Consider the following 72,089-nt stretch of genomic DNA (forward strand, 5'->3'; position numbering starts at 1 on the left):
TTGGGACAAATATACAAAATATCAAAACCTCCAAACTCAAAAATTCCTATAGCGTCCTGATTTGCTCAAGTGAAGCCTGTTAGGACAAATATACAAAATATCAAAAACTCCAAACTCAGAAATTCCTATAGCGTTGTTCGCGGCAGTGACTAGGGAGTGGCAGAAGCAATTCCACAACGGGCATGTGTGTGTGACATTACCAGTGTCTTGACCTCCTGGTGCTTGCCCAGCAACCAGCAGTATTCTGTAGCCTCAGCCTATGTCACAATGTTCTATGGTTCATCAAAACCGCCTGGGGCTAAGCAAATCTGGAAAAGCGATGTCCTCCCATGAGTCCAAAATTTCTTTTAGCTGGTGATGCATGGACGTTGTTGGACTGCTCCTAGGAGACATTGTCATGGGTTGCAGAGCTCTGATGAGTGCATCATCTGTGACCAGGTGCCGAAAACTATGGATCACCTTCTGCTGGGTAGTGTTTACAGTAGAGAAATTTGGGCAACAATCATAAGGAAGCAAACATTGTATCTTCCCCTTCCCTGGTAAGCAGAAAAACGAACATGAAACAAAAACTTTGCAGACACATACTAAAGATAGACAAATTCAGATCAGCTGTAGACAAACTAAGTATACTGACCATCATTTATATGATGTGTATTGTGGTGCTTGTGCAACCATGATAGCAACAGATAGGGTATAGTGGAAATTTTGCTCAGGTACCAGTCCACACATGCTCCTCGGCTCCTGAGATAGCCATCAAAGTGCACATACCCTTCCAGGATGGCCTTGTCAAGTGTGGGGGATGGTGTCCTCCAGCACCAAATATGCTGTCGTGTGCATGTTAGCTGAACACTGCATTTTACGACAACTTAATTGAGAATTGGCACCACGCTTAAGCTAAACTATCGAATGACAAAGAATCCGATCTAAAATGTACCCCTAGCGCTCACCAATAAATAATCCACCAAGAAGCAATTTACTATCTAGAATGACAAGGTTCAAAAATAAAAACATGCCCTGAAACTGCAGTACTAAAGTAAAGAAAAATTAAACAAATTGCAGAAATATAAATATTATTAGAATTGGAGAGGTAAATAGTATTGCTGCCGCACAGCCCTTGCTCCTCACGACCAACGGCTGACCCCTAGAGCTTGGATAAATCTGGCTTTCCCATAAAGAAGCAGATGAGCTGCTCTCTCTTGAGAGAAAGGAGACCCCTAAGAATTGCTTGAGCAGCTGTCACAGACGACCACAATGCAAATTAAACAATTGGTATTTACTAACTATGCAAGTAGCAGAAGAATCTGCTTTTCGGTTCCTAAAATCGACACAGAGAAAAATGGCATGCCAAACAGAGCTGTACACGAAATCGACATAAATCTATGTGTTCATGAAATATTGGGCCAGTTCGCTGGTCTGGTTTTCAGACTAGCCGGCTGGTTCCTCCTCACAGGTATACTATTCATCAACCAGCCGCTACAGTATTTCTCTCTCACACAATCAGCCGCTACAGTGTTTTTGCTTCTTTTTTCCAGACAAGCGAACGGGGCCATTGAATACGACTAAACTTATGTCTGCCTGTACAAACAGACCAGTCCTGGACGTGCTGCCTCCAAAAACATTACATAAGGTCTATAAGCATGGTAAACATAGCTAGCCTAATATGAACGTGCTGCATCCATCACTATTATATACATCTAAATTCGGTGGGGGAGGGGGACATTATCTTCGTACTCCATTTGAGGACCTATCAAATCGACGAACAAACAGAGCCTAGCTAGCCATATCCCGCAATGGATCCTCCGTCCGTGGAGCTAGGCGCAGGCGCAAAATTCGGTGGGGGGAAAACAAAAGAAACAGCGGCAACGGTGAGCGCTGCCGCGGCCGCCCTCGTCGCCAAGCCCAGCAGCGCACGCACCGTCGAGAGGGTGAGGGCGAGGCGCAGCTAGACCACGAGCGCGACGATGGCGAAGCGAGACGACGAGCGCGACCATGGCGGAGCGCAACGCGGCAATCCTCCTCGCCGGTCCCCAGCAGCCGCGCACGCAGAGAGTGGGACTGAAGATTCCACGAACGTTTTGTGTTATTGACTTGTCACTGTAGAAGGTGCTTGGAAAGAACAAATTAAAGATGCTGCAGATGTGTTCTCATCATGGCACAAGCACCAACAGTAACATAAAAAAAGACATCGGAAGCCATAAGGTCGGTGCGTTCACAGGACATGAAGATTCCAAGTTTAGTAGAGCTATTAATCTGTAGTTATGTTCTGTTGCCATAAAGCAGAATATCAACCCATTGTCTGTAACTAAAAGCTAGCCGGCTGCTGCTGTATGCACACTATTTTGTAAGACATAGAACAACCACACACTACCGCCGATGCTCTGAAACAACCAGCCGAACAGAATAATCATGAGTAGCTTACTGAATGCAGTCTATTGATTAAATAGATAGATTGTGTTAAAATACCTTCATCTGTATGAACAATAGAAAAGTACAAATCTAATGCATCCATACTTTGCCAGCAGCTTCTCTGGGGACGTACCTCTGGCCTGCTAGTTGGCGTGATGTCTGGGGATGAGAGACGCTGAGCAGAGGCGTGGCTCCGTTCGCTTGGCTGAATTTGGCTGAAAAACACTGGTCCGACTAAATTGTTGTGAGAGAAAAATACTGTTCCACCTAATAAAAAAGCCGAACAAGCCGTCTTTTAAGGTCAGCCGAACGGCACAAGAATGGGTCGGTGCAAGGCTACTTTAGCAGAGGACGAGAATCAGCGCCAGACCTTGAGAAATCGGCGGCCTATTACCATGGTTCATTATCTGAATAAAAAACAGCAAAACATCATCCATTAGATGGTGGAGGTATTGCAATTAGCTGGCTATTAAATGAATCCTCCATTGTACTATCAAAACAGAAATGAAATTGAAAAGATAGACATATTCAGAGATGCGAAAAAAATTGTAGGTTGGAGACTGAATGCTACACAGTTCTCAGATTGCAAGGCAAACTTTTTCACAGTCCTTTTATCTTCTATGCTTGCTTTAGACTTCAGCATAAGTACCAAAGGGCGGACGGATCAGGTAATAACTGGACGCCTTTGCTGAATGAAAGGTAGCCTATGAGATGTAGATTCATAAGCTGCCAAGAGGATATTATATGAAAATACATGAAAACATGTGGCTTGAATCACTAAAACTAATGTAATATCTGGAGAACTTTGCTGAATGAAAAGCTACGAGATGTAGATTCATAAGCTGCCAAGAGGACATATGAAAATACATGAAAACATGTGACTTCTTTTATTTCCAATGCACTGAATTACAAAAACTTCTTCCGTGTTTGTAAACACAAAGCTATCTTGGGCAATTAACCAAAAGGTGTACAAAGTTAAAAGATAAAATAATCTGTTTTAACTCATGTTGACATCGCCCTGGCCATCCATGCCGGAAGAGCCAATTCGTAGACAGTCTACCGAATAGAATATAAACTGAACTAAATATTAGTGATAACCCATCCCAATCCTTCCACACATTAGACAGAGGGAGAGAGAAGATCGGGGAGGTACCTACAGCAGGAGCATGGATGGCTTCCAACTTTGCTTCCAAACATTAAACAGTAACTGTTTGCTTAACCTGCAACATAGTGCACATGACAAATATTAAAAATAAAGATATCACCAAGGTGGGGAGGATGAAGAGCAGAAGTTCTTGGTTCAGTGCAAGAACATACACTACTACACAAACTTTACTGGAGGCGGGCGATTTGGGTTTCCCGCGGCGGGCAAAGCCGTCCGCCGCGGCCTAGAGGCCACGATAAATCGTGGCTTAACCGCGGCGGGCGGCTTTGCCCGCCGCGGTTAACCGATTTACCGCAGCGGGCGGCGTAACGTGCCCGCTGCGGTAAATATACTTTTACCACGGCGGGCACGTTACACCGCCCGCCGCGGTAAATTATTTTACCGCGGCGGACACATTTTGTGGCCCGCCGCGGTTATGTGTATTAGCCGTGGCGGGCTTTATTATTTGCCCGCCTCGGTAAATTATTTCCTGAATTAAAAAAAATACAGCAGGCATATAAATTCAAATAAAATACAGCATGCATATAAATTCAAATTCAAATCCAAATCACATCCATATTTCACAGATTAAACTTAAAAAGTATGCAGGCATTACACATGAGATAATATACATATATATACATTCATTTCGTCGTTCTTTTCATCGTTAATTCATTACATTTACATATTAAAGTCGTTATACATGCGCTAAGGTGTAATCCTGCGGACGCATCATCGTGGGCCATTTCCTCAGCCTTTTGTACTCCGGTAAAATCGCTAGCGGGCTGTTCTCATGGAAGAACGTGCCCCCTTCAAGCATGCATTTGTCTAAGACAAACTTACATATGTTCGCCTTTGTCTGCTTGAAGCTGTGTTGGATGCTCTGCATGTCTCTCGACCAGTTCAATCCATTCTTTAGCACCCTCCAACTGCTGCTATACTGCTTGCACACCTTTAGGAACTCACAGGCGTAGAAGCGACAGGTTTGTGATCCTACCGGTTGTTTGGCACACTGTATGATCGATACGCAAGCATTACAACATAGGCATTAGAACGCATATGAACGGAAAGCACAATTAAACCTTTCAAATACTTACCGGAAAGTTACGTCTGATTTTGATGCGGTTCTTATGCTTAGCCTTAAATTTCTCTGTTCTTCGATCATAGCATTCAGGATCCTTCACGTACTCCTTATAAGCGCTATACGAAATTTACTAGTATTAGGCAGGGCATTAGAACACATATGAGAAGACAGTTCAGTTACTTACACTCTGAGGCAATCTTCAAAGACCTTGTACCCTTTTAAGTTTGGCACTGTCAACGAATCAAATACGCAAGCCCTGCCATCCCGAGGATAGATGATAAATGCAACCCAGTGATCCTCGAGGCCTTGGCTGCGCCATTGAAACAAAATACAGGTTACGATGAGAAATAATAATACTAGCTAGCTACCCACTTATATCTACAGGCATGTCTTCGACTTACCCAAAGTGGTAGGCAGCTAGGATACACCCATTTCCCCTAATCTTCTTCATTGCTCCTAGTATGTATCTTGAAATATTCAACTTCTCATTGTCCATCAGTTTCTTCCTGTGCGCCTCTCTCTGTCGCTTGGTCAAGTCTTTCATGGTTGGATGATTGTCATCTAGGTGGTAACCAATGATGATTCTTTGAGCAATATGCATTGGAGATAGATAGATAACATCAAGTTTTAGTTCCTTGGATATATAGGCCATCAACCTGCAAGGACAAGCCATCGTGGCATATATAAGTAGTCTTGATCGATTCAAAGGCAGGTGATATGTGAAACTCGCAATTCAGCACTTACATAGAGAACAAGGTGACTTGGGCGATGTCAAGGTCTTGTTCCCGCAGTAGTCTGTACATGTCGTGGAAGTCCACGGGGAGTTCTACATCGTTGCCGAGCAAGTGGAAGTACTCCGCCACAACCTTGACTAGAAAACCATGTAGGCCAGCTTTTGCCGCTTCCATGTACCAGAGATGAAACCTCCTTGTCTCCCACCTTTCCTCGTCGACGAGTTGGGCCTTGGTTATCATGAACTTCCCATGCTCGTAATTGCCGGGGCAGTCATCCGATTCAGGAAATAGATGGAAAGGTGATCTCGGCCTGGGATAGAAATGTTAGTACCATATTATGGCAAAGAAAAGTTATTAGTAAATTATGCTCGCCGCTACCATACCTTTCGAACTCAAGTGAGTATGTGAGCTGCCCTTGGTCGCCTTTAGTCTTCGCCGGCGGTGGAGGACAGTGGCTTGTGCTCGCAATGGCAGCAGGCGGTGTCTTTGCCCCCGGTTCCTCCGTGCCTCCCGGTCCTTTGCTCGTGCCCTTAGATGGACTGCCGGGAGGTGGAGGTGGATTTGTTGTTGGAGGAGGAGAACGAGGGTGAGGGCTTGTGCCTCCCGGTGCTTTGCTCGTGCCCTTAGACGGACTGCCAGGAGGTGGAGGTGGACTTGTTGTTGGAGGAGGAGAACGAGGGTGAGGGCTTGTGCCTCCCGGTGCTTTGCTCGTGCCCTTAGACGGACTGCCGGGAGGTGGAGGTGGACTTGTTGGAGGAGGAGAACGAGGGTGAGGGCTTGTGCCTCCCGGTGCTTTGCTCGTGCCCTTAGACGGACTGCCAGGAGGTGGAGGTGGACTTGTTGTTGGAGGAGGAGAACGAGGGTGAGGGCTTGTGCCTCGGGGTGAGTTCCTTCCCTTGTCATCCCCGCCATTGCCTTCATCATCGCCGTCGTCGTGATCCGGATCATCGGGGGGACAAGATTCGGCAACGGATGGTTGTGATGCTGGTGTCACCGTCAGCGTAGAAGTCGGCGTCGAGAGAATGATCTCTATGTCGTCCTTATTCCACAGGACTTCGGAACCTAAGGCAGCTGCAAGGATCGTTACCCCTTCTGCATTTGGATATTCCATTTCAAATTCTTCATATTCGGTCGCATACCATGTAAGTATCACGGCAGCATAGTTGGCAGGGATCTGGTCTTGGTTGAAATCTTTGATATCTTCTTTGGGGTGCATGTAACCCTCACCCACGGTCAACTTTTTCGCCCTGCCGAACGGGATCGTGAGGTGGACGCGCATGGGTTCCCGGATGGCGTCGACGGGGTGCCTTGGGCGATCCTCGATCATCGGCAGTGGCTGCCCTTGTGTCTGCCCTTGTGGAACTTGAGGCACGGCCACGCCAGCCTGGTGAAGCATCTGTGACCTCATCGACACCATATCTGGGTCATTGCTCGTGAAGGCTTCTTTTATGGACCGGCTGATCATTTCGGCCACGCCTTGATCATAGCCCTTCTGAAAGATGCCCTCCTTGTACCTCTGCCTTGACCAGTATGTGGCAGCGTCGGATTGCCATGACTCCACTGAGTTCCAGCTCATCTTCGACGACATGCCACGGACGCGGCCACAGTGCTCGGGGGTTCCCAGTGCCAGGGTCAGCAAGTCCTGGCCCCTGCGAACCTCGAAGCTGTCCTTGGATTTAGCGGCCTTGATGACAGCCCTCTCCACCTCCTCGAACTTGGGCTCATTGAACTTGCTCGCGCCCTCCTTGAGCTTCTTCGGCTTGCGGGCATAGATGAAGTCCTTAGCCCTCAAGTCTACACCGTCGTACGGATCGGGAAGCCCGGCGGTAGCTCTAGCCCTTTCTTCCTCCAGCCACTGGGGCCTCTTACCAGCAAACCCAGTCATGCCCAAGTGGTGGGGGTGCAGGTTCTTCTTCGTGAGTGCGCTGAACTTGGCGCTCTTTGCCTTTGCTTCTTCTGTTGTTCTTTGTTTGCAGAACTCTTCCCAGTGATGTTCCTTCACCATAGTGTATTTGACATAGGGTGACTTGCCTAGCTTCAGGTAGTACCTGGTCAGCATGGACTTGAAGTTTCTAAAGGCTCTTCCTGCCACGTGCATGACCCACTCCCTGCACTTGTCAAGATCGGTGTCCTCAGGATAATGGAAGCTCCTCGTCACCTCACCCCAGATATGGGTCTTGTAGTCGACCGGGACATTGTTCCAGTCCTCCCAAGTGATCTCCACCTTGTCCTTGACTATACATGCCACCTGGTTGCTGAACTTGGCAAGGACCGTTGGTGGCGACAACGGGTTTCCCTCTAGTCCCACCTCATGGATCACATGGACTTCGCCGTGGATTTCCCTCCGGTGCCTCCCATGTTCCCCCCTTCTCAGCTTTGTCCTCTGACCCCTAGACTTGCCTGAAGTGGTTGGAGATGGAGCGGGGGGTTCTTTGTCCCTGACTTGTTCCTCCTCGAAATTCAATTCTCGAGGCACCACCGGCATCTGTTCAGGGTTTGGAGACCGCGCACTTTCAACTTCGTTGTCCCTCGGTTGGTAGGTCGGATCATCTTTGTCCTCTGTACGACGTTTCTTTGTTGGCCTTGGGGTCACGGACACGTGGCTCTCGAGGCTAGTTGATGATGATGCACTAGGGGTAGGGTCGCGCCATTCGCTTATCGGTTCCTCCGCCATTGGAAAGCTACAATGAATACATATTTCAGTTGTATAGACACAGTTATAGAGTAGTAAAGTAGAGTAGTACTAGAGTAGTAAAGTAGAGTAGTACTAGAGTAGTAAAGTAGTAGTAGTTGGCTCAGATTTGCCCCATTGTCATCACATCGCTTTTAAACTGGTTGCTTGTATCTGGTATACAAGCCATCCTAGTTTAGCGGGGGCACTCAATCATCATCACCGCTGCCTCAGCATAAAAGGGTTCACATCATTGCATATGCCACTGCCTCAGCTTAGAAGTGTGAAAAGAATCATCATTGCAAATACCAAACAAAAGCCATCAAGATAGTTTCAAAATTTGGCCCCAAAGCGCTAAGTCCTTCGGCCATCAAGATAGAGTCACTGCCTCAGCTCTTGTTTTAAAAGTTCATCATTGCATATATATGCCACATAGATGGAGTCAAAATCAAATAGTAGAGTGTAGTAGCAGATAGAGTATAGTAGTAGCAGTAGGGTGTAGTAGTAGAGTATAGTAGCAGCTAGTAGTAGCAGCCAGCAGTATAGAAAATAGTAGTAGTAGCAGATAGTAGAGTAGTAGAGCCCACAATAGGAGACACCAAACAAAGCATATGTGCCACAAAAAATCAAAATAGAACATGGGAGTACAGCATCAGTAGAGTGTAGTACAGCAGTAGCAGCAGCAAGTATCCTCCTAGATTCAGAGATAACAGTAGTACAAATCATAGGCAGTGGAAAAAGCCAACCCCTTCTCTTCCCTTCCTGCTGTCTGAAACTGAGCACCCACTCAAGAGTAGTACAAATTAAAAGGAGCAGATCCAGCAAAGGACATATAGGCAGTGGCATCATATATATCTAGTGCTCAGTTAACAAGAATCGCATCATAGGCAGCATTTAGTATTTTTTCTTCCAAATTCATCTCAACATGTGCCATCATAGGCAGTGGCATCAAGTGCTCAATAAACAGAATTGCATCATAGGCAGCAATAGTTGGCATTGCTTAGGAAAACTAAAATCGGAGAAGAACATCCATAGTTGGCATTGCTCCATAGGAGGGATTAGGGGAGCAATTGGCACATTAACGGGCGGTCTCCTTGGGGCTCGGCTTCGGAGCTGGCGGCGCTAGGGTTAGGCCGCCATAGAGGATGGCGCGGGGCCGCGGATGACTGCGGAGACAGAGAGGCAGACGGAGACGGGGACGGGAGATGGGGGAGGATAGCACACCGGCGCGGGGACGCGGACGGAGGTACACGGTGCCCACGTGGAGAGCACACCGGCCCCGGAGGAGGAGGACGGCGACGGATGCAGCGAATGGCGATGGCGGCGGCGGAGGATGGGCCTAGGGTTCCGGCCCGCGTTCCCGTCGATGTCCAAAGGCACCATGGCGCGGGTGCGTGTGCACGGAAGGAGGATGAGGGCACCACAGCGCGGAGGGTAGGGGTGACGATGGAGGTGCACGACGGCAGCAATGGCGCGGCGGCGCGGTGGTTTTTGGGCAGCCCTTCGTTGGCAGCGGCGTGGTGGTTTTTGAACCGATTTGGGGGAGGTGGCGGAGTATATATAAGGCATCATTTACCACGGCGAGCTCCTTCGAACGCCCATCACGGTTAATATTTACCGCGGCGGGCTCCTTATAACGCCCGTCACGGTTAATATTTACCGCGGCGGGCTCCTTAGAACGCCCGTCACGGTTAATATTTACCGCGGCGGGCTCCTTAGAACGCCCGTCACGGTTAATATTTTTCAATCTGAAATCTTATTTTACCCTTTTTCAATCTGGAATCTTATTTTTCCCTTAGGTAGAGCAGTATATATACTAGATAGTTAGCTATAGAGGAGTATGTATAGTAGATAGTAGATAGTAGTATAGTTTGGAGTAGTAGTAGTAGAGTAGTACATAGTTGGAGTAGTAGAGTAGTAGTTGGAGGAGTAGAGTAGTAGTAGAGTCATAGTTGGAGGAGTAGTTAGCTATAGAGGAGTATATATATATACAAGCTTGTTTCATTTGTTTGAACATAGATCACATAATATGAAAAAGAAAAAAACAACACAACAAAATATATGATGCATACATATGGTTCCATGATATTAATAATAAGTTACAACTTGTCTTGAATGGAGTCCACTACAATAAGTTACATATATGTTTCTGGGATACATATATCATTTTGGTGCAGGTGCTTTCACCGTCCTCTTCTCACCGTCAGGGCGGGCCCACGGCATCATCCTGGACTTGTTGAATCGGTCCTCGACGGCCTTGATCTTCTTTGGATGATCGGTAAAAATCTCGAGCTCTACGTAGTTGTTGTATTGTTCGGGACTCTGCACCCCAACAGCTCCCACAATCCGCTGCTTTCCGGACACAACCACATGCCTTTTTGGGTCCTCAGCATATATATAGTAGGTCACTTGCGCGACATTGGTTGCTAGTACCCACGGGTCATCTTTGTAGCCGATACTTTTGAGGTCCATGGTGGTTAGCCCATAACTGTCCACTACAACCGCATTCGGTTTGACCCACTGGCAATGGAAGACGGTTATGCGTAGGTTTTGGCCGTAGTCAAGTTCCCATATTTCTTCGACTTGCCCATAGTATTGCCTCCTCTGGCCCGTGGACTCTTCTTCGCCCTCGTATCGAACACCACAGTTCTGTGCCAAGCTCTTCTTGTCCTTGTCTTTCGTGTGGAACCTGTAGCCCTGGACATCATACCCTTGCCACGTGGTGATTTGGCTGGATGGGCCTAACACAAGCCTCTTAACGGTCTCCGTATCTTCATCAGGGCATCCTTGAAGGGGTATGTGTTGTTCTTTGAGCCACTCTATGAAATTATTCTTGTGATGGTTCTAGACCCATGCCTCCGTGCGCTGCCCGTCATTAGCGGCGCGAATCTCTTCCAGGTGCTTTTCAATGTATTTCTCCATGCTCACTAACTGATGAAGGATGTTGTAATGAGCTTCTTGCACCGTTCGGTTTGCCACATCGGTGCGTACTTTTTGGCCTGTGCACCCCATCCCTGAGGTTTTGCCTTCATGGTGATGGACATGCAGCCCAATCACCCTCCCATCTCTTATGTACCTCATACACCAGTTCACGGCCTCCTCCGTTGTGTATGCCTCGATCATAGAGCCCTTCGGGTAAGCGCGGTTATGGACGTATCTGTTGAGGGTGGACATGAACTGCTCGTACGTCCACATCTGGTGTAGATACATGGGGCCCAGTTGATGGATCTGATCGACCATATGCATCATTAGGTGTGGCATAATATCAAAGTAAGATGGTGGAAAGCACATCTCGAGCTGGCAAAGGGTCTCCGCGATGAACTCCTTCAGGGCAGGCAGCTCAGCCTTATCAATGACCTTCTGGGTGATGCGGTTAAAGAAGTATGACATCCGTGTGATGACCATCTTCATGTACTCTGGATGGATAGCCCTAATCGCAATTGGTAGGAACACCATCAGCATGACGTGGCAGTCGTGTGAGTTGTAGCCGGTCATTATGAGGTCTTTCATGGAGACCAGGCTCTTGATGTTGGAAGAGAAACCAGTCGGCACCTTGATACCCCTAAGCAACTTAAGAAAAGCCGTCCTCTCGTCTTGCGTTAGGTTGCAGGCCGCACTCGGGATATCGACTTTACCGTTCTGAGGTGGTCCCGGGTGAAGGTCCGGCCTAATGCCCAGATTGACAAGATCCGTCCGTGACTTGATACCATCCTTTGTCTTGCCCTTGATGTCCAGCAGGACACCGATCGTGCTTTCGAAGACATTTTTCTCCAGGTGCATGCAGTCGATGGCATGGGGTGTATTCAGTGTTTTCCAATACGACAGGTACTTGAAGAAAATTGACTTCTTCTTGAAAGGAATGGCGGCGGGGACTTCCTCCATCTGGTCCCGCTTTCGCTTCCTTGTCTGCTTGGGCCCATCTTCAGGCGGCTTCTTCTTCTTTCCAAACTCCACCTGATCCATGTCCTTGACCATCTCATACACCTTTGTCCCCCAACTAGTCTGCGTCGTTTGATCATGCTGCGGCTCGTCCTGATTGTCAAAGTATTTGTTCATAATACTTCTTCTATACCTATGATTTTTGGCGAGGAACCGTCTGTGCCTCGTGTACACCATCTTATTGGATCCCTTAAGGTAAGTGTAGCAGGTCTCGTCGATGCAAATTACGCAGCCGGTCTTCCCTTTGATCTGCCCCGACAGTGAGAAGAGACCAGGGTATTCGGTGATGGTGACAAAGATGATTGCTTTTAGTGTGAACTTCTCCTTGCGGGATGCATCCACCATCTGGACCCCAACATCAAATAGTATCTTCATTTCCTCCATGAACGGCTCCAGGAACACATCTATATCATTGCCAGGCTGCTTCGGTCCGGAGATAAGCATGGTCAGCATAAGGTACCTACGCTTCTGACATAGATGGGGAGGTAGGTTGTACATGGTGAGCACGATGGGCCAAGTGCTGTGCGAGCTACTAAGCTCACCGAACGGGTTCATCCCGTCGGTACTCAGCGCGAACCTAACATGCCTGGGCTCCTTGCCAAACTCCGGGTAGGCCTCGTCGAAATCCTTCCACTGCTTGCCATCGGATGGGTGCCGTAGCTTGCCATCGTCTTTCAGGCGGTCAGCTGATGCATGCCAGGACATGAGCTTGGCATCGTCCGGGTTCCCAAATATTGCACGCAGATGATCGGTCATGGGCAGGTACCACACCGACAGTGCTGGACTTTTTCTGTGCGTGTAACCCTCTTCTTCATCGTCCTGCTGAGCTGAGATCTGTTTGGCCGCACTACTCTTCTTTGCCCCCTTCTTGTTCTTCTTTCGACCACCCCGCAAGCCTCCCTCGTCTTCTGCATCCACGCGACATCCAGCATTTTTCTTGTACCGACTAAAGCCACAGTGCAGACAACTCGTCAAATTCTCATACTCATTGCCCCGATACAGGATGCAGTGGTTAGGGCATGCATCAAACTTTGTAAGCTTCATCGCCACTGGCCGGATCAGCTTCTTGGCCCGATAAGTATTGGCGGGCACCTTGTTAGCCGTTGGGTACGTGGTAGCAAGGTAGCTTAACAACTCATTGAAGCTAGTGTCAGACCAACCATGACGAGCCTTCAACATCAACATATGGAGGTTAAAACGGAGTGCCGTGCACTCCTTCGGACAATCGCCGCCGTCCTTATAGAGAGGATCAACTGCCGCCTGCTTCAACTCTCTGAAATTCTCCAACTTTGGGCAACCCAACACAACGTCGTCTTCATCGAAGTGTTTGACTAGATCTTCAACAAGCTGCACATCCTCGGGTTGGCTCACAGTATCCTGACCATCACCATCGTCGCCACCTTCGTCGGCCATGTCTTGCATTAGATCATCCACCGTGATGTAATCACGATAACTGTTGTCACTATCGGCTGGCGTAGCTGCTGCTGAAGGATCTTTATTCACCGGTGGTGCTGTCGTCGTCGGCGTCGAAGAGCTCACTCCAGATGCACCGCCACTCGCACCAACTCTTTCGCCGTGAAATGTCCAGACTGTGTAGCCCTCGACGAAACCATACATGATCAAATGAGTTTGCACCTCGCTGTCTCGGTGGGCTTTCAGGTTCTTGCAACGAGAACATGGACATATGGTTGTCATCCGCTTCAGTCTCTCACGGTGAGCTTTACCAGCCACAATAAACTTCCTTAATTCAAAGAGGTACCGCGGATCATTCACTCTATCGATCCGGTACATCCATTCCGATCTATCCATCATATCTGCGAACATTATCCGTCACAATCAACATTAAATAAAGAAGAATTAGGAGAAATTGATGATTTTTACGTCCAAAATCATGAAAAAGAGAGGAAATGACGATGTGAAAGATGAAGCATGCATCTATGATGAATCTAAAGTTAAAGAAATACATGACATCATTTTTTCCATTAAAATTGATCTAGATCTAGAGAGAACTCTAGGTGATGGAAATAGAGAGAGAGGATGGAAGGAGAGAGGGAGAGCCTTTATGAACCTCTTATGATGTCCTCCTCCCTCAAATCCAAGCCCTTCAACTCAAATCAAAAGTTTCCTTAAATTTTAGGGCAAAGCCTCCCCCCATGAGTTTTGAGAGAGGAAGACCCGTGGAGAAGATGAAGGGTTTGTGCTGTGTATTTGTACAGGCTTTACCGCGGCGGGCAAGATAAAACGCCCGCCTCGGTAAATCAACTCTTTACCGCGGCGGGCAGTTTAAAGAGCTCGCCATGGTAAATCGTATTAACCGCGGTGGGCGATTCATACCGCCCGCCGCGGTAAATAACTATTTCCTGCGGCGGGCAGGTAAGGTGGCCCGCCGCGGTAAACCAATTTCCCACAGCGGGCGCCTTGGTGGCTGGCCTCGCTGGCCGGCCACCGGTTAACCATGGCGGGCATAAGAGGTGCCCGCCACAGAGCGCATTTTGGCCACGCTGCGCAAATTGATTTCTGTAGTAGTGATAGATCTGTAGGCACAGATCCAATAAAGGACATGGCTGTGCACATGTACGGATGATAACCTTTGAAAGGGATCCAAGTTAGTAGGCATAATACATGTAATTAGATCAAATCCGAATACAAATAGCCAATTAGCTTAAGGTAGGGTTTGGGTGGTCGGTTTCGCACAGTAGGAAGGGAAGAGAAGGGATTGGCACACCTGGTGGTGCTCCTCGCAAAACATGAGAGAGATGGAAGTGCGGCAGGAGAGGAGGATTTGGCAGCACAGTAGGACCGACGGAGACACGAGCCGAATCAGGGGGAAGGATGTTCTCGCGCCCTACCGTCTTTCGCTGCCGCGGGGCTCGTCACCGGTGAAGACCCTGACGAATACACGAGCCTGATCGGGGGAGGGACGCGCGCGCGGCCTGCCGGCTTCCGCTGCCGGCCGGCCGGCCTCCACGACCAAGACAGCTGCGGGGATCATCGTCGATGGGACTCGGCGATGGCGCAGGGGCGGTAGGGATCGAGGTGGCGACGGAGATCATGGCCGCTGTCGTTGGAGGCGTTGCGAGGGCCAGGGGCGACGGCGGTGGGGAAGACGGAGGGGAGCGTGGATGGCGGCGGTGGAGACGCTCCGGAGTTTTTTTTTTCTTTTTTTTATCTTGGACGAGTCGCATGGCTACCGGGTGGCATTCAGCGAAGATGGATCACGTGGGGCCGTCGAAGAGTGGCATTTGGAGGGAAGTCCCACCTGCCGGCGCCTGACGATCCGAACGATCGCACGACTCGGTAGAGCGGCGACCCCAAAAAAATGTCGCACCAAAAAATTGTCTTACTTTTGTTCTTTTTAGTTGTAGGAGATACATAAATATTCAGGTGGGCTTCTCGCCCCCCTATTGGTTCGTCGGGGAAAAAATCGATGTGCTTAGCTCAATGTTTTCCTAAACGGTAAACGGTATTTACACACGATCGTCCTTCGTTTAGCGTTTAGGCTGTTTACACGGTGTTTAAACGAAGTTAAATGGTTTAAACGATTTTGTACTTTTAAAAAAATACATATAATTATATATGTGCATGTAAAAAATCAAGTATTCTAGCATTTATACATATTTATATGAGTAAAAATCAATTATTTTGGTATGTATATATATTTATGCATGTGAAAAGAACCAAATATAGATATTTATGCATGTAATATATCAAATGTACACATTTATAAATATAATAAACTTAAGTATATAAATTTATCCATATAAAACTGAACTAGATTTACCTCGTGTTAGCCTAAACAGCTGTTTAGTCCATTTAACGTTGTTTATCTCCGTTCCGTTTAGGCCGTTTAGACCGTTTTTTTCGTTTTTTTACCGTTTAAACGGTCAACCGTTTACTTTCCGTTTACCCCTAAACAAAACAGTTTACCACTATTTACCGTTTACTGGCCGTTTGCCGTTTATGCGAACACTGGCTTAGCTACAGTTGATTGGCTTACACTGCTACTGCTGACAGAAAAAAGGGTACCGACATGTGCAATGGTAGACTCCATCATGAAGCTTCTCGCATCAAGACGATGAAAAAAAAAGATATTTAGATCATCGTATTTGCAGTCCGCACAAAGAAAAAGGAGTTTTGGGCCTGATCTGCTATGCTCGCCCAGCAAGGCTGGCCGGCTAAACTGGATTTGGAAGATCAGGCGTCCAACCCTTCATGATTTGCTAATGGGCTTCGGCCTTTGTTGCGGCCCAACTAAAGCACTACGGGTCTGTCCACAGTCTCCATTGTCAGCACAATACCAAAATTAGAGCCGCCTTGCGAGCGCATGTAGCGCGTTGGCAAGGCCGCTAGGGTGGAGCGCCTGCCACCTGCGTTCGTGTCCCGCTCAACGTAGGTTCGCACCGAGATATTTCCTCAGTTTTCTTTGCAGCCTTAAACGAGGATGCTCTACGGTGGTCAAAGTGTTGTGCTTGTCGCGCTTGGAGTGTGACGATCTTTAAGTATCTCTTAGCCGCACGTGTGCCTTTGGGTATATATGTAGATCTACCCTGCGCACAGTGTGTACGTGTTTGCGTGTGTATAGTGTGTGGTGTGAGTTTGTACTTAAGTTCATATACCATAGCTTGTACTTGATGTATCGAGTCATTCAAAAAAAATTAGAGCCGCCTCACCCATTCTAGAGAAAAGCAAGACCATGAACTGTTTTATAATGGGTGGCCTATGACAAAGACAAAGAGCATGACCTCTGCACGTGATTTTCCTTAAAACTAAAACCTCTGCACGGGATTGCCGACATGAATTTCTTGATAAAACATAGAATATAGAAACTATAAGAGCAGCTCTAGTAGGGCTTAACTAAGTCCTAAACCAAAATATGATGGTTCACGCTAGCCACGGCATCTACTGAATCCCTTAAAAAAGTAGCGGGTCCTCAAATCCCATCCTTAGGCCCTCATTTCTGTGGCCAGTCAACCACAACCCTCATCAAGCAGTTGATTGTTTTTCTCTCTTACACGCTGGTTTCCCCCTTTCCTCTAAGTCACAGTGCCCCTCACCCCCTCCCTGCCGCGACACGAGATTGGCCATCCATACCTGCCACGACATGAGATTTGGGCACACCTCTCCTGGCCGCGATGCTCCTTCTCATCATGGCCAGCTGCCTCGGTCATCCTTTTCCCAGCGGCAACACCCCATTCTCATCGCCTTCTCCATCCATCAACCATCGCAAGGCATCCCACTGCTGAATTCGAGGAGATGGCATGGGAAAACGCCCCTCCCCGCCACCTCCCTCTGTCTCAAGGGCATCCATCACCGGCCCCACCCTTCCTCCATTGCCCACCCTCCACTGTGGGGTATGCTAGGTCGGTGAAGAGATGGGGATACGCCTCGATTCGAGGAGATGGAGGTGTGGAGACGCAGAGTGGAGAAAAAGGGAAATGTGGGTCTTATTTGTCGATATATGTTTGGTTGAATTTGAGAGCCCTAATTTGAGGGTTAATGCTAGAGGAGAACCAAAAAATAAGTATCTCAAAAGTAGCAGAGCCCTCGAATCAAAAGTTAGTCAATTTCAATCTTGAATTTGCTATATTTTCCTCAATTTATTCTTATTTCTATTTTTTTCTCGAGAAAAAAGAAAAATGCAGTGTACGATCCCATCGGCATATGATTTTCATGTCCTGTTTTCATCCCCTGAAGAGACACCACTTCGGAACCGAGGAATGACTCAATGGGGCCCAAACCATCGCAAAAAAGGTGCTGCCAGAAACGTGGAAGGTGACCCAGAACTAGGTGCCTGGGAGAATTGGATGCTTTCACCCGAAAGTCACTCTGTGGCCTATTAATTTATATTTCTTTTCCTCGTCTCAAAAAAATATATTTCTTTTCCTGTTTTCCAATTTCTGCCAAATGTTTGTTGATTACCTAAAATAAGTACTATTTTCTACCTAGTCAGTTCATTTTGAAAAACAAATAATCTATATACTTCTCCTATCAACCATATTATGTCACTGCTATTATGTATATATTTGTGTGCGCCTTTATGGTTCTATTTAGTATCAACCTATCTATAATACTTTGATATTATTTGAATATTTAAGTGTATAGTTGTATCTATACCGTTGAGTTGAACACTTAAAATGGTTACATGTGTCTTTGATTCTGATTTAGTTTACCGTTCACAAATGTTATCGACGTGTATCCGACCACATTGCCGTATTGTTCATGATATGCCAAATTTCTCATTTCCGTTTTCCCCGACCATTTTCTTGTTTACGTGTAGAAATATGAAATTCAAAATAGTTAAGCGATTTCCTCATCTGTTTCCATTCGGTTTCATCCCTACTCTCTTAGGTAGTGTTTGGTTCTGGAGCGGGATAAGGATGAAGTGGGACATTGTGGATAGTCATCCCCAGAGACAAATATTCCTCTAGATTCGGGGACTCCTCCATCCCCAGAAAACTCAGGTATGCAGCCATCCTCCCGACAACATTTTCTTCTGTTTGCACGCATGACATCGAAGGAGAATGGAGAGAGCACACTGAGGTTGGATCCGGCATGGGGGTGTGGCCCGATGGTGAGGGCGAGCTCGGCCCCGGCCATGGCCCCGGTGGGCACGCTCCGACGCGGGCGAACACGGCCTCGGTATAGGCGTGAGTAGCCCCAACGGCGGCGCTTTTGGCCCAGGCAGCGGGCGAGTTCAGCCCCAGCAGCGGCGCTTGTGGCCCTGGCCGTGGGCGAGCTCAGCCCGGCGGCAGCACTTGTGGTCCCAGCCGCAGGCTAGCTCAGCCCTGGCGGCAACGCTTGTGCCTGGCGCGAGAAGCCTCGACGGCGGCACTACCGGCAAACGGTTTGCCGAGTGTAACACTCGGCAAACGCCACTCGGCGTAGGTTTTAACCGCAAAGAGCTGTTTGCCGAGTGTCAATCGTCGGGCACTCGGCAAAGACTTTGCCGAGTGCCGAAAAAACACTCGGCAAACATTTTTTGAAAAAAAAACAAGCACCCTGCTCCATCGGGCACCACCACCGCCCATGCCGCCGCCACCGCCATGCCACGACCGCCGGCACACCACGCCCACCACCACGCCGCCGGGGAAGGAGGGAAGGAGGGCGCGCCGGATCTGCGCCGCCACGCCGCTGGGGAAGGAGGGAAGGAGGGCGTGCCGGATCCTTGCCACCACGCCGCCGGGGAAGGAGGGAAGGAGGGCGTGCCGGATCCACGTCGCCACGCCGCCGGGGAAGGAGGGCGTGCCGGATCCGCGCTGCCACGCCGCTAGGAAGGAGGGGGCGCGCCGTCGGGGAAGGAGGGCGTGCCGGATTCGGCCGCCACGCTGCCGGGGAAAGAGGGAAGGAGGGCGCGCCGGATCTAGTTAGGGGGCGCTGGATCAGGAGGGAAAGAGGGCAGCTGGGAGAGAGGGGAGGGAGGCAGCGCCGACGGGAGGAGAGGGAGCGCTTGGGGCCGGGAGGTGAGGGGAGGAAGAAGGGGTGGGGACGGGAGGGGTGGGGCGCTGGGGATGGGAGGGGTTAAGTACGATATTTTTTGTTTGCCGAGTGTCCCAAATCGGGGCACTCGGCAAAGTTTTTTTTTCATTTTTTTCTTCTCCTTCTTTTTTTACCGAGTGTTCTAGATCTGAGCACTCGACAAAGTTTTTTTTTTCATTTTTTTCTTCTCCTTCTTTTCCAGAAAAAAGATTTTATTTCTTTGCTGAGTGTTTTTTTTAACACTCGGCAAACCCCCTCTTTGCCGAGTGTTTTTTTTACACTCTGCAAACCCCCTCTTTGCCGAGTGTTTTTTTTTGTCGAGTGTTTTTAGCGCAGCACTCGGCAAAGAACTTGTTCGCCGAGTGCTCGAGGGAATACACTCGCAAACATAAAAACACTCGGCAAATTTGAGGATTCCGGTAGTGCGGGACAGGCGGCCATGACGGCGGCGCAGGCAACAGCAACAAGGGAAGCCATGGCGGCGCGGGCGGGTAGGAAGATGAATGGTGCTAAAGGAGGAAGAAGCAGTCCAAGGATGATAGGTGGGCCCCACTTAACAGCTATCGGAGTACCGGCGTGATAATATCCCTTTCATCTCCATCCCTCCCACTAACGAGGAGAAGGATGTCCCCGTCCTCCCAACCAAACGCGGAGATGAAACCATCCTATCTCGAGTGGATCCATTTCATCCCTCTCATCCCAAAAACAAACACATCCTTAGTAAGGATTTTTTTGGCCGTTTTCATTCTTAATCCATTTGGATTCAGCTGAATGGATCTTCGCATTTCCCTTTGGACACCTTCCGAAGGTATATCTTTCTGTGTCCGTCCAGCCAGAGGCCCTTTGGATGATATTACTGTAGATGCTCTTAAAATAAAGTTCATATAAAATAATTATTCTAGCACCCACTGAGGGTGAGACAATCTGAAGGTGAAAGAATGTGGGAAAGAATAAGAAGCAGGACAGGGTTTCTAATGCAAATGTAACGAAAGTATAAAATCGATAGGGTGATTTACAAATAGGCTTGTATTCTTGATTTAAAATTGTCTTCAATATTTTAGGAGCGGGATTTTGAAAATGGCTGGAGAAGCTCAACAAATATACTCTCAATATTTTGTAGCTATTTATTTAGAAAACTCATTGATTACCAATTGATTTTATAGGAACTATTGAGATTCTCTTGCCGCCAATTGATTTGGCGTCATATCCTGCAGGTCAGGTTCCAATATATTATCACCATCTGATTTGACGGCAGGCTAAATTTCGCCGAATGATGTGGCGGTATTTAAATATCACCGTATCAGCAGGCTGTATAGATTGCAAAATTTCCGCTCGTACATTTATTTCTGCTAATAAACATATATGAATTAAAAAATAGTCGACGCCGCCACAAAACCTCTCCGCACCTCTGAAAATCCAGATCTTTGCACCTCTGCACCTCTCGACTTGTTGCGTTTCCCCAAAACCTCCGCACCTCTCGAGATCTCGGCCTCGATCAAGACCTATCGACCAGACGACCACGACCTGGATAGTGCGGAAACGCAAGAAGGGACGACCGCGCCACCCTTCTCCTCCTCGACCTCCGAAGTCGGAGGAATTCCGTTTAGGTAAGCCCCACTGCACGCCGCGATCCTAATCTATGTGATATTGCATTGGGGCATAATCATGTGATATTTGATAGGGGATGTTGTCTTGGGTTTTGGAGGTTTCTTATTTGTGCTCGGCTGGAACTGGAAGGGTTCTCTAATCTTCTGTGTCTGACCTAATAATGCTTGATACCAGAATGTGCAGTTTCTGGACATTACGTTTCTCTTGGTAACCCTGATCCTGTTTTCTTGACTTCTGTGCTCGCAGTTGGCGAGCTGGGGAATGGTGGCATAATCTCATTGCTGTTCGAGTCACCCTCTGGCTTTGCAATTTTCAAATTTGATGGGGTCCAACTGTTCCGATCTAATGCTATGGAGGTACAGTACTTGCATAAACTCATACTGATGTATGTACTTGCTTGCTCTGTTGCCCCATTTGCCTTGTCATTGGGCTCATTCTTCTGGATTTGCTGCGTCGTCTCCTGCAGAACATCTGGGCGAACTTTCGTCAATTTCGAAATAGCAGAGGAGGTCAATACTTACACCTTTCTTTCTGTCTGATCTATGCCGTTTGTTCCTTGTCGACAATATATTTAACAGAGGAGTGATCTGCATCACAATGATGGCCTTTTTTTTGTTGTGTACTACGTTTAATTGGGGGAGAAAATTATAATTATAGGATGCGAAACAATACGCTTCGTTATTATAGTACTCCAAACATCGACTTCGCTAAAACGACCCTTGAAATGTTGGCACTTTGTTATACATGACATTTGGTCTTTTTAATCACTTTTCTCAACTAAAATATATGTATTTTGCCATGATGTGACCGTATTGCCCTTCTGACTTTTGTATCCTGGAGGTACAGCCGGAGCGTCTCCTGCACCACCATCGTCACCGTCTTCAGCTGCCGGAGCGTGTCCACGTCCACCGGCTTTTGTCCCTGATGGCTGCAAACCTCCAGGACCTCGGCGCACGCGCGTGACTGCCACTCCGTGTGCGCGGCGAGGAGCATCAGCCACCAGGCGGCAGTGGTCGACGTCGTCTCGTGCCCCGCGATGTAGATGTTCTTGCAGTTGTCCATGATGAAGTCCTCAGCCGTGCAGGGACTGAAAGCGCCGGCGGCGGCCTTGGCGCCCTCGACGATGGAACGCAGGAGGCCGTCGCCGTTGCTCGCAGGTGATGTCGCCGGCGGGTCGTGTTCTTCTTCGTGCCTCCTCGCTATGTCCACGAATGCAATGGAAATGAACACCTTGACTGGTTATTAATCTTGTTCTATTGCAGGAAATACTTGCCTACCAAGAGAAACTGGGAGATACAAAAGCTGGATCAAGAAGTCTGGTTACTAATCCTAGACATACGGTCACATCATGGCAAAATACATGTATTTTAGTTGAGAAAAGTGATTAAAAAGATCAAATGCCATGTATAACAAAGTGCCAACGTTTCAAGGGTTGTTTTAGCAAAGTTGATGTTTGGAGTCCTATAATAGCGAAGCGTATTGTTTCGCGTCCTATAATTGCAATTTTCTCTCATTGGGGGGAGGAATGAGGGCACAAAGTGGTTGATTAGTTGTTTGCTACTTTAACAGCATTCAAATTCAATATCTAACCATAGTCATGTAGTCTGATTCTGTTGCAGTCATGCCTAGAAACCACTTTCTTGCTCGAAATGTGAGCAAAGAGATTTACAAATCTTTGACAGGTTGAAATGTAGAGGGGAGGGTATTGCCATCTATGAATTAGTTTTTAGCTACTAGCTGCTGGATATGTATGGTTTAGTCCTCAAACGGTACTACTTACACAAGAGGACCAATATGGTCGTTATTGAAAGAGATTATCCTGGCACATGAACTTTTTCTTTAATTAATTGGAAAAATATGTAGTGGTAAGTATATCTTCCGTGGAAACATGAGAACCAATTCCAAAAATTCGTATCAAAATGTCAAATTTCAGGTGCATTTGCAGTTTGCACTAGTGACTAGTCTTCTAGTACACATGGACCTAAAGTTTGTCATTTTCTGGATTTTTTTTAGATTGAGTCTGAATCTCAACTTCTACAGGTGGATATACACATGGAGGCACTATTAGTGTTCCAAGTTTTAAAAAATTTTGAGTGGCCAAAGTACACATTTTTGAATTGGGTCCCATGTGTTCACTGAAGATGTGGTTTCGCCACATATTTTCTCGCTTTAATTACACTACAAGTAAACTAGGACTTGATCATCGCTGTGTCTTAGACATACCTACTTGACTGACCCTACTCATGATTTGGAGATATGATGTTTGAACAACTGTTTTTCCCCACAATAACATGCTCATATCTGGATCAGATCATTTGGCTGAAGGAATTCAAGACTTTCAAGAACAAAGCCAACGTGTTTAGTCATACTGGTGTCAACAAAGAACTTGCAGCGATGATCCAGAGATGCCTTAAGCCGGGTCAACTACTAGCCGTTGAAAAGCAAGAGCACAGAGAAATCATTGAAGCAAAGTTGGTCAGTGTATAAGATCCCTTATTTTCTGATGTCTGAACAGTTTTGAGCAATAACTTTTGCTTTTTGGGCTGTTCATGAAATAATTCATGACAGAGGATGGAACCGTTACGCACCCCCCGCTCCCCCGCTCCCCCGCCCCCGCACCCGTACGCCGCCTCCCAGCCCAGATCCGCCGCCGCCGGCCGCGGCCCCCATTCGCCGAGTGCACCTGCGGAATCCCCGCCCTGCGCTCGTCCTCCTCACCCCACTCGCAAGACGTACGATGGCCCCTTGCCACAGATCGAGCTTCCCCCCCCCCCCCGCGCTCGCCCCCGCCCCCGTACGCCGCCCCCCTACCCAGTTCCACCGCCGCCGGCCGCGGCCACCGAACGCCTGCGGACTCCCCACCCTGCCCTCACCCCAAGCGCAAGGCGTATGGTGGCCCCCGGCCACAGATCGAGTCCGCCCCCCGGCGCTCCCCACCCCAGGTGACCTTCAAATCGGCCACTGTGGAGCCGGATCTCCGGTTCCGCGCGCCCGCTGCTGCGTCGGTCGCCGCTCGCGGCGCCCCTGTTCCCGCGGTCGTCGTGGGGCCGGAGCCCCGCCTCGTCGTGACCAGTGCGGCCACCGCCAGTGGGTTCGACACGACGGGAAGCACGTCGGGCAAGCGAGTCAGTTTCACCTCGCCTCTCTGCAACCACCCGGTCAGAAGCTACTGCTCCATTGCTGCTACACCTACCAAATCCTGCCTCAGATCCGCTGCTGTGCGGAGTCCAGTGCTCCAGTCCGCTACGCCTGGCTCTGATGGGCTCGAGGCCGTCACCGGGCGGCGGCAGCTGGCCGGTGGGGCGCATTCACGCGCGCGCTTCGCGTCACAAGACGAGGACGGATGGTCTTTGGTGCTCCCGAGACGTTGGTGGCGTCTCCCGGAGTTCAAGACCTTGGAGCATTCAACTCCTTCAACCACCCAGGTCACATCGGCGCGCCACCTCCACAGAGGTGATCTGCAGCGGCATATGAGAGGTAAATGTTTCCGCTGTCTTTCCTTTGGCCACGCTGCGGCGGATTGCAGAGACCCGGTGCGGTGTTTCTCCTGTGGCCGCTGGGGACATAAAAGCTTTGTGTGCAAGAGCAGGCACTCATCCTCCAGAAAGCAAGCTTCCACGCCCAAGACTGCCCCGCCACCGCTCGACGACACAAACTTCCCGCCCCTGCGCGCAACGGCGATGGCAAGGCCTGGGGACCCCGCTGTCCGTCCTCTGGACACCAGCGCAGTGGCTTTCTCCGTCGACAGCATGGACCAGGAGCTCGATCGTCTCTCCATGCACGGCATGGTGGCATGGCTGGGGGGGAGCAGGCCGGTGGTGGAGCCGGAGGTCATCAAGAGGGCCATCTGCCATCAGTTTCCAGTTCGCCCGGAGGATGTCACCGTCGTCAGGCACGCCCCTGAGGACTTCTTCGTCGACTTCAAGCACCGCCACCACCGCGACGAGGCGGTGGCGCAGGGGGCTTTCCCCTACCGCAACCTCGACATCCACATAAGGCCGTGGCAGATAGTAACGCACGGCGACATCTGCGACCTCAAGTTCCGAGTCCGCCTCTGCCTGGAGGGCATCCCCCTTCACGCCTGGATTGAGAGCATCGCCAAAAGGGCTGTCGCCAGGGCCTGCGACCTTGACTACGTCGAGAAGGCGTCGCTGGACCGCACGGACACCAGGGCGCTCTGTGTCTGGGCCTGGACGCACAATCCGTCAGACATACCGAAGGTAACTTGGCTCACATTGTCCTGCAGGAAAGCTGAGTCCCACAGCGCGCAACCCGGGCGCGGCCGCCGGGGACTCACATTCAGGGTGCTGGTGCACCTTGATCTGGTGGAGGATCCACCGGGGAGAGATGGACGGGCTGCTGCTCCCCGCATGTTCACGTGGGACTACGGGGTCGTTGATGGTGAAAGGACACCGCGCGACCGCCACGACCCACCGCCTGCTGTCTTCCGCGGTGGACACCGCGACGACGACGACGAACGCCGTGGACGCCGAGAGCACCAGGGCGACAACTGGTACTCGCGCCTTGCCCGTAGCCTGTCGCGAGCGCCCAAGGATCGCGAGCGGGAGCGGTCGGAGTCGAGACATGGTGGACGTCAACACCGGAGCCCCGAACACGGGGGTCGTCGTCGACATCTGCACGACGTCGCTCCTGGCCATGGCGCCCGCGAGCCTGCCCCGAGCGACCCTGCGGGCCATGATGTCACCCTTTCTGCCCCAGGCGTCGCTGCTGGACGTCGGACGGACACTGGGTCTCGGCACCTACTTGCCAAGCCCGCTGACTCCGGCCGCCAGGGAGAGATTCAGCGCGGAACCAGAGGACGCAGCAGAGAACGGGCGCAACACCGGAGGCCGCACAGGCACGCGCGTTCGAAGCCGAGGACCACAACGACGCGCTCCAAGTCCCCGTCACCGTGCCAGCGCTGCAAGTCGCCGGACTTCAGCGCTGCTGGCAACAATCATCATCCATCACCGAGCCCTCCAAAGGTGCGTGCTAATCATAGCAATGTCAATAACCAACCCTGCACCCTTTCACCCGCTGCTTCCCCGCCCTGGAAGCCGAACGCCACACCTGATGCTGCAGCGCCGTCCACGTCCGCAACACCGAGCGACTCATCTTCGGACACGCTGATGACCGCTGCGTCTCCCCCTTGCCTGACTGAACTACAGGGTCCTCCCGTCACCGACCAAGAAAACACGACATCACAACGGGCACGCCTCGCTGCGGAGTGTCGCTTCCGCTGCGGGCGAGTCTACTCCAGGCGGCCACATCGGAAGTAGACACAGCCGGAGAGGAGCCCCCAGGTGGTTCGTTTCCGCCCGGGGCTCATCTACTCCAGACGCGGCGCCCGCAGAACGCCCACCAACTGCTCGCGCAGTCGACGCATGACAGATGGACTTCACCACCACCAGCAACCGGCCAACAACAGCGACAACCCAGAGGTACTCGCCGATGATGGCCAGAGCACATCGCACACTGCAGCGGTGGTGTCACAGTTCCTATTGGGGATCTCACAACCTCTGCCTCAGCCCATTTTGCAGGGTCCAGTGCGCCAGCCAAGCCCGCCGCTGCGACGCAAGAGGCAACCAGCCCCGACACGCAGGAGCACGCGCATCGCGGCCAGGTTCTAGCCGAGGGGGGACACCCAAACAAAGGCCAGACAAGTGCTCTTGAAAAGGCTTGGCATCCTCGACGTCCAAGGACTCAACCACGATGAGGCGATGCTGCGCTACTTGAACCTATTCAAGGGTCCTCTCGACGACGACACTGTCAAGACGATGTCGGCACTGTGTGGCCTCGACGCAGCGGCAACGCTGCCCACCACCAGCGCCTAGACATCTACTGAGTTGCTGGGGCAGGTTTATTAGACGATGGTAGAAACAGTGCATCGCAGTGGCAGCGGGAGCTCTGAGAGCTCCGCAACTTTTGTGTTTGTCCACCTATGGTGTTTGGGTGGGGCGACAGCCAGAGGCCTTCAGTCGTCTCCCCATCAAACTACTTGGACACCGCATCTCGCAGTTAGCTGTAGCTTAACCTCTGTGAGCAGCAAACCTTTGCTTCATTTTGCTCTGCCGGCGGCCAACTTTCAGATGTATCGGCGTTATCACCTTGCAACTCGCTTGAATTTATACATCCGTGTCATTAGCTTACGGCAAGTTGCCAGTTCAGATGTCCCGGGTGGCACCTTACTAACTGCATTTTTAAGATGGGACCACTTGGTTTCCTTATGGCACAATTAAATTGCAACATAATTAACTGGAACGTCAGGGGATTGAATGACGGAGCACGACAGCACTCCGTGTGCGAGTTAGTGAGAACCACTGCTGCAACCGTTGTCTGTCTACAGGAAACAAAGCTGCATGTGATGGATCATGAGGTGGTACGAAGAACTGTCGGAGCGAAATTTGTTAACACCTATACGGTGCTACCGGCGGAACAGACTAGAGGAGGCATCCTCCTAGCAGTGAATGAAGACTTCTTCGACCTCACCGACATTATACTTACCTCGAACACCATAACCGCGCAGATCAACATGAGGGCCGATGGAACAAAGTGGCAAATTACAGTGGTATACGGCCCGCAGGGAGAGGCAGCTAAACTTCAATTCCTCCAAGAATTGAAGAACATTCCACCGCCGGTCCACAATAGATGGCTCATCCTGGGAGACTTCAATCTCATCTACCAGGCGGAAGACAAAAACAACTCCAACCTAAACCGGCGCCTCATGGGGGCGTTTAGAGCGACGATCGATCATTTGAGGCTCAAAGAAATCAAGCTAAATGGGCGCCGCTTCACCTGGAGCAATCAACAGGACAACCCGACGCTCACTAGAATTGACAGGTTGCTTTGTACCAACGAGTGGGACCTGCTCTTCCCCGCATGTTTCCTACACTCCCTCCCATCACTAATGTCGGACCATACACCCCTGCTGCTACAGGGAGAGCTTGACCACCGGCACAACACGTCCTTCCGCTTTGAAAATTACTGGACTAAGATGGAAGGATTTCATGACATCGTCCAAAATTCTTGGAATAGGCCGGTCGCCTCGGCTCTTCCTATCAAGCGCATGCATATCAAAATGGCGCGCGTGGCAAAAGCGATCAAGCGTTGGAAGAAAGACAAGATTGGGGATACAAGGATACAGCTCGCCATTGTGAAAGAAGTATTATTGCAGCTAGAAGCAGCCCAAGAACATAGGATGCTCACGGCCATGGAACTCCACCTATGCCGCCGACTCAAATCCCGTAGCACGGGGCTCGCTGCTATTGAAAAATCAAGAATCAGACAGAGATCGAGGCTAACTTACATCCAAAGTGGAGATGCTAACACAAAACTCTTCCACAGTAGAGCCAATGCTCGACGGAGAAAGAACTACATACACTGTCTACACACGGATGGGGGAATCGCGGTGGCCCACCAAGATAAAGAAAAGGTCATACACAATTATTTTAGAAACCACATTGGCTCCGCGGCGCAGAGAGATTCCACAATTAACTGGCAAGCCCTAGGTTACAACCAGCATGATCTTTCTGACCTGGAGGTGCCTTTCTCCCAGGATGAGATAAAAAACATTGTATACGCCATGCCTTCCGATAAAGCGCCGGGACCGGATGGCTTCACGGGCGCCTTCTTCAAAGCATGTTGGGAAATCATTAAAGAGGATGTTATGGCAGCCATGAACTGCTTATTCACATTGAATGCCCAGGGTTTCGAATGGCTAAATTCGGCTACTATTATCCTTCTCCCCAAAAAAACGGATGCAACAAAAATTAGCGACTTCAGACCCATCAGCCTACTCCATGGCATTGCAAAGATCTTCTCCAAAGTGTTAGCTGACAGACTTGCCCCCCGACTCAACTCCCTCGTTTCAAACTGTCAGAGCGCATTTATAAAAAGGAGAAGCATCCACGATAATTTTCTGTACGTCCAGAGCGCGGTAAAAAAACTACACAAGCAGAAGATTCCGACTTTGTTCATGAAACTAGACATCCACAAAGCCTTTGACACGGTACACTGGGGGTACTTGCTTGAGGCGATGCAGGCTCTGGGTTTCGGACAGCGTTGGCGGGAATGGATCTCTATCATCCTACGTACGTCCTCCTCGACACCCATGCTGAATGGGCGACAGGGGGCCACCTTTAGCCATGCCAGAGGCGTCCGCCAGGGAGATCCGCTTTCGCCGATGCTATTCATCCTAGCTATGGACCCGCTTCAACGTCTGCTTGACCTAGCAACTCAACAGGGGATTCTCACCCCCTTACCAATCACGGCGGCTAAATGGAGAACCTCATTGTATGCAGATGATGCCGCCATTTTCCTCAGCCCCGCAAAAGACGATGTAGAAGCTGTCAAAACCATCCTGCAGGCGTTTGGCACATTCTCGGGACTCCATATTAATCTTCAAAAGAGCTCAGTGCATCCGATTGGTTGTGGAAACGTCGACCTAGACCAAGTACTGTCGCCTTTCACCGGTACTAAAGGGGGCTTCCCATGCAAATATTTGGGGCTGCAACTCCATATTAGATCACTGCAAAGGATTCATGTCCAACCTCTCATAGACCGGATTGCCCACAGGCTACCCAAATGGAAAGGAAGATGGTTAAACAGAGCGGGACGTCTCACTCTTGTAACCTCTGTACTCTCCTCTATGCCAACCTACCACCTGACAGTGTTTCCCCTCGCCGCTTGGGCTAAGAAGAAGATAGATAAAATCAGGAGATCGTTTTTGTGGAAAGGGGAGGAGAATGCAAACGGCGGACACTGCCTAGTAAACTGGCAGTCAGTTACCAGACCAAAAGACCTTGGGGGTTTAGGCGTCCTTGACCTGGAGAGATTTGGACGAGCTCTCCGGTTGCGATGGCTTTGGCAAGATTGGGTGGACGAGTCCAAGACTTGGAGCGGATCGGAGCTCCCGTGTTCTGATGATGACCGCATCCTCTTCAACTCCTCAATCAATATATCTTTGGGAGATGGTGCAAAGACAAGGTTTTGGCATCACAGTTGGCTCGATGGGCAAGCTCCTAAATACCTAGCCCCGAACTTGTTTCGGCTAGTCTCAAGGACTAACCAAACGGTGCAAAAAGAGATGCGGAACAACAATTGGATACGGAAACTAGGGAGGAAAATCACCTCGGCTACCCACATAGAGGAGCTTGTATCCCTCTGGATACGAATGCAGGATGTGCACCTACAGCAGGGTGTCCAGGATACCATCACCTGGCGTTGGACAAATGACGGGAATTTCTCCACCCGCTCGGCATACAAAATCCAATTCAGAGGTTCGCTCCCCCCATTCCGTACGGATTTGATTTGGAGAGCGCATGTGGAGAACAGATGCAAGATCTTCGCCTGGATCTTAGTGAAAGATAGAATTCTAACGGCTCGTAACCTACAAAAGAGAGGGTGGCCGCACCAGCAGCAATGTGTCATGTGCAACGGGCCCTTAGAAACAAGCCTCCACTTATGCCTTTGTTGCCCTTTTGCCAAGGCGGTTTGGGATCAAATCTTATCATGGGAAAACTTCACTCAACTGCAACAGCAACTCCAGGTAAACCCCACCCACATCAAGTCATGGTGGGAAGAAGTGGCAGCGAAAGTGCCAAGATCTGAGCGGAGGCGGCTCAACGGGGTAATTATCTACACATTCTGGAATATATGGAAGGAGAGAAATAGGAGAATCTTTGACAACTTGATACAAACGGGAACGCAGGTAGCAGCAAGGATAAAGGAAGACATACACCAAAGGAAGAGAGCTCTTGAGTACGTTTAGCTCACAGGTGTATGGGGGGAAGGTGGGGATGTAACCTTAATCTCGCTAGTCTTTGATTGTACATAAACTTTCTTTCCCTATCTTAATTGAAAGGCAGAGCTCCTGCCATTACGTTCAAAAATAACTTTTGCTTTTTATTTTGCAGGGCATAACTTGTGTATGTAATGATGCTATGTTGGAAGTCATGTGGGGCATAAAGAATATATTGAAGAGTTTACTGCCTCTTGAAGATACTGAGCTGAGCAAGGAGGAACGCCTTTACATGAGTCATGGCATGAAAAATGTACTGATTCGTCATGGCTTCAATGATGTTACACCAGAAATGGTGAGATCACCTGCTTTACTGTACTCTGACCTGAAATATTTTCTGCATTATTGCTCTGTCATCTATCTTATTGCCACTGAACAATGTTATTGATTCTATTGTTGTCAAACGTTTTTTTGTTTTGCATCTTTCTGTTACTGATGATGCAATGTTCCCTTGTATCCAGGTTAATGAACAGATCATTAAGTATGCATGTGTCTTGTATGATTGTGATTTATGTGAGACCAAGCATTCTTCATTCTTGGCTAGTTGCGGTAGGTGTCTCATGGAGAGATCTGGCATAGACTATGAGGGATGGAGTACAATGAAACTTGCAACAGCTTTGAAGATTTTATGTTTTCCTGATGATGATGAATCATATGACGATCTGGTAAATCATAATATTTTGTAAACTTGTTTGCAGGTTCACGCTATACATTATGTAATTGGTCTTGTTTGTTGGTTTCAGAACTTCTCAAGAGATGAACTTGGTAAGTTAAGGAATGACGGATCTGAATATGATGGAATACTTCTGAAGCGAACCTGCATGTCTGTCTATAGCGAACCTTGATGCATGAAAAGCAGGGTTATGAAGCTGCGGTGAAGCAAGAAATGGCTGAAAGTTCTAAGAGTGCCGTGTAGCAAGAGACTCCAATTTTAAAGGTGCCACGAACCAAGACCAATGTTCTGGGTAGCAGGCAATTGATGCCCTACACAAGATGCCAAAAAAATTTAAGCATTGGCTAACATGTTACTTCAAAAAACGTACTGATTGATTTTAGGCCATATTCTCTATTGTTCTTATTTCAAACTGGAATGGTTCAATTTGCAATTTCTATCTCTTAAATATTTATTAGCTATATTAATTGGTGATATTGTCTTGAATACAATTAGCTTTAGTTAAGTTGAAGAAAGCTGGAGTTGTGTCTGTCCATTCGCTGTTGCTGTGCCCTTCTGATCTTAGCTTATTTTTGCTGTGACATTCTGATCTTAGGTTATTTATCTATTCTGTACACGATGTTTCTGAATGAATGGCTCGTGGTACACAATTACAGGTCTCCAGATGGCCTGTGGCCTAGTAGCTGGGCATGAAGCCCATTTTTTAAGCATGGCACGAGCACGGCATGGCCCGGTGGTCGGCGGCCCCAGGCTGGCACATCCCGATTCCTAGGGTCGTACTTGGACCGCTCCTGAGCTTGTTGAGCGGCACAGCCTGACCCGGTAAATAGTCATGGCCTGGTGTTTGGCCCGCTAATTAAATAGCCAACATGTTCATCCACCCTATGAGGCCAATATGTTCATCCACCCCACACCACAGGCCAACATCATAACCCTAGGCCTACTGTCCCATCAACTAACTTGGTCACCCCTATTCCCAACCGCGACTCCGCGAGTCCATGACACGGGCTCTCCTCTTCTCGCCTCTCAGACCGGGTGCGCCGTCGGTGGCTAGCCTCTGGGAACTCTTCTGGTCTTCCCCCTCCGACCCCTCGCTGGCCTTATTAGGAGATCCTGCCTCGAGTGCTATGGGGCGTGCCCTGCGGCCACCACCTCCACGCCAACTTGCGCCGCCACCTCCACTCCAACGAAAACACTTTATATCAATGTTGTATACCTCGACGAGATCTACAACTTTATAGTTGACAGCTTTTTCATTTGAAATCATATGAATCTAGCAAATTCTGTTTGATGATCTCACATTTTGAAATTCAATTTTTTAATTTTTTTCAAACAATCTCGAACAGAGAAAAGTCCGAAACCAAACTTATAGACCTCAAGAAGATATAAACATTGGAACTGAGAACTTGTTCGTTTGAGTTAATATATGGTCCAAAAAATTAGTTTAAAGTCCTCAAATATTGAAATTTGATTTTTCTCCAACAACCTCGGAGAAATGACAAAATACATAGTTGTAGATATCCAAGAGTTATACAACTTTCTAGCTGATAACCTTTTCAATTAAAATCATTTATCCACGGAGAATTATGTTTGAATTTCTCACATTTGAAATTCAAAATTTTCCAATGACCTCGAATGGAGAAACGACCAAAAACAAAGTTGTAGTACTCAACGATATCTACAACTTTGCAGCTAAAATTTATTCATTTGAATTCGTTTATTATCCCAAATACTCACTTCAAAATCGGGTGAAGTGCATACAAGGGGAATGGTTGCGCCCTTTAGTCACAAGTGATTTTGAGGTGGAGTGACTAGGGCTGCTACATGCAAGACCTGAGGTTGCAGGTTTGAACCCCCCATGTGGCTTCCTGGTGGGGGCCTCCCCGGATTTAAAAAAAAGTTTTTGCTATTTGTTTTGGCTTGATTTGTGGTTTTTGGATATTTTTAGAAAACGATTTGTAGTTACAACCGCCTCTAGAAATGGATTTCTAAGGATGACTGTTGTTACTAGCGCCTCTACAAATCCCTTATTTTAGGGACCTAAGCTTAGAGGCAGCTGGACCTAGCCACTTCTATAGAGCATCTACAGTCGCCTCAAAAAAGGCTGGTTGTAGTAGTGATAGTTGCAATTTTGTTCCATTTAAGATTGTTTAGAAGCTAAAATATTCAATATAGGATTCATTCATGTTAATATAAAAATGCTAGCATCGTCACGTACATTTTCACGAGTAGCTATGTGGTGTGGTGGTAGGGAAAGTTCACTGGTAGAGAACCGAGCTTTACTCCTGGTGGGGAACCCCCTCTAGTCCCGGTTCCCCACCCGGGAGTAAGCATCCGGGACTAAAGGGGGTCCTTTAGTCCCGGGTCAGGAACCGGGACTAAAGGAGGACCTTTAGTCCCGGTGGGTAACACCAACCGGGACTAAAGGTGCCTCCTGACATGCCACGATGGCCGGCACCTTTAGTCCCGGTTGGTAATACGAACCGGGACTAAAGGTTTTTTTCTTTTTTCTTTTCTTTTCATTTTTTTGTTTTCTTTTCAAAATAGGTTTTCGAAGTCGTATTGTATGCTGCTAATTATACATTTATACGCGCGTATAGTATGTTTGGGTTCAAGCACAATGAACATATTAAATCACACAATTCAAGCATAGAAATATATATATATATATATATATATATATATATATATATATATATATATATATATATATATATATTTACATGCATGCATGCATATGTGTATTTTACATTATATTATTTCATGTGCATATATTACAAAAGATTGCATTACAGTTGTTGTGACATAAAAAGTTTCCTCTCATCCTCTAGCTTGGCTTCAATGGCAGTGTTGGGTCGAAGTAGAACTCGCCCTTGGAATCGATGACCTGCTCATTAAAAAATCCGGCTATAGACTCTTGAATTGCTTTGATTTGGTCTTGCCGTATGACCTTTTCCTCCAACCATCGAGTCTACAGGTTTGAATTAAAGGAAAATAAATTAATATATGTACATATATATATATATAAAGACATAGTAACACAATCAATAATAATAATTAAATGAATATATAGTGTATTTTTAACGTACTTTGAGTCTCTCTGTAGGAGTTCTTTGGGAGAGCACATTGATAAACTTGCAAACATAGTAACCACAGTAGTTGTTCCCCTGTTCCTGCCTCAGACACCACTTTACGAGAAAAAGATTTGTCATCCAATCTGGTGATCCGGTGAAAGCTATATGTTTAATTAATAAAGATGATGCGATTCAGGGGACTTACTTTCAAAGGGATTACATTCAGTGGCGCTTTGCATTTTTCCATGTGTTGCTTCTCAATAAAGGTTTTCCAAACACTGCCCAATAAAAAATTTGCCACGTCATCAGATATAGTTAATCATCATGTTTGTGTGTATATAGTTGCTAGAGATCCCAAAATTACCTCTGGATAATATCTATCATATCTTGGTAGTCTTGTTGTGGTTTTCTCATCGAGTCATAGATTATCAAGTGACTTTTCACCAGATCGATGTCCATCAATATCCAGTGATTGCTGCATGTGTTTATAGGATATAACGCATAACACTCATTAATTAACTAGAATCAACATATGAGCCATTAAGGATGATCGACATGATTAACACTCACTTGAAGTTATAGGGAAAGAGTATATCCTTCTTGTGGCGTTGGTTCACTAAGAAGTTCATGAGGTTACTCTCTGACTCATTCTTCCAATTAGTCTTTGGAGTAATTGGGTCTTTGAATACTATATGGGGATCAACAAAACCAATTTCATTGCAGCCTTCCTTTCTGAGCTCTGTCATTGTAAATCTGTATATATATAGTACTTGTTAGGATAATTTATATGCATATACACACATATGATGAGTTTAATAATAGATCGAAAGAATTATTACTTACAGGCAATAGCAGCTAATGATAACTTTGTCCAGAGAGGTCAGCTGGCATAGTTGATGAAATTCTGCAAAGTCAACATACATAACATCATCGCCACGGAACCAATGTTCGTCTCTAATTCTGACACCAACACAGAAGTCTCCACTGGTAGACGCCTGCATGTACCACTTGTTTAGCAGGTACATTTGCGTCCCCAGATCAGATAAGGCTTGAGGGTTGTATAGACTTTGGCCTAGTACAAATTTTTTCTTCCAAATATCAACCTCCGCCGCACTCTCAATGTTTCCATCACCAAACATCTGGTAAAGGTTGAGACCAGTCTCATCAAGAAATTCACCAAGGTGATCCAAATCGACATCCGGAGGTATGTTTGCCTGATGCATTAATCCTAAATTCGAACCATATTCATTACCAACAACTAGCGGGGGGATTGATTGGTGCGCTTGTTGTCCGAGTTGGGCAACTCCTTTCCCTGTCCGCTTCTTTTTCTGTGCCGCCTCAATTGACTTGGTGAGAGTGCGGTCATAGTCCGATAACGTTGATTTGGACGGCTTACGAGATTCCCGCTGTTGTTGCTGGTAAGAAGTCACCTTTTTTCTTAGAATATCTAGAGCTACGAAGAAGTACGGTTTCTCCGGGTTTCTCCTTGCTTCTTGATTCATTTTAAGTTTGTCATAGAATCTAGACATGTCTTTTTTATATGCATCAGTTCCTTCTTCCTTCTCTTCAGATATTATTTTGGGAATAGCCCTTGGTTTCACGGTGGCTTTCTTTGCAGGCGGGGACTGGTTCTTCGTTTGAGGGGCTGGCCTCTTACTAGGCTTCTTGGTAGGCGGGGGCGGGGGAGGCGTTGGAGACCTCCTTGGAGGTGTTGGCAGCGATGTTGGAGACCTCCTTGGAGGTGGTGGCTGCGGCGTTGGAGACCTCCTTGGAGATGGTGTGGATGCAGCCTCGTCTTCCAACACAATGTCATCGTACAGAGCACTATGATGATCTGGCGATTGAATAATTGGATTTAGGTTGGGGGAGGATCTGCTACAAAAAAAAGGAATGACATATTATTATGAGCAGATTGTTAATTATTTAAGCCAATACAAATTAATGATGTAGTGTTTTCATCCGCACGTACCTATGGTGAGGTAGTTCAGGAGGAGGTGGAGCCGACATCCCTGGAATGATGATGTAGCGCTTGCGCCATAGAATGAATGTCTTCTCCGCTTCTCCTAGAGTCTTCTCGCCATCACCTCCAGGAATGTCAAGAGGCAAATCACTAAAACCTTTTTCAGCTTTATCTACCGAGATGGTAGCATATCCTTCTTGGATTATATTCCCATGAATCCTTGGTGTCTTGGTTCGGTCGATAGGATTAACAAGACCGATAGCCACCTTGATTGTGGAATTCTCCTTCGGAATGTGTAGCTCACACGTTGTACAAGGTTCAGTGACGTCATCCACAGGGAAGCGCAGTCCTGTGTCCCCTTGATTTGGTATCTCCGTGGAAGCGCAGCTGCTTTTCAACTGAACAGATTGGCTAATGTTGATTCCTGGCTCTGATGCCTGCTTACTTGCACTCACTGCTATTTGCACTTGCCTTCTGATTTCCTCCTGCATTCTCGCTTCAAGGTTTTTTTCTCGCTCCTATGCTTCACGCACCGCTTCCTCCAACCTCTGGAGCCGCTGTGCCTCTTCTTCCTTCTTTCTCTAGCGACTTCTGTAGGAAGGTCTGTCATGAGGGAATCCATGCTCCCACGAGACACTTCCTTTGCCTCTAGTTCGGCCACCATGTTCAATAGTCCCGATGGCGTATGTCAGCTCATCCTTCTCTCTGTTGGGCCTGAACGCACCACTAGCAGTAGCTCTCTGAGCATAAAACAATCTTTCTGCTGCTTCTTGCAGTCTTGCGCCATAAACGCACTTCCCTGTCTCCTGGTCTAGTGTTCCCCCATGAGCGAAAAACCAATTCTTTGCACGTTCTCCCCACTCGAGTGATTCTGGTCTGATACCCTTGGCAAGAAGGTCTGCTTCCATTTTGTTCCACTTCTTAATGGCAGTCGGGTAGCCACCTGATCCCAAGGTATGGTGGTATGTCTTCTGTTGGGCATTACGTTGGTTCTTTATCACCCAACTCACACCCTCTTCCGAAGTCTTGTACTGTACAAACTCATCCCAATAGGGCCTCTGCTTTGAGATCGGGCCTGGGACAGTAAAATCTGGTGCTATGTTCTTCTTCACATATGTCGTGTATAGGTGTTTCTTCCAAGTCTGAAACTGGGTGGCCATCTTCTTCATTGCCCAATCCCTAACTCGCTCCTTCAATTCATCGCCATCTATTATATCATCATAACCATCTGTTTGGAGCGTGAAATGTACCAAGACATCTTTCCAAATTAATGCCTTGTCACGATCGGAGACAAAACTGATATGAGGAGCATTGGTCTTCTTCTTCCATTCACGGGTACTAATCGGGAGCCGGTCCCGTACAAGGTAACCACAGTGGTGCACAAATTTCATTTTATTCGGCCCCCCCGGTTCTCCTGTATCCACATTGAACTCCGAGATGATGAAGCGGCCCTCCAATGGCTTTTTGGGACCTCGAACATTTTTACTCTTCGTTGTAGTTGTTGATGTCGATCCAGAGGGCTACAAAACATAAACATTATTTTTAATGTCATGAGCACACATAAGACATATGATAATATATATAGCTAATAATAAAAAATATATACTTGGCCAATATGTTGTTGCTCATTTTGTTCAAGAGCTAAGTACTGACTCCCGTCATCTGCATCCTCTTGCACGTTATTTTTAGCACCATCATCGCCGGCAACTTGAGTGCCAGTGTTGATCAAATTCATCATCAACTCCTCCTCATCCATGTTTCTCGGGTCGGCCATCTAGCTTCAAAAAACAAAACCAATATATAGTACGTCAAATCTTTGCTTACATGCGTAAAATCTACGAACAATATGCATTATTAAATCTTGCCCCTCGGTCACGGATGCAATTCGCCACACTAGGGCGAACTACGTCGGTACTAGGGCGAATTAGGGCTATACATAAACGGCCGAGGGCAAATTGCGTCGGTGACTAGGGCGAACCACGTCGGTGACATCAACAGCGCGGTTCGCCCTGGTGTGATTGTTTAGCATTAACGATAACGATAATACGAATGTTGATCAACTAGGCCACGAGAAAGGGCGGTGTGATAAGAGTGGCGGTGCTCCACTCCGCCGTATATATGTTTGTACACATGGGTGAACGAGGGCGGCGGTGCTCCGCCGTATACATAGAAACACATGGGTGAACGAGGGCGGCGGTGCTCCCCCGTATACATAGAAACGCATGACGTATAAACCATGTGAACCATGTAGTCATTCATCATATGAGAAAATTCTATGCTGATAATGTAAGTATAAGTCATTATGAAATGTAAGTATATGTGTCTTATTGCTAATATAACCAGAGAGAATTACTCCCGAAGAGGTTCACAACAACATGCCAAAAATGATCGAACGAGGGCAGCGGAACCGGCCTAAACCCTAGGGCGAATGAGGGCGGCGGTGCTCCGCCGCCTAAACCCTAGGGCAAACGAGGGCGGCGGTGCTTCGCCGTATACATAGAAACGCAATAATGATAAACTAACATATATGCAATAATGTACCCCATTGGCTAAAAAGTACCTTATATTGTTTAGTCAAAATTAAATTGTTTTAAGTTTGATCAAATTTATAAAAAAATACTTTGCTATTTATGATATCAAATTAGTATCATTCAGTTTATTATCATGTAATATAATTTCACAGTATAATCTATTTAGTATAATAAGTGATGATATTTTTCTCTATATGAACTTGGTCAAAATTATCATAGTTTTTTTAACTGAAATCATGGAGCATTGCTTCCCAGCACTTTATTAACCATAAACAAAATACAAGAAAGTTAGCGAAGTGCTAACTATTTCGACCAAACCTATATATAAGATCTTTCTTTTTATGATGGACATCACTGTTTTTTATGTTCATTGAAGTGAAATCTTCAATGATCAACTGCAGTCTGATCAAATGTGTTTGATCGGCGCGCGGATCCGAGATCGAGCAAGCTAGCACAGCGTGCTCCTCATCATGATCGATCTGTTGGTCACGGTGTAGCCTGGAGATGGAACGGAGCAAGCAGCTAGCGTACCTTGGGAATCGGCGAAGAACGTACGGTACCGGTGTGGCCGCGCGTCTGGCGGGGGCGGCCGGGCAGCAGTGGCGCCACGAGGTCGTCGGCGCGCGGGGTGGCGTGGGGACCGCGGACGCGCGCGAGGCGGTGGCGGCGACCGACGTTGGGCGGGGTGGTGGCGGCGTCCTCGGTGTGGCGGGCGGAGTGGCGTGGGCGCAGGGGAGAGGAATCGGCGAAGAACGCAAGGAAGAAGATGGCAGTGGTATATATATGCCACGCCCCTTTACTCCCGGTGCCATCCCCCCACCGGGAGTAAAGGTACTTTACTCCCGGTGCGTGTTACCAACCGGGAGTAAAGGTATACCTTTACTCCCGGTTGGTAACACGCACCGGGAGTAAAGGGTTTTTTTTGGCAGGCCACGAAACTGCAGCCCACCTTTACTCCCGGGTGGGCTTCCCACCCGGGAGTAAAGGTGGCCTGCAGTTTCGTTTCCCGCCTGTTTTAAGCAATAGTCTTGTTAAATACAATAGAAATGCAATAGTTTTTGTTAAATACATAGTAAATTAAATAAAAAGGCATAAAATTATTTTGTTAAAAATACGAATTTTCTTTTTGTTTATTGCACATAGGAAAAATCTATAACCTAACTTTTTTTATTTTTTGTTAGAATTATAAAACATAATGTAACTAATATTTATTATTTCGTTAATGCAAAAATGTAGTGTTTAATTAAAATTGTTAAAACTATTGGTTTTGGACAGAAAATTTGTTTTCACATCATTTTAACGTTAATATTTTAATTTTTCATCACTTAGTATCCTAATTTACCTTTTTTAGAGAGAAATCCCACCAAATCAAACATTGATTTAATTTGAAACATGACATAATAAACATCTGAATTCACAATTATTACATAATATCTCAAACACACACTATATTAAATCACTATATCATCAAGTGGGCACAGCAGTGAACTTCTTCTTTACGTATGTCCCTTGGTTATGATCGCTTCGTAACCATGGAGTGTCCTCATCATTTACCAAGATGCTAGGGTCTTTGTTCACTTTGAAGGGCGGAATTCGGTCATCCTTTTCATATTCTTCTGACATGTCCGACTTGTCCTCAATTCCCACGATGACTCTTTTCCCTGAAAGAACTATGTGGCGCTTTGGCTCTTTGGTTGAGTCATTATCGGTTTTCCCTCTTTTTGGTTTGGTAGACATATCATTGACATAGAACACCTGATTCACATCCTTGGCAAGGACGAATGGTTCGTCTTTGTACCCAATATTACTAAGGTCTACTGTTGTCATTCCATACTCGTTGTCTACTGTTACCCCGCCTCCGGTCACCTTGACCCATTGGCACTTGAACAATGGGATCTTCAAAGTAGGTGCATATTCTAGTTCCCATATTTCATCTATGCGTCCATAATATGTCTGCTTATTCCCATTCGGGTCTGTGGCATCTATGCGGACACCACTGTTTTGGTTGGTACTCCTTTTATCTTGGGCTACTGTGTAGAATATGTTCCCATTTATCTCGTACCCTTTGTATGTGACGATATGCCATGATGGTTGCATAGCCAATAAATACAGTTGCTCATGGATGCTCTCATCACCTTGACATTTTTTTTGCAACCAACCGCCGAAAGTTTCCATATGCTTATGCGTAATCCAAGCTTTAGTCTTCCCTGGAAACTCGGATCGTAAGAGATCCTTGTGTGTCTCAATATACAGATCTACCAAAGAGGAGTTCTGTAGAACTGTGTAGTGCGCTTTATTGAAATAATCATCATCCATACCAATATATGTTTTCCTCCCTAGTGTCCCCTTTCCGCTTAGTCTCCCCTCATGTCTCGATTCAGGAACACCAATCGAGTCAAGGTCGGGAATAAAGTCAACACAGAACTCAATGACCTCTTCTGTTCCATAGCCCTTGGCGATGCTTCCTTCTGGGCGAGCACGGTTGTGAACATATTTCTTCAGGACTCCCATGAATCTCTCTAAGGGGAACATGTTGTGTAGGAACATAGGACCGAGAGTGAAAATCTCCTTAACTAGGTGAACTAGGAGGTGTGTCATAATATCAACGAAGGAAGGAGGGAACACCAACTCAAAGCTGACGAGACATTGAACCACATCATTCTGTAGTTTAGCTAGATCAGTTGGATCAATTGCCTTCTGAGAAATTGCATTGAGGAATGCACATAGCTTCACGGTGGCTAGACGTACATTTGGAGGTAGAATTCCTCTTAATGCAACTGGAAGTAATTGCGTCATGAGAACGTGACAGTCATAGGACTTTAAGTTACAAAATTTCTTCTCTGGCACATTTATAATACCCTTTATATTCGAGGAGAATCCAGATGGTACCTTGATGTTATTTAAGCATTCAAACATGATTTCCTTCTCCTCTTTGCTTAGAGTGTAGCTAGTAGGACGTAAGTAATGGCGTCCATCATTTGTCTTCTCTGGATGCAGGTTGTCTCTTTCTCTCAAACAACGCAGGTCCTGTCGTGCTTCAAATGTGTCCTTAGGCTTTCCATACACACCCATAAAGCCTAGCAGGTTCACACAAAGATTCTTCGTCAGGTGCATCACGTCGATCGAGCTACGGACCTCCAGGACTTGCCAATAGGGTAGGTCCCAAAATATGGACTTCTTCTTCCACATGGGTGCGTGACCGTTAGCGTCTTTCGGAATAGGTTGGCTTCCATGTCCTTTTCCAAAGACGACTTTCACATCATTGACCATATCGAGTACATCCTCACCGGTTCGGTTGCGAGGCTTGGTCAGGTGGTCTGCCTTCCCTTTAAAATGCTTGCCTTTCTTTCTTACGGGGTGATTTGCAGGAAGAAATCGACGATGGCCAAGGTACACGACCTTTCGACATTTTTTCAAGAATACACCTCTAATATCACCGAAGCAGTGTGTGCATGCATTATATCCCTTGTTTGACTGTCCTGAAAGATTACTTAGAGCAGGCCAATCATTGATTATTATGAACAACAATGCTCGCAGATCAAAGTGTTCCTGTTTGTACTCATCCCACACACGTACACCTTCTTTATTCCACAAAATGAGAAGTTCGTCAATAAGTGGTCTCAGGTACACATCGATGTCATTGCCAGGTTGCTTCGGGCCTTGGATGAGCACAGGCATCATAATGAACTTCCGCTTCATGCATAACCAAGGAGGAATGTTGTAGATACTTAGAGTAACAGGCCAAGTACTATGACTACTGTTCTGCTCTCCAAAAGGATTGATACCATCTGTACTTAAAGCAAACCTTAAGTTTCTTGTGTCATTTGCAAACTCCGGGAATTCTCTGTCGATTGCTCTCCACTGGGACCCATCATCAGGGTGTCTCAACATATTGTCTACCTTACGGTCTTCTTTGTGCCATCGTAACAATTTTGCATGTTCTTTGTTTCTGAACAGACGTTTCAAGCGTGGTATTATAGGAGCATACCACATAACCTTGGTAGGGATTTTCTTACGCGGACGTTCGCCCTCAACATCACCAGGGTCATCTCGCCTGATCTTATACCGCGACGCATGGCATACCGGGCATGCATCCAATTTCTCGTACTCTTTGCCACGGTACAGGATGCAGTCATTAGGACATGCATGTATCTTCTCTATTTCTAGCCCCATAGGACAGACAACTTGTTTTGCTTCGTAGGTAGTGGCGGGCAATTCATTGTACTTTGGAAGCATCTTCTTTTGGATTTTTAGTAACTCTCCAAATCCCTTGTCAGATACACCATTCTTTGCCTTCCATTGCAGCAATTCTAGTGTGGTTTCCAACTTTTTCTGCCCTGCATCACAAGTTGGGTACAACAATTTCTTGTGATCTTCTAGCATCTGCTCGAACTTGATCTTCTCTTTTTCACTTTCACATTCTCTTTGTGCGTCACGAATAACCTGAGAAAGATCATCAGCCGGCTCATCTTCTGCGGCTACCTCTTCTTCAGCTTCTCCCATTGCAGTATCATTGAAGCACGCACCATCAGGAATAATATCATTGTCGTCCCATTGTTCTTCTTCACCTTCTTCCATTACAACACCGGTTTCTCCGTGCTTTGTCCAACAAATATAGTTTGGCATGAAACCCGACTTGAACAAGTGTGAATGAAGAGTCCTTGAGCAAGGATATTCTACCGTATTCTTACATATGGCACATGGACAGCACATGAAACCGTCGCGTTTGTTTGCCTCGGCCGCACGTAACAAAGAATACACGCCGTCAATGAACTCTTGGGAGCGGCGATCAGCATTATACATCTAATGACGGCTCATCTGCATTACATGACATAAATATCATATTAAAACCTAGATCATAATTAATTATTTATACAACATGCGTGCCACCACAAAAGATACAAATTTATGAAAGAATCGCTACAATGTAGACAATCCCAACTACCACTAAAAGAACTAAAGCTAAAATACATTTCAGGAGCACAAGGATTTCGCGACCAATCTCAACTAAAACAGACAGATCCCCCGATTGTGCAACATCTTTGGGCTTCTTCGGCTGGATCACTGCCTCATTAGCCGCCGTATCTGCCTGTTGTGCAAGATATTTTTGCACGAGTTCAACATACTCTTCCTCCCAGTAGAAGCCTGAACATCGTCCACTGCCATCCCACTGAAATTAAAACAAAAAATTAGAACTTTAATCACAACCATCATGAAAATAGGTATAAACTAACCATAATCATTAAATACGATAAAATAACTCACATTGCGATCCGGACACTTGTAGAAGATACGATCCTTGTTGGGACCCTCCTTCTTCACTCGGTACTCCATCACAATCTTCATCTCATCACGACACTTGCCGCATGGAATGAGAGGAAGGCCCGGCCTAAGTCGCTTTGGAAACCCATGAGAGGCCGAGGACCCGGAAGCAGTTGCCATCTACTCTCTATACTCATTTTTTAATACACTATAAATTTCTCCTTTTATAAACAAATAAAATTAAGAAACTATAAAATTATCTAAATCTCTAAACAATGATATTTTTAATGGTCATTGTGTTCTCGTCTTTTACTGCGGCAGGTAAGTAATTCACATGATATTTCCGCAAATTAACAGAAGAATGGGAGTGTACTAGTTGAACTTGCTTACGTGATCATCTCGGCGAGCATTTCTCCACCGGACGGCACCGTACTTGGTCAAGGAAGAGCCCCGATTCTACGAGGAAGGGAACACGGTCTTCCACGACCGTTGTCGCTCTCCCTCGTAGAATCAAAGCTCCTCCTTAACGTTCGTTACCGTTCGGCAGAGAACATGCTCGCCGACATGAACACGGTCCGCTAGTTCAACTAGTACGGATTTTCTATAATTTTCTAAGTTTTTCATTTCATAGAAAGTTAAAATAAAAAGTACGGTGATTGACAGACTACTGCGACGATATCGGGACATGTGAATAAATAACCATCCGTACTAGTTGAACTTGCTTACGTGATCATCTCGGCGAGCATTTCTCCACCGGACGGCACCGTACTTGGTCAAGGAAGAGCTCCGATTCTACGAGAAGGGAACACGGTCTTCCACGACCGTTGCCGCTCTCCCTCGTAGAATCAAAGCTCCTCCTTGACGTCCGTTACCGCTCGGCAGAGAACATGGTCGCCGAGATGAACACGGTCCGCAAGTTCAACTAGCTACTTTAACCTTCTTTCATGTAAATATGCAAGCTTGAAGTGATTTTGAGCTCAAATTGCTTACAAATGAAAAAAACCACAATAAAGAACCATATATATATATAGTGAACAAAATGAGATAAGACAATGGTGAAAATGAGAGTATGAGATTGGTAACCTTTACAACTGAAGAATCGACGGAGAAATCGAAGAAATCGACGGAGGAATCGAAGAATGGATGGAGGAACAATGGAGGGAGGGAGGAAGCAAGAACACTACTGCAGTGAGCTTCAAAATATGCTGAGCTCGGGCTTGGGGAGGAAGGAGACGGCCGGGTTATAAAGGGGAGACCTTTAGTCCCGGTTGGTGGCTCCAACCGGGACTAAAGGTAACTTTCCAACCCCGGGCGCAGCCACGGCCCGGGAGTAGACCTTTAGTCCCGGTTGGAGCCACCAACCGGGAGTAAAAGTATACCTTTAGTCCCGGTTGGTGGCTCCAACCGGGACTAAAGGTCCCTGCCACCTCTGTCTGGCGCAGTAGTAGCCGTTGGGCAGGGACCTTTAGTCCCGGTTGGAGCCACCAACCGGGACTAAAGATATCTCTAGTCCCGGGCGCAAAAAATTCCGGGACTAGAGCCCATTTTGGTCGAGGATCAAAGGTCTGTTCTCTACTAGTGGTTGTGCGTGAGGCAGGTTTAAATCTCATTGGATGCACTTATTGGAAGTACTTCAGAGAAAAGGGCTTGCGATAGCTATAATATTTGTGGGGGTTGTGACAGCCTTGTAAATCGATTTTGACTCTCTAAAAATCTTTTGTGGAGTAGTGATGGCGTGCATGCACCAACGGGCCGGGGCGTGTGGGCCTGACATGGTTGTCCTGGCCCATGTAGGCATGGAAAAGTGACAAATCATGCTAGTCCACATAGTAGAATGACCCCTTAGCATGTCTTACCTACCGTTAATGGAATCTTAACCCCCAGCAAACATTCCACCATTACCGACAGTTAGCTCATCGAGGTCCTTTAGTACACAGAGACGATCACAGCCGCATGTACTGCTGTGCTGTGCTTGTGCAACTGCACAACAAAGTATGGATGCCAGTAGCAGTAATTTATGAGGGTGACAACGTGCGTTCGTAAACTTTTATCGCCAAGGATTAGTTGGGGTCCGTTGTGCGCATGTATGTAGCTTTTTCTGTAAATTATTTTATAGCCTCTAGTAGCATGATAAGATAACATTCGAAATTTCAACGTATAAGAAAGCATTGGTTAATTTATGAATATCAGACAACGTGCTTACCAAAAGTTTAGGGGACACATGCCTTACCGAATAAAGGTGGAGCGACTTTAGTTTCTAGTGGTTGGAGTCCTTTATTTGTCTAGGGTAATTCCCATGCCGGAACACATGCAACGCACGTCATTTTGCGCACAGCACTATTCTGCCGCGCGGCCAGATCGCAAGGGAGCTATAGCTAGTTGCTGCACGTAGCTAGCTTAGCTGAGAAGAAATTCGAGATGGCCGGCTGCAGTGAAGGCGAGGCGGCGGTGCCGTTGCTGGAGGAACAGGAACAGCCCACGGCGGTGTACTTCGATGGCTGCCCTGGGTGCATCATCGACCGCGAGAAGGCGGAGAGCACGGGGATCCCATACTGGCGCTTCTTCCACATCTGGATCATCAACCTCGTCGTTTGTATGCATAATCCCTCCTCCCATGTTCTTTTTCCCTTTGATTTACAAGTTTTTTTTTGTTCTTTTGATCTGTGGCTGTGCTGAACGATTTATCACTCAGTTTGTTCTTAGTATGTTCCAAGTTATTACTCTTTGTATACACGCTGCACATTCGCGCAGCTGCATGCTCTGCCAGCGTGAATTTCATAGATGACGATGGAATAAGTAATTAGCTCCTTATTATTAGTGTTAGAAGCCTGTGTTCTATGTGAACAAATATGTTAAACATTTGTTTTTTTTTTCACATAGAACACAGGGTTCTACTAGTGAACAAATATGTTAATACTCATAATGATGTGCAGCAAATTGATCTATAGATGACAAATACTTGTTTCTTTCTATTTTTCTGCATATCTCTTCATCCATTCTGTTGCTACCCATTACATTCCTGTGTATATTATTGTTAGTTCGGAATGTTGATTGCTAACTCTTTTGCCCTTTGAATTTCAGGTTTGCCAATATCATCAATATTTCCATTCATATACTTCATGGTATATATGTTCAAATTTCAGACTGCCTTTATGTCATCGTCATGCATGAATGACACCTTGCGCATTGCATTGCCTTTCTGAGTTCTTTCTCGGCTCTAGATTTTGTAGTATCCACCTTGTATAATTCATTCATTTATGTGTTTTTTGTTGAACTGTAATATCAACAATGTTGAAATATATTAGCATATATTCATTCTCATACTATACCTTCCAGACATCAAAGTTTGGTTTGATATGATAGGTAGCAACTTCAAGTGTACTAATGGAAAGATTTATGTGTGGTCAAGTTTTTCTCTAAATTTGAGTTGTAGTGTGGTATGTGCACTCCTCCACATGAACCATGTAAATTTTCTAGTCAGCCTACTGCGAAGTATAATAGGACTCCATATCTGCATATATTGACATGTTATGATATAAGTATTGTACTAGCTCTTTTTAGCAAACATGGTCCACCTTGAGTTTGAGTTTGTTCTTGATAACAGATAAGAGACCTGCATGTTGCCAAACGAGTAGAAGATATTGGATTCTATGCGGGTTTCGTAGGTAAGAACTTCCCTAGTGATTTAACTGCTTTTAGTCCTAAAACTTTCTAAAAAGAACACTAACTTTCTTATGTATTTCAATGGCCTACGTATTCTTAATTTTCGCAGGTGCTTCATTAATGCTCGGTAGAGCCTTAACTTCTACCTTTTGGGGAATGGTAGCAGACCGTATTGGGAGGAAGCCAGTTATTGTGTTTGGAATTTTTACTACGTTAGTATTTTTTATTCATAATACTAAATAAAGCTAGCTGTAGTGAGGAATCTTGAACTGTCTTTTGTGTTGTATCTCTGCTTATTTGTGGCCTATTACTTCTTTATCAGGCTTGTCTTCAATACTTTGTTTGGACTGAGTGTCCACTACTGGATGGCACTAGCTACCAGATTTCTTCTTGGTTCTTTGAATGGATTACTTGGAACCTTAAGAGTATGATATATATTAATAACCAATTTACTTAAATTTCTTCATTGAACCCAACAATGGTATAGTTATTAACAAGACAACTGATATTTGCAGGCCTATGCTGTTGAGGTTTCTCGACCTGAGCATCATGCTATTGGATTGTCACTTGTAAGAACTACACATATCATAGCTGTATGGTTAATTTCCAATATATTTATAAAGGGAACATTTCAAATGATATACTTGTTTTATATGATTAGATTAGCACTTCATGGGCAATAGGTCTTATTCTTGGGCCATCCATTGGTGGCTATCTTGCACAGGTATTCGTTAATTCCTTAGAAATTTGGAGTTTTATTCATATCCCACATAATCATGCATCCATGTTATTCTTATTCTTTTCTTCCAATTGACAGCCAACAGAGAAATATCCAAAATTGTTTCCTGCCAACTCATTGTTTGGAAGGTAATCGTGTAACATATGCGTGTACTTCAATTAATTTAATATAATTTTACTTCAGCTTACAAATTCTTAAACTTAATAGGTTTCCATATTTCTTACCTTGTTTATGCATAACGGTCTTTTGCCTTGGTATTCTGTTGAGCTGTGTTTGTCTCCAGGTACGTGTGGTTAACAAGTGCTATTATTTTCTTATATATAGAGAACTAGCATAGAGAACTAGAAATGACAAATAAGCCTCGATTTGGAAGTTGGAATGTATGTAAGTTTATAGTTATTGTATAGGAGACCATTCTCATATCAGGATAACTTTGCTCCATTCTGAGCTATATGTTGATCATGTATGTGTAGTGAATGTGAGGTATTGTGTATAGTGTGCATCTCCAATATTCTTTCTTAGCATATCATTTACATATACTAGTCAAAGAATGAGTGTGCTCTCCTTTGCTTCAAAACTACAAGCACACGGTCTACCGTAGATGATACACAATGATGGACCATATTGTTTATGAAAAGTCACCAAAATAGCTCTGAGCTATGGATCACACTTGGGTAGTTTATCACCGCCAGGTCTTATTAAGAACTAGCACAAATATATTTTCTCTGCACCAGCTCCAAGTGTAATGCGGAGGATCTAGTGTTATTCTAATATCTTTTTTGAGCTAGTAGGATGGCTAGGTGGATAAGATAAATCATTAAGAATGGAAGGAGCTACAGAGACCGGTCTTCTATTAGATATTTTTTAGTCCTATCATTTTTTTTATTTTTTGTGTTATGTTCTACTTTTATGACTGATCAGCTAATGATGCTCAGAGATTTATTTCTATTAAAAGGACTATTCGCCTTAAATGGTCATTTAGTCCATTTACACACCATTTCCTTTAAATTGGCCATTTATCGTGTTTAAATGATTGTTTTGTCTGTTTAAGTACTTGTTTAGCCCAGATAATGGCTAAACAGCAAGTGACTGACTGTTTACCATTTAACGTTAGGATAACATTGGTTAAAGGTAGTGTTACCAATTTGTTTCAGGAGACATTGCATACACACAAACTTGAGAAAGAGCAAGATCAGGCAACAAAGACTATTAATGGCTATTTGGCTGGTGCTGAAGAGAATGTTGAGCAACATATCACTTTGACTATGAATAAGAACTTGTTTAAAAATTGGCCATTAATGTCTTCTATTGTTCTCTTTTGTATCGCTGGCTTTGATGACATGACATATATGGAGGTATAATTTTACAGTTTCATATACATTTGCCATTTTCATTGATATACATTCAATATTGATATTGTATATGAAAAAGATATCATTTAAGAATAAGATAGTTATCCTCTCTACTAAACACAATTTAATAACCCTTTTTATGGATACAACTTTTTTACTTATGAAAGTATATACATAAGGAGATATTTTTCACCAGTTGTACTGAACCTTTCTTGAAGAGGCTGAAATTGAGCTAGAGAAGATAGATTAGCCTATGGCAAAAGCTATTGAATGAGAAAATAATTTATCTCTAGTTTCTATTCCATGTTTGGAAGCATCAGCTGCCATCCCATTTTATTTCCAGCATGCACATCCGTTCTGATTCATTTCTCTTATATATACTACAACCAATACCATGTTTCAGAAATAAAATGTTTTTCTTGAAAAACTGTAGTACCTTACAAAAATTTGAAGATATCTGACAATAATAATTGTGCACTTCTAGAGGTCTCAATATAAATGTAAAAATAGAGATAATTCAATAGTTCTCTATTATTTAGATTAAAAATAAGTCAAACACTAATTAAAATGTGTTGTTGTTCAGTTGTGTGAATCAGTTAAATACGAACAACATTTAGCTATTTTACTGTACATATTACCACAGATATTCATAAATTATATTTCACTTTGACTTTGTCCTAAGTGAAATTCCTTTAACTTTGACCAAGTTTATGAAAAAATCACCATTATCTACAACATTATATTAGTTTCATTAAGTTCATCATGAAATATGTTTTGATAGTGCATTTATTTTTAACTTGTACATGTTACTGTATTTTTTCTAAAAACTTGGTCAAAATAGAGAAGTTTGACTTAGGACAAAACTAAAGTGTACTATAATTTGAAATGGAGGGGTCGCCTTAACATTGAGAGGATTGAAGAATGCATCCCAACATTGTGATAATTCCTTATTTTATCCTTTTTCCCTTTCTCATCATTGTTTACTTTTATCATTTTGTGCAGATTGCTATTGTCTGAAACAAATAATGGAGTTTTGATTTTTTTTCTGAATGTTATTAAATTTTTGAAAGAGATATAAGCTATTTTACCATGAAATTAGCATCTGTCCACTAATAGTTTAAATAACATTGCAGTTGTTTCCTCTATGGGCTGAAAGTGACAGAAGTTATGGCGGACTAAGTCTACTATCTGAGGATGTTGGTCAAGTATTTGCAATTACAGGTATATAAATATTGTTTTGAGATAAGGTATAATTAAAAATTGTTATCAACCATACCATGTTATTAATAAATTTAATATTCTTGATAAAATCTCAGTATATTTGGTATAACGCGCGTGATATATTTGTGATGAGCCTCTCCGGCAGTATATATAGAGGATGGGGACTTAGAGGGCCAGGTGCCTCTTGGATACATATTTGCGTAACAGATTACAATATTTTAACTACTAAATGTATTATAATTTCACATCCCCACACTCATAGCACGAGCATCACAAATGGTCTGAATAGAGAAGTCAAAGACTGGCATCTCTCACAGCCGTATTATAGATGCTGCGACTAGATTAGGAATTGAGAATTAGCTCATGCAGATGATAGCCCATTTTATTGCCAAAGTAACCGAGGTCGAGGTGGACATGTTTCAACTTGTGCAGGGAGGAGTAGGTCAAAATCATCAATAGAGGCACACAAGTACACACAATCAAAGGCTTCTCACTGATGATTGCAGCACGTCATTGAAAAAGATCTAGTTGGCTAGAGGAGGGGGTTGAATATCCTATCAAAAAAGTTGTACAAAAGCACAAACTAAAGCAAAGTGGTTAAATAAAAACACAATCCTAATAGCCACTACTTTGCCTAGCCTACTCATAGCAAAGCAAGCCTCCTAAACAATTCTAGTAACAAGGCGAACTACCACTAGAGCACGTCAACCACATAAGAGGCTAGCAACTACCCTAGTTAAGCCAAGCAAGAAAACAACTAAAGTAGCTACATTACTCAACTAGAGAGCCTCTATAAACTAGGAGCTACACAAGCAACAACACAACAAGCTAAGTACAATAAGTGAAGCACAAGGTAGATGAGCAAACCACTGAGGGCAAGAGGGACATAAGATTTATCCCCGTGGTTTAGTTGCTTGCTGGCAACCTACATCCTCATCGAGGTGGGTCTTTTGGTGATTATTCACAATCTAACAAGCCTCTCAAGCTTGACCCAAGCGTGTGTGCCTCAAGAAGTCAATCAACCAAGAGCACACTGACTAGCCATGAGCATTCCACTACAGTTGTTCTTCGTGATCTCTCATGGAGTGAGCACAATACCCCTCACAACCAACTCAACTAGAGACACCAAACAATCACCACAAGTTGCTCAACGATCCACTTCTACTCCAAAACATCTATGTGGCAACAACCACCAAGAGTAAAAACAAACCCGCAACCCATGATGAACTAATGCCACTAGATGCAAACTCTCTAGGAAAATGCATTATATCTTCTTCCAATCTCACTTTCGATCAATCTCTAAGCAAGGGAGTGAGTGGGAAGTGTTCTTGAGTTATCAAGGGAGGTGTCTATCAGTTAGAATGCCAAGAGAGCCTCCAATCCCGAGCACACCGCATTGGAGCTGGCTAGAAATAGCTTCTGCAGGGTCACTAGAAATCTACAGTGACCATCGTAAAAGACTCACTAGAGAAAGGTATAATGAAATCTAACGGCTGAGATTGAGTCGATCTAGCCGTTGCTAGCGCGCCTTCTCCGGTGCACTAGTGGAGTCACCACTGCAGAATTCTAGTGGCCTACCATAGGCTTGGTCTGAGACTAGCTGATGGTCCAATGGTTGACTAAACATTCCTTTGGAGGTCCTCCGGTGGCCATCACCAGAGAAATTCGACAGGGTCTGGACTTTCTATTCCCCCAATTCGAGAGCTCTAGGGGCTCATCGTAAAACTTTGGTGGCCCCCACTGGGAAGTTTGATGGATCTTTTAAATCTCTCGCACACTACCCCTATGCAGGCCTTTCTTTGATGCCCCAGGCACGACACCACTGGACAATTCCAGTTGCTACCTAACAGCGTGAACAAATTAGCTCATTAGGGTTTAACACTCAGTGCTTTCTTTGGTGCTTCTCCAGAAGAACACTAGACATTTTTGGGGGTACAAAAAAATCTGTACCAAGCACTTCTCTTAAATTATTTTCAAATGCACTAACTCCAAATGTGTTCCAAACTTGAAAACCACCCCTTAAGCATTGAGTTAGCTTTTTGAAAGCATTTTCACTTGCTTTCTCACCATGTCAATAGGTCCAACGAATATGCAAAGTTAGTTCAAACTAGTGCCACTAGATAATCGTCTTCGCCTTAGAGTTCCCCTCTTAATAGTACGGCTATCTATCCTAAAACTCTATTGCATCTTAGTCAGCAAAATGAAAACCACTAGCATATTCCCTTGCCTTCGGCTTGTTTTCATCTCCTTCTTCTCTCCAAGTTTGAGCCTTGCTTCATATGGCTTGATCTACATCTCCACCATCTCCTAGCCTTGCTCATCACCTCATGTGGACCCTACCACAATCACAACTCATTGAACACATTAGTCCACTAGCGAACACTCAATTACCAAAACTAAACTTAGGGCTTTTACTAGTGACCCTGTAAGGGACCGTGATGCCTAAGAGGGGGTGGTGAATTAGGCAACTTAAAACTCTAACTCTAACTAAGGACTCTAATTTCACCTAGTCAAAACCTATGCAAAAGATAAACTATCTAAATGTGCAATTACGGTTTTGCTAGGTGTGATGCTATCTCTACCGCAAAAGGAGTTATGCAACCTAGGTTCCAAACCTATCAACTAGCCTATTACTAAGCTAGGAAAGTAAAGCACACACCAAGATTGCAATATAAATGCGGAAGCTAAAGAGTAAGGTAGAGATATGCAAACTTCTGTCGATGACTCTAGTATATTTACCGAGGTATCGAGAAGCACGCAAGCTTCCCCATAGTCCTCGTTGGAGCCCCTCTCAAGGAATACCTCATAAGGGCCAAGCTCCTGGTTAGGTAACTCTATGGATAGCCTCGGGCCTTCTCCACGCCCAAGTGGGGCTCCGATGTGCCTTCCAGCAAGCCTCTCCCAGATGCTCCCCGCCGTCTTCACTATCAAGCTTCCGGCCGAACCGCCGTGGGCCTTATTCCCTTCGGTACACGGTGGTGGCCACACCACAAACACGGTTGGTGTGATCTCCCAAGACTACAAGCCCCTTCTATATACAACAATGGTGCGCGCAAGCACCAAGTGATAAGAGGCATGCAAACCTCACTAAACACTAGGCCTAAAACTAGAGCAAGCGCATAAGCGGTGGTCTAATCAACCTAAGCACTTCGCAAAGCACCTACGCTAATCACCTAATGAATCACTAAGCACTATGCAAGTGGAGATCACTAAAATGGTGTATCAACACCCTTGGAATGTTTCCTTAGCTCTCCACATCTCAAATGGCTAGTTGGGGCGTCTATTTATAAGCCCCACCGAGAAAGTAGCCGTTGAGGGTGAAACCCAGCTTTCTGCTACTGACCGAACGTTGTTGTCGTCTTGACCGGATGCGTCCAGTCGCCCCGACCGTTCGAGCGTGCGCGTTGATTGGACTCTGGGCCGAGTCTGGTCTCACTCGATCGGACGCATCCGGTGGCGCTGGCGCCGCTCTGGAACCACCCTAGTCACGATCGGACGTTGTACTTTGTGCGTTCGGTCATCTAGTGCCGCTGCGTCCGGTCACGCTGAAAACATTGCCGTGACGAAGAACAGTGTCATTGGTGCGTCCGGTCACTACTTCGCTCAGCGTCCGGTCATAGCTGCTGACGCCTGCTCTTGCCGAGCAACTGATCGGACGCGTCCGGTCACCTCTGTTCGAGCACGTTTCTTCGTGATCTTGTGTCCGGCTTGGTTCCCATCTTCGTGCTTGGACTATGCTTGATATCTTGGGTCTTCTCATGTGCTTCTAGGGTCTTGCTTAAGGTGTTGATCATTGGATCATCATGTCGCCTTCGTCCAAGTCACGTCTTGCACCCTATTGAACTACAAAACAATTACTTGCAAATTCATTAGTCCAATTTGGTTGTGTTGGTCACCAAACACCAAAATCCAAAGTAAATGGGCCTAGGGTCCATTTTCCTTACAGACCTAATTGAATGGTGAAGAGCACCATGGTTCCTTGAACACATCAATGAAAGTTCACACCTTCATCCATCAGGAACATCGGTGATGATGTCAAAAGGTGTTAGCAGTGCACGGACATGGATCTAGAGCCTGTGTTTGAAGGAGGACCACCAGCATGTGTGGCATCATTCTTTTATAGGTAGCGACTTTGAAGTTGACTTGATCAGAAGTGTCCTCATTATCAGTGGGTTGGTTTCATGAGTGAGCATCAAACAATTGGTGAATAGGGCAATGCAACATGATCTCTAATAGATAAAAACAACAGTAGCATCTACATAGCATACCAGACCACAGTAGCATCTACATAGCGTACCAGACTGCAATGACACCGTACCGACAGTGCAGCCGAGTGAGGCATGACACAACATGGTTGATGGTGGCACCAGGGCTCGGCCCCACCACTACAATGATATAACACAACATGGCATGTGATGGCTATGTTGCCTGATGATGCACATGTGACAATGTCACCCCATGCTACTTGGTGATGACACACAGAGCAGATAAACTAGATCAGCCCAACCTATAAAACTTCAAGGGTGCTACCCCTGATGGAATGGACTCTCCTCTTGAGAGGCACAATAAGAGGGAGAAGTACTACTAGTCTTTCCAGAGATGAATAAATCAAAATTATGGAGGTGGGGTGCTCAGCCTCCTCAACTACAAGGTCCATGTAAGTCACACATGATTTCAAAGGTTGGGCCATATGCTGACTATGAAGTTGGTATCTCAAGAGGAGATAAGGGTGCCACTCTACTCATCTATAAAAATTGGTTAAAAAACAGCTCTAATGCCGTCCAACTGTTGTTGTTGCGTTGGCGGTGGCACCACAACATGTCAACATCTGATGCCTTCACCAGCACTGAGGTGGCTGCATTGGAGGAGCTCGCTAGGGCATTGTTGATCATGAACCAGCACATATGTTTTTGCTCATGCTACCAAAAGAGTCGGGTAGATCAGGGGCGCCTCATGCACCATCAACGGATATGTTAACAGAATGAGCACATGACCTAGGCTTCGCTTTGTTATGTGGACTTCAGCATTTTCAGAAGTGGGCCACATATATACACCTGCCTCTCAAAATCAGATTTATAGAGGTTCTTGCTTATGCCTCTAAAAATTTGCTAATCTTTATATATACGGACCTCTGTAGCTCTCCCCTCTAAAATTAGATTTATAGAAGAATGTCTTGGACAAGTGGTCCTATAGTGTGCTTTAGAGACGACATTTTTAGACCACCTCTGAAAATAAAATAAGGAAAATAAAATAAGGCATTGCTAGGAAGTCTGAGGTTCATTAACAAACACTAACTCAACATTGGAAATCAAGGTATCCAAAGTATTCTTCAACTGCAGCCATTTATATAGCTCCAACTATCATATAAATCTTGTTTGATGCCCGGAATAACGAGGCAACTATCATGGCCTGTTTCCATGTGAACAGAAGAATTTCAATGTCTTACCATATGGCAAGTTTGGAGAGTGTGTCAAGCTAAGTAGTGTAAAATTCATGGTTAACATAATTATTCTCATTTTGCAGGCAATGATGAAATTTTATTGCCAAGTTTTTTAAGATGAAACCATTTAGATTTGACTTAGAAACATGTTTAACAATGATTGTTTTTAGTTTATAGCATTGCACCACTTATAGTTATGAAATATTCCATCTTCAATTGCAGGTGGCAGCATTCTTCTGTATCAAACTTTTATTTTTCCTCATATTGTGAAAATTTTGGGACCTGTCACTACATCCCGTGTCGTGGCTGTGAGTACAAATTAATGTGCCTTTTATAGTTTCTGTTGATAATTAAAATTCCATTTCACTAATTTCACATGCTATGATGATCTTGCAGTTTTCATCTATGGTGCTTCTATTTACTTATCCATCCATGACACATCTCTCAGGATTTTGGTTGTCTATAGTGCTAAATGTTGCATCAGCACTAAAAGCCAATTTTGTCGTAAGTGCCCTAATTTAATAACCATGCTATTTCCCTTCTATTAGAATATTTAAATGTGGATGCTAAGATACCTGTGTAGTGTAATGTTCCACAGGTTCCGACTTTCTCCCATCCATAATAAGTATCTTATTTTTATAATTCTAGTGTATATACGATAAACCATATTGAAATGGAACTTTAATAAGTTTTGTATATAGTTAGAATGCAAAGATTTAATGAAGTATCCAACTTTTGCTTTTTCCCATTGTAAGAGTTGGTTCAGTTGGATTATGTGTTTTCTATATCAAGCTTTGTATTGATCAGTGTCTTACTAACACCATTCCTTCTTGCACACATATGCTAGGTTACAATTATTACATGCTCATTAATTCTTCAAAATAATTCTGTGGTATGTGCCTTTACATCCTGTTGCATTTATACCAGTTCACTTACATATACAACTTTTTGAGATATTTTTCCTATGCATTCAACACAGACTCAATATCAAAGAGCTACAGCAAATGGCTTAGCAACTACTTTATTGTCGTTTTCAAAAGCACTTGCTCCAGTTGGAGGGGGTATTGTGTAAGTGAAATTTTAATTAGTCATTTGCTAAAATTAAGTGTTCATCTCTGTTTTAGATTATCAAGCTGACTGGGAGTATTCTTTTTGTAAAAGTTAGCACATACATGTCAAGGTTTGCTTAAAAGGAAATACAATAATATTAAAATATGAACATGGTGTGTGAATACCATATGACCCAAATTTAACTTATATGTAAAAAGAAAATATGATGAAAATATTTTTATGTTTGTTTTAGTTTAGCTTTAGTGTAGTAGCTAACAATTTTTGTCCATTTTGAATAACCTTTATATCTAATGTTGTGACACAGACTTACTTTTACGATAGTTCCTTAGTGTGAATGCATATATATAAAAGCATGGTTGTCATTGATGTATATGTCATCTTTTACAATTATTATATAGTTGCATAGTCGATATGTTCAGTGAGGAAATTTATGCAGTCCAGTGTGTGTCTTTACTATCTACATAATTTTCCTGAAGTCAAATGCATTGACAAGAGTTTTAATTAGTACTGAAATATTTATCTACCTGCAATATTAAATATAATGATTCAATTGATAGTTCTCATGGGTTTAAATTATAGTGATTTGTCAATGCAGGTTTTCATGGGTGCAGAAACGTCAACATGCTTTCTTCTTTCCAGGTAAGCGCTGACAATATATTTTGTTATAAAACTGACTAAGAAATAAGATTTTTGAAATTGCATTTATAAAGTAGGTGCAAAAATGAGTTCTCAAGGGCCATATTTTTCCATGAAACTACTACACAAAAAATATTGTTTTATACAACAATTTTGAGTAACTAGACTACCCTTCCACAAATTTTTCGAAAAGGTAGTCATATCCTACTGCTACAAGTCGTTGGTTTTGCCAGGATTCGGCAGGCAGAGGGTACCAACAGGCCAGGCCAACTTTGTCCATTAGACTGTGGCAAACTATATTTTTAATCACGTGGTCATCACAACATCGAGCAGATCAAATTCACTGTTTGGAAACATTTTATTTAAAAGATTTCTATGTTACCCGTTCACTTGAACTAGAGGTGTACAGCATGAAAAAGATTCTTATTGACAAACGTAACTTAATATGCAGGTGACCAAATGTTGTTCTTCCTTATGGACCTCATAATGTTCATCGCACTAATTTGGACATTCAAGCCATTTCTATCCTTGCCGGAGCAACTCTCTTCAAGTTAATTAGCCAATCCAGTCCTGACTTTTCAAAGAGGCCTGGGACAAAACAAAGTTGGAGAACCAATGTTTGAATGCTAAGCTTATCTCAATGGCAAAAGACAATAATGTCCTGCAAAGAAAAAAAGTTGCAAAGCAATCTTCATTACACATTGGTCTTGTATCATTTTTCATTTCCAGATAAGTACTCTGCAGATATATTTCCACGAAGAAAAAAATATGTATATATATGAGCAGTTACTGATCTGGGTAGAGAATGGACGAGTAGAAAGAGATCATTTTAGCTGGAATACATGAATCAGTGAGAGTACATGGCTGGAATCATTATGGGCACCGGACCAAGTTTCTGTAGCACCAACACCAAGTAAGATCCAAACTATAAAGTATTGGTGGCTGAAAAGTATAAAGTATTGGTGGCTGAACTTCTGCTATAGCATTATATAAGCTACAGAGAGTTGAGCAAAGGGCTGTAGCTTCTTTTGAACCCAGTATAATCACTGAGATTGAATTCCATCACTTGCCTGTATCTGTTAGCTTGATGTTTCAACCACTGTTGAGCTCTTAGAAGATACTATTTGTTACCAATTCGTCAAGATTAGGGACCGCACACTGAGAATAAACTAAAATAAAAAAAATGGATAAACTACTACAAAACCATCAAACTACTGCCACTGGTTCAGAAATAATTTTTACGGACACCTCTTATTTCTTTCAAGGATGGTTTACTTAGCAAACCGTTTGTAACTATCCCAGGGAGCACTGTAGCTTATATTCTGCCCTTAGAAATACATTTCTAGGGACGGTTTATTAAGTAAACCGTCACTAAGAATATATCTATTTTCAGGCATGGTTGGTTATGTCAATCACCCCTAAAAATCAATTTTCAAAGGCATGGTTGTGAGCACAAATAAATTCATAACTTTTTCAAATGAAGTCGGATGAAGACAAAATTTATATCAAAATTATAGAGCTCGACGAGATCTAAAACTTTGTAGTTGATGAAATTTTTATCCAAGATCGTTTAGGAGCCAAGATATATATATTAAGTTTCGGATTTCAAATTTTAAAATTTTGAATTTTTCAAATGTCCTTGAATGCAGAAATATCCTATATCAAGGTTGTAGTGCTCAACGAGACCTTAAACTTTGTAGTTGAAAATTTTCTCATTTAAAATTGTTTACGAGTGAAAATATTAATTACAAGATTAGTACATATTAGTACAAATAGATAACATCATATGATTAGTAACAAGTGACTTTGTGGCGTGGTGGATGGAGATAGAATGCGCGATGTGATAGGTTGTAGGTTTGAATCCCGGTGTCTTCACAAAATCTTGCAAGCTATTATCAGTCCTCTGGGCTTCCGAGCACATCAAAAATATTTTGTCTTATTTTAATAGAATTCTAAATTACTTTTAAAATTCTGAATTTTTTTTAGGGAAACCCTGAAAATCGAATTTAAAGGGTGGCTTTCTTAACAGAACCATCCCCAAAAATCAATTTCTAGCATCGGTTTTAAAACCGCCCCAGAAAATCACTTCTTTTACAATTGATGGCATAGTAGTGGTTTTTAAACCGACCCTGAAGATCGTTTTTGGCCGTTAGCAAAAAAATCATTTCTGTAATAGCGTGCAAGTTCCACATCCCCTAGCACTGTGGTTTTGCCAACCAGTTGCTTAATTGGTAGTGCTACCACTTCCAGCTCATCACTATGACAATTGACACCCATTACTCCAGGGAAGAAAGCTAATACTATCACTATTATAGAAAGAGCTTTTTATGTGTATGGCCCTGAAAAAAATGCAGCTGTCTTGTATGGCCTTATTTTTTCTGAACTTATCGGTATGACCCCAAAACGAAATTTCCTTCCTTCTATGGCCTTCCATCCAATTTTGACACTTGACGGTGTTAAGTCTAGGGTAAAATGACCATTATACCTCTGACGAAAAAAATAAAATGCAAAGTTTTGTTTGTCTGTCGTACATTTGGAGTAATATTACACAAATAAGTTCATATATAACAGTATATAATAAGACACATAATCAAGTACACAAATACATTGCAATAAAGTGAGCTTATCAAATGCATAAAAAAAGTGCACAAATGCATTGCAATTAACCATAGGTTGACACATAAATTGTTGACAAATCCATTGTAGTTTCAATCTTACATAAATAAGGTCACATAAAAGTACGATTTCAAATATACATTGGTCTCATATACAACAAGCGAATTTAATATGCATATCACATATCAAAAGCTGAGCCTTCTTTTGCTTCGCGTGCTCATGGCAGGGCTGCTAGTAAGTCCTGTCTTGCTTCTTGCTTCTTGTTTCAGTCTCACATAATAAGATATATTATTTTGGGGCCAATTTCATTCATCAATCAGGAACATACACCACCTGAATAGCTAAGGGAGTCAGGTACTTCCAAGAATAATGCTGTTTAGAACATTTATTATTAAAAAACGGGCATTACGCACCATCTGCATGACTGTTGACAGATAAACTACTCATACATGCATGTTGTCCTTGACTCCTTGTAAATTGTGAGCAGCCTTATACTCATTCCAAAAAGGATTGGACAATAAGAAGGGAAAATGGTGTAGACTTTGCCCAGTAGCAATAAGAGAAGACTGAACCAGCTACACTACTCGGTTCCATTTCTCAGGCTCGTATTCTCAGTAGAAGACTGAACCAGTTTCTAACTCAGCAGTAAAAGAAGACCGAAGTAGTTTCTCCTTTGAACAGCTTCTAGACGTTCCTCCTTTCTTGGGCAGATGATTTTAAGTTTAACTTCTGGTTCCATTTTGAGTTTAACTTCTGGGCAGATGATTTTCATGCTTGTATGTAAATCTAGAACACAGAAAAAAAAATTATCCGACCAAAATGCTTAGTGTAGGTGTGCTTTTATCATGACTAACATTGTGTTCTTTGAATCTGCGCATAAGGCTTTACATGGCACTTTATTTAGTAATCGATATTAAATCCACTGACAAACCAGTGCTCGAAGCGGATTGACTATAATTATGAATAGACCTAGTTCAAGAAATCATGGGCAGCAAAGTACTTCGGAGAGATCAAAAGCACAGCAACATTAGCAACAGGAAGACGAGAGCTGCAGGCTCACCTCAAGATACTTCTGGATCAGGTGAAGACGGGGAGTCCGCCTACTACCGAGCCGCGCTGGGCACTGAAGGTGGTGGCCGTACCGGGCTAGCCGCTAGAGGGGCCATCTGGTGCCGCGTCACCCACCAGCCGGGGCCACACGTGCTCCACCAACCGAGCGGCGGCGCCTCCCCCACGTCGACCAAGGCTAGGAGTGGGGCCAGGACGAGGTGGATCCGACCGATCCGAGGCCAGAGATCCCGGCGGCGTCGGCGCCCTCCCCCATCTTTTTTTTCGCTCGGTCTTGGTCTCGGTCGAATGCAGGCACACGGCGGTATTGGCAGAAAGAGCATAAGGGTAATTTAGACCTTTCGCATATCAACCAATGGCCAAACTAACAGAATACCCCAACAGACTTGACAGAAGGACATACAAGAAAGAAAATGTCCTTTTGGGGCCATACAAGTATGTTTAAAATAAAAAAGGTCATACAAGGAAGATTCATTTTTTTTCTAGGGCCATACAGGTAAAAAGCTCTTATAGAAATGATCTTCAAAAGTGCATCTCTGGTGATAGTCAAAAACGTGTAATTTCTAATAGAGATGGGGATAATAAAAATGTGTCTCTGATGAGCCACATCAGAGATGCATAAATGTGTCTCTGATGACTCACATCGGAGACGTGGGTCTTCTATATGTGCGTCTATGGTTACTCACATCAGAGACGCGCAAATCTATGTCAGACCCTTACGCACAGATGTGCGACATGCCTGTCTATGATGAGTCAAGACCCATATGTTATTAGGAAATATGCAATAGTGCATCCTCCCATCATCGCATGAGCTTCGATTTGCCTTCGGAGCCTCAACCGGGGAAGAAGGGTTGTGTGGGGTGGGGGAAAGGGGAGGAGTTGGTGGAGCTGGAGGCGCTGTTGACCGCGGAGATGGCTGGGGCAGTGGCTGCTGGCATTGGGGTGACTTCCGGCAGGCTAGGGTGGAAGGGGGGAGCAGTCACCATCATTTCAACTGCCGCAAGGTAAAATGCATCAATATTTTTACATTATTAAATTAGTTTCACTAAATGCCTGTTGAATCTATTTTCGTTGTGTGTTTACTTGAACTTTGTAGATGTTAATATATTTTGTAGAAAACATGGTTAAAGCTAGAAAAGATTGAACCAGGATAAATTTGAAGTAAACTATAATTTGGAACAGAGAAAACAGTAGGTTAACTCATTGGGCTGCTCCCATAGCCGGCTAAGGATATGACTTTATCAGCATCTCCAGCTGGAGAGGATCGTGTACCATGCCACAACTTGATTCCGGATACGAAAATACCTACTACATAAATATACTACTACATAGAGAGATTCAACAACACAAATAGAATCAAAACTTCCAAGTTATGCTTCAATTTTTTTTCTCAATTCAAACTTCTGTATTTTATCAAAATTTCTAGAAAAAGTATATTAACATGCTAATATAAATATACTTTCAAATATATTCTATGGATATATTCTAAGAAACTAATTTGACGTTGTAGATTGTAGTGCATTTTTCTATGATTAATCTCAGTTAAAGCTAGAAAAGTTTGATTAAGGATAAAGCCAAAGTAAAATAAAGTTTGGACCGTGAAGAGTAGGTAGGTACATCCTCTGTCCCTGAATAAATCAAGTGTCTTAAGTCTGACTGTTTTATGTTGGACCGAATTTATAGAAACAAGTATAAATATTTGTAACACCAAATGAGCATATTATGAAAGTATAGTTTATAGTGTATCTAAATGATACTAGTTTGGTGTCATAAATCTTGGCACTATTTTCTATAACTTCGGACAAACATGAATAGTTTGACTAGGAATTGATTTATTTAGGAAGGAGGAGTATATACATAGCTATATAGCTATAAAAATAAGAGCTATTGCTCTGTGGTGCCCAAATTTTTAAGATTTTGAAAGCATATATATTGATTGTTGTGATATACTAGTAATAATGTGCATCTTGGTATGTAGGTCACAACCACAACAAACCCTGCACTCTTCTGGGTTGGAAATTACTTTTCAAGGATGAAATTGGATTGGTTTGAACCAAGGCCAAGCAGAGCATAGAAGCCCCCATCCCCCAAGACTTTAATTTGGAAGGAGAATCTCCCCTAGTTCTTTCTGTTTTTTCCCTTTGAGCTTTGCAAGCTCCTTTCTGGACTTCTCATGCACTTTTAATTTTTTCTGTTATTGATTATAATAAAAAGAAAAAGAATAGGTGGGGAATTTCCCCACTGATTGTTCAAAAAAGTTACTGCACCGTACAATCCACACGCTGTAAAAATATGTTGCGGTATTTGTCATATCCAGTCTAGTTTGGAATTTGGCCCATGGTGGGCCGCATGTTAATAAGATATTATGGAGGGTTTCGGTCCCACCTTGGTTGTTAAAGGTGGATTAGACCAACGTATAAGGCTTCTAGAGTCCATCCCACCATCCCTGGGTTAATCCTTTTACGTGAAGTGAGGACAAAAGCGTAAGTGGGATGGATCTGAGTCGTCTGCACTCTGGGGCGTTACAAATGGTATCAAAGCCGACATTCGCAGCCACGGGGGCGTGCGGATTAGACGCGCGGACATGGGGCTCATTGTGTGTGTAGGCCCTACGGGGTGCATGGTATGGCATATGTGCTGACACTGGATGCACAGTTATGTGTGCTAATAGGGAACGTTCCTGGTCATTATTTGCCTAGTTGTGGTGTGTTGGGCCGACAAGGATGTCGGGCCCTTTGAGGGGTTTATGTCATCACATCCGGCCTAGTTTGAAATTTGGCCCATGGTGGCCTATGTGCATGTTAATGAAATATTATGAAAGATTTAGTTCCACCTTGGTTGTTAAAGGTGGATTAGACCAACATATAAGGCTTTTAGAGTCCATCCCACCATCCCCGGGTTAATCCTTTTACGTGAAGCGCGGATGAAAGCGTAAGTGGGTTGGTGGTAGGTGTGTTTCACTCAGCGTGTAGAGTAGATCTGAGCCATCTGGACTCGTTATAGTATTCTATCGTGGCCATTTTTTAGAGAACTAGAAGCATACCCCGCGTGTTGCCACACAAATTGTTGATGATATGGAATAAAATTACTTATACAAAGGGATAAATAATTATAAATTAATGTTAGTGGATGACGTAGCACACTGGTGTGGAGAACTAAATGCATATTAGTGGATGATGTATCTTGCGGACATGAAGATCAAAATTGCAAATGCTAGTTGACTATAAATGCTTCTTATAGCGCACTGGTGAGGTGGATAACTGATATAGATATAGATATAGATATAGATATAGATATAGATATACTCCATCTATCCCAATTTATAAGTCGTTCTAACTTTTTTGGAGAGTCATAACTTCTCAAGTTTGACCAGAATTACAAATATTTATTACATCAAATAGGTATATTATGAAAATATAATTAAAATGAAGAATCTAATAAAACTTATTTGGTATCATAAATATTATTATTTATTATATAAATTTGGTTAAACTTGAGATGTTTTAACTCTCCAAGAAAAATTGAATGACTTATAGTTTGGGACTAAGGGGTAGGCATGAGTATAGATATAGATGAGACCTCTTCACATGCATGTTGCTTCTTGTTGGTGCGAATTTGCCGTCACAACTAAGATACTACACCGCCAGCACCACCACCGGCTATAAATACATGGACTCGCTGCTCCATCTACATTCCAGGACAAGAGCAAGGTTGGAAGGAGATCTAGTTAGGTCCCCACACACACCCACACACAAAGAGGCCGAAGATGATCCCATACGGCACGATGCAGGAGGCGGAGGTGGTGCTGGGGCGCACCATGACATGGGCAGAAGCCGCATGGTTCCGCTACTCAGCGTTGATGCCAGACACGTGGCTCCTGTGTCACAACACCCTAGTCTTCGCCACTACCACATATCTTAACATCACTATCGGTTCAAAAACTCTGTTCACTACTATATTTTGAACCGACAGTGGCATACCGTCAGTGATATGAGATTGACATCACTACCGGTTCTTATGAACCGACAGTGATGTGGTTTTCAGGAAATCCAAAACACGGCTTCGCGGCCACCGGTGCTCGAACCTCTGACCTCTTGCTTTGCATCTTCAACCCCTAACCACCCCAACTGCAAGCTGTTTATGTCCAAATGAGATTTTTGTCCTATCCATTTTATGTTCATCTGATTTTGAAATGAGTATTTGGGATCTTAAACGAATTCAAATGAAAAAGTTGCCAACTACAAAGTATTATAACTTTTCGAGATCTACAACTTTGATTTTGGTAGTTTCTCCATCGGAGGTCGTTTACAAAATTTGAATTTTAAATTTAAGAAATTCAAATGTAGTTTTCCATGATAAGATGATTTCAAATTAAAAAGTTGTCAACTACAAAGTTTCATAAATTTTTAAGATCTACAACTTTCGTTTTTGCTATTTGTCCATCCAAGACCGTTTAAAAAATTCAAATTTTAAATTTTTGGAAATTCAAACGTAGTTTTCCTTGATAAGATGAATTCAAATCAAAAAGTTATCAACTACAAAGTTTTCTAACTTTTTGGGATCTACAAATTTTATTTTGGTAGTTTCTCCATCCAAAGTCATTTACAAAATTTGAATTTCATATTTTAGAAATTCAAACGTAGTTTTCCTTGAAAAGATGATTTCAAATCAAAAAGTTATCAACCATAGAGTTTAATAACTTTTTGAGATCTACAACTTTTTATTTTGGTCATTTGATCATTTATTCATCCGACATAGTGGTAGTAACATTTTTCACAAATGTTCTATGTTCATGACTTTTTTGGCTGAAATGATTTAGTGTTCCAAAATAACGTTTGAAGTTGCCATTTTTTAAATTCAAAATTCGAATAGATAAAACATAGTCACATGAAAAGATGTATAAAATAATAGCTGTAAGAACATAATAAATTGATAGAGCATGATTTTAGAAATTTTTAGGAAAAAAATCATCAAATTTAAAGTTAGTACGAGAGAGAAAGACTAGTTACAAATTTTAGCCAGAGATTAAAAAAAGAAATCAGAGTTCTTCAATAATTTCAAATTTTAATTTCAAACAGCATTTTGAAGTAGTAAATGATTTCAAATGAAAAAGTTGTCAACTACAAAGTTGCATAACTTTTTGAGATCTACAACTTTTGTTTTGGACGTTTCTCTATCCGAGGTTGTTTGAAAAATTTAAATTTTAAATTTTAGAAATCAAACGTAATTTTCATCAGATAGATGATTGCAAATGAAAATATTTGGACATCCAAACGATCTTAAATTAAAAAAGTTTAAACTAAAAAGTTGTAGATCTCATCGAGTACTACAACTTTGATATAAAGTTCGTCTTCATCGGACATCATATGAGAAACTTATGAAGTTTTCTTATAGTATATCACTGTCGGTTCACGCCACGAACCGACGGTGATAGTATCGGTATCGGTTTTTGGTAAAAACTGGTAGTGATGACCCAATATCACTATCGGTTCTTGACTAAAATCGACAGTGAAGACTCGAATATCAGTGTCGGTTAGTCCTATCACTGCCGATTTTAACTAAAAACCGATAGTAATGAACTATCACTGTCGATTTCTTAAAATCCAGCGGTGATAAAACCGGCAGTTATGTCCAATTCTACAGTAGTGCGCCATCGTGTTCTTGATCGTGCCACTGCGCAGTTGGCACCTGTGGTAGCTTTGCGGTACAAGCTGCAGCCTCATCATGTGCAGGGCCCGTCACCAATCGCCCACCTCCGCATCATCATCGGGGACAGTGTGCGTAGCATGCTCCTCTTCTCCGCCCCCCCCCCCCCCCCCCCCCCCCATCAACTCATCTACCTCATTGCATTTAAGGTATGTATACATTTTATTATATTTACTCTTGCATTGCATTATTGGAAGTATAATTTGTTATTGACTTTTTCTATTTATTTGTTGACAGATTTCTTTGGTACTAAATCTATCAAATTTCCATATATTCGATTGTGCTTTATAATTTGTGCTACAACTCTCTACTAGGAGATTTGACCACATAAAATCTATCGACCGATAATTAGACACTCCCATTTCATATAATTAGATTGCCATTTTGTCACCGTACCATGCCAACTATCGTGTATAATTAATTAATCAAAGAAATAATAGAAAAGAAATGACAAATAATATCCTGGACAAAACTAATTTACTGGTTTATGCAATACTCTTGTTAAGAACGAACTAGTTTGCAATTAATGTCATTGAAATGGACCAGAGATGGACCAACATATATAGTAGAACTAACCTTAAGTTAGTTAATGGGGTTTAGTTGTGAGCTGTGAGAAAGATGTTATAGGCTATGAAAAAGCAATTGTAAGATATATGCTGCTGTGAAAAAGTTGTAAGCTATTTAGTTAAAACAACTATGAAACTTACGTTCTATCTTTTATCTCCCTTGAAACAACAGTAAAACACCTTTCTATTTCTACATATTTAGAAAAGCTGTAAGTTAAAAGCCAAAAGCAGAGTCCTCAAGGTGCTTTAAAAATTAGGCAAAAGCATATGCATCTGAAAAGACAGCTTTAAGTTCAACCCGGTTTAGTTAGCTTTCTGTTTCTTGGCACAAAAGCACTTATTACCATAAGCTAACCCAAATACAGCCTAATAAGTCAATTAAACTCTACGTTCGAAGTACAAGAAGCAGGAAACATGTTCTTTCTCTTTTCTAAAACACCAAGTGAACCTTGGCTGGAGGCGACCACAGGAATCCTGCTCGAACAGCATGCACCTCTGCGTATTGTAAATTGTAAAACTCCTATGGGGAGCCTTTATCTTATCGAACAAAAAAAGTGGCCTTCTTTCTAACACGTTATCACCATGAGATTATTGTTGTTAACCACATGAGAACCATTATAATTGAAAGGTTGGAAGGATTATCCAATCTGAAGATGGTATGTGTTGAACATTTTCATAATTTAGTTTATCATATACTCCCTTCAATAAAAATTACTTACATTTTGACATAGCATCCTCTTCGATTGACCATATTTTTTCTAAATATATTCTTCAAATATAAGAGATTTAGCAAATATCTTATACAATTTGGGACATAAGAGGCCCCATTTTGTAGCGTTTTCGAGGCTGCTCGCCACGCAGCTATGTGGCTCCGCCTACCAAACGAGGTTGAGGGATTTTGCTCCGCGCTGCTCCGGCCGTGATTTGCACACTCTGGAGCCAGGAGAGTCCACGTGAGCCATAAAATAGTTATCTTCCACTGGTTCATTGTCTAGGCTCATAGGGCTAAATGCCTAAGCTTCATGCAAGTGAGGCGCGGAGTGCACAGAGATACCGTGGTGGAGGTAGATGGAGGTGTTGGGCCGAATAGAGATAGGGACGGAGCGACCAGCGCGAAGGCGGACAAGGCACCGCTATGGGTGAGTGGGGCACAAGGGATGGGGCACAATGGTCGGGCTCGAGGGGGTAGGGCGGAGTCGTAGGACGTAGGAGGCGGGCAGACGACTTTAAAGAGCTGGTGTGAGTCAAGGAAGAGAAAGGGGAAGAAAAGAAAAACTATGAGAGGAGGAAAACATTGAAAGAATAAAAGAATACATAAGGATATTATGAACATTTCACTCTTTTTATGTACCATAGGGCAGTTTTACCAAACATTTCTTTGCGTCTGATAAGCCGGCTGATGCTGTTTTGTTGTGAGAGAAAAACACTATACCATGGCTGATAAGTTCAAACGAACAGGGCGTTCATCAAATCATTTTCAACTCCACTGGTAGAGATTCTCATGGAGTTGAAGTAAAACAGAGTTATACCAAACAAGGCTAACTAACATGTATGTTTCCAAACTAAATAATGTAATAGTTATTAATGTTTGTGATTTTAAGATTTGACTAAATCTTATCCAAACTGACTTAAGTTCTTATGCTAGGATACTACTATGAGAAACATTTATAGACGCGGCTCAAACATATTTGTAAATCTAGAAGGCAGCTATTGAACCGTCTCTGAGTGGAACCAAAATCCAACTGCCCCTAAACACCGTTTTACGAAATTTGTAAATCTGACAAAAATAAATTGCAATTATTTTTGAAAACATCTCACATAGGCCCAATAGGGCCCAATTTCCATTAAGCCCACTTCTCACCATATAACGCAGGAAAAACCTCAAGAACCCTAGGTAACAACATTTCACTAGGCAAAATGCAGGCCTCCTCACTCCGGCGAGCTCTCCATCCGCGGCGACCGGGAGCCGCCCAGCTCTTCCCCTTTCCCGTAGGCACCAGGCCACGTGCCTTCTCCTCCGCGTCCGCCGCGGCAGCGCGCTCTCCCAAAGACGATCGTAATGCGCCGCCGCCGATTATGCCGACGCGGCCGTTGGGGGAGGCGCTCGCGGCCGCGCAGCGCGCCTTCTGCCTGCCGCTCGCGGGGCGCGTCCTCGCCGCCTCGGCGACCGGGAACGCGGCCGTGTCCCCCGTCGCGGTCCACGCCTCCCTCGCCCTGGCCGCCGCCGGCGCGCGCGGCGACACGCGGCGGCAGGTCCTCCAGGTGCTGGGCGGCGGCGGCGGGGGCAGGGGCTCCGCGGCTGACGCGGCCAACGTGGCGTCGCGCGTGGTCAAGCGGATGCTCAAGGACCGGTCCACGTCCGGCGGGCCGCGGCTGGCCTTCGCAGGAGGAATATGGGCCGACACCTCGACGAGCCTATTGCCGGGGTTCATGGAGGCCGCCCGTAGTGTGTACAGCTTCACGGCGAGGACGGCTGACTTCATGAACAAGGTGTGAAATATTGTGCCATTCCCGCTTGTACGACATGCTTATTAGGTGCTCGATGATATGCTTGTTCCAGGGATCACTGTAGCAGAACATCTTAATTGTTGTTTAATGTTATTGCAGTTCCTCACTAAGTTTCTTTTATAGATGGTATTTGACTGGACTGACCCCAGTAGTTTCAATTGGTCTAATGTTGTTTCTACTGCTGATGTCTGCATGTGCACCCTTTTCTGTTCATCTCCTTGATCTGATAGAAATGTAATGTTCATTGGAGAGCTTGTGGTGACAAATATGCCCATTATCTACCTTTGTTGCTGTAAAAAATAATACTATGGTGTATCTTCAAAGAAATGACACTTGAACTGTTCTATTTTTTTAGTAGCAATCTGCAACCATGTGATGTATATTGTTGTTTCTATGATTTTTCTTTTGAAATTCTTAACAATGAAATTCACATGATTTCTGTTTTATTGATTTTTAAAGCCCGAAGATGCTGCTAAGCAAATTAACATGTGGGTCAAAGAATCCACAAAAGGTACTGTTACCTCGCTCCTTCCGGATGGATTCATTGACCAGAATACAGGACTTGTTATTGGCAGTGCACTGTATTTTACGGGAAGATGGCTTAATCGGACTGATATTAGGAGTACTGCAGTGCAAAAATTCTGCTGTCTTGTGTTGAGGTCCCTTTTGTAGAATATGATAGAACTCGACCTTTTTCAGTTCATGATGGATTTAAAGTGATTAAGCTTCCTTATCATCAAGGAAAGAATGAACGGAAGTTCTCCATGTACATCTTCCTACCTGATGCTCATGATGGCTTGTTTGAATTAACTAAGAAAATTTTTGCGGAACCATCATTCTTAGAACAACATTTGCCAACTGAGAAGCGACATGTGGATATCAGGGTTCCCAAGTTCACAGTATCGTTCCAGGTCGATATGAAGGAGTTTCTCAAAGAAATGGGCCTTGAATTACCCTTCCTCCGTGATGCAGATTTCACTGATATGGTCAAGGAAGATGAATCCAGAAGTCCATTGTATCTATCTGATATACTTCATAAAGCAATTTTGGAGGTTAATGATAAAGGGATTGAAGAAACTTCTGTTACAATGGGCATAGGAAAGCCCTCACCAGGAGAGCACTTTGTTGCCGACCACCCTTTC

The 72,089-nt window shown here is 44.4% G+C and overlaps 2 protein-coding genes and 1 pseudogene across 2 annotated transcripts; all 3 read left to right on the forward strand.

Annotated features, from left to right (window-relative positions):
• The first annotated feature begins 19,893 nt into the window (after positions 1–19,893).
• Positions 19,894–31,946, forward strand: LOC136479932 (uncharacterized). The gene is made up of 8 exons (XM_066477633.1): positions 19,894–19,996; positions 20,618–20,673; positions 20,833–21,061; positions 21,309–21,418; positions 23,373–23,537; positions 30,977–31,156; positions 31,323–31,526; positions 31,605–31,946. Exons 1-8 carry the CDS (start codon positions 19,894–19,896, stop codon positions 31,704–31,706), a joined length of 1,149 nt encoding a protein of 382 aa, XP_066333730.1. The 3' UTR covers positions 31,707–31,946.
• Positions 31,947–46,779: 14,833 nt separating this feature from the next.
• On the forward strand, positions 46,780–59,099 carry LOC136481943 (protein ZINC INDUCED FACILITATOR-LIKE 1-like). Its single transcript, XM_066479217.1, has 17 exons — positions 46,780–46,954; positions 47,443–47,483; positions 47,966–48,026; positions 48,134–48,236; positions 48,347–48,449; positions 48,540–48,593; positions 48,686–48,748; positions 48,842–48,891; positions 48,971–49,046; positions 49,918–50,118; positions 51,249–51,336; positions 56,999–57,084; positions 57,173–57,280; positions 57,624–57,668; positions 57,756–57,844; positions 58,443–58,486; positions 58,935–59,099. The coding sequence occupies exons 1-17, from the start codon at positions 46,780–46,782 to the stop codon at positions 59,036–59,038; spliced, it is 1,491 nt and encodes a 496-aa protein (XP_066335314.1). The 3' UTR covers positions 59,039–59,099.
• Positions 59,100–70,356: 11,257 nt separating this feature from the next.
• Positions 70,357–72,089, forward strand: part of LOC136481944 (probable non-inhibitory serpin-Z9) — a 3,766-nt pseudogene continuing 2,033 nt past the window's right edge.

The sequence above is a fragment of the Miscanthus floridulus genome, chromosome 9 (genome assembly GCF_019320115.1).
Source record: "Miscanthus floridulus cultivar M001 chromosome 9, ASM1932011v1, whole genome shotgun sequence".
Taxonomy (NCBI): domain Eukaryota; kingdom Viridiplantae; phylum Streptophyta; class Magnoliopsida; order Poales; family Poaceae; genus Miscanthus; species Miscanthus floridulus.

Bases quoted from the DNA above. Each gene is read 5' to 3' on its own strand.
- LOC136481943 (XM_066479217.1), top strand. From the start codon at position 46,780: ATGGCCGGCTGCAGTGAAGGCGAGGCGGCGGTGCCGTTGCTGGAGGAA. The intron at 48,237-48,346 runs GTTAGTATTTTT...CTTCTTTATCAG, and splicing joins GTGTTTGGAATTTTTACTAC to GCTTGTCTTCAATACTTTGT. The intron at 48,892-48,970 runs GTAATCGTGTAA...TAAACTTAATAG, and splicing joins GCCAACTCATTGTTTGGAAG to GTTTCCATATTTCTTACCTT.
- LOC136479932 (XM_066477633.1), top strand. From the start codon at position 19,894: ATGACGGCGGCGCAGGCAACAGCAACAAGGGAAGCCATGGCGGCGCGG. The intron at 19,997-20,617 runs GTGGGCCCCACT...TTGATTTTATAG, and splicing joins AAGCAGTCCAAGGATGATAG to GAACTATTGAGATTCTCTTG. The intron at 21,062-21,308 runs GTAAGCCCCACT...CTGTGCTCGCAG, and splicing joins GTCGGAGGAATTCCGTTTAG to TTGGCGAGCTGGGGAATGGT.